Source organism: Emydura macquarii, unplaced genomic scaffold (genome assembly GCF_026122565.2).
Source record: "Emydura macquarii macquarii isolate MOO-44397 ecotype Brisbane River unplaced genomic scaffold, CSIRO-AGI_Emac_v2 contig_205, whole genome shotgun sequence".
NCBI lineage: Eukaryota > Metazoa > Chordata > Testudines > Chelidae > Emydura > Emydura macquarii.
The window spans coordinates 41,607-113,395 of NW_027130342.1; the positions used below are offsets into that span (position 1 = coordinate 41,607).

Consider the following 71,789-nt stretch of genomic DNA (forward strand, 5'->3'; position numbering starts at 1 on the left):
TTGCTGGCCTTATTGGACAGGAATGTTTTAATTTTTCATTGGAAAACAATTTTGGTTTGGATTTTTTTGTTACATTGTTTTTAAAAAAATTAAAACTTTATGTTAAAATGTTTATTTTGTTTAAGTTTTTTGTTATTTTACATTATTTTATATTTATAATTTCATTTGTATCTTTTATATGATTTTCATTTCATTTTATATGATATTTAACATTTTGTTTCTATTTTTATTTTATGTCATATTATAGTATACAATAACAGAAAATACTATAAAACAAAAACAAATAAAATAATATAAGAAAAAAGATTAAAGGGAATAAAAAATCAAAATGAAATGAAGTATAGTGAAGGAATAAACTATAATGTTTAGATTCCACAGCGTTAGGTACTTTTAAAAAATTAATTATGGTAAATAATGCTGTACAAAAACTTTCTGTCAGAAAATTTTTCCTTTGGAAAATGTAGATGCATGAAAATTGAAATGTTATGAGGGAATGATAGCAAACAATTTTATTTATTTATTTATTTATTGGGAAATAATGGAAACAACAAAACATTTCTACAGGATCATCTTTATAGGAATCGTTAGATCTTTCATTTAAAAATCTTTGCATTAAAAATGCATTAGAATATTACATATGTTTCAATTTATATTTTGACTCAGCAGATGATTCAATACGTGACAAATATCCATTAAGCTTGTCTCTGATGCCTCGTTTTCAATACTGGAGGGTCAGTGCTGAAGAGTGTGGTGTGAATTATTCATTTTGGAGGTGTCTTGTTGTTTCTTCCCCCTCCCCCCACACTTATATGTATGCATGCACATATTTTAATATAGACATAAACACACACAGACTGAGCTTGATAAATTTATGGAGGGGATGGTATGCTGGGACAGCCTAGTTTGGCAATTGACTGATCTTTGACTACTAGGGGTAAATACGCCCAATGGCCTGTGATGGGATGTTAGATGGGGTGGGCTCTGAGTTACTACAGAGGTACTACAAGGTACTTCTCTGTACCTTGAAGTCTTTAAACCATGATTCGAGGACTTCAATAACTCAGCCAGAGGTTGGGGGGGGGGGTCTATTATAGGAGTGGGTGGGTGGGTGAGGTTCTGTGGCCTGCATTGTGTGCCGGAGGTCAGACTAGATGTGACCATAATGGTCCCTTCTGACCTTAGTCTATGAGTCTATGTTTATAGTGGAATTTCCCATTGAGCCCAAAAGATATAGGCACGCAGGGCCAGATTCACAAAGTGGCTAACTTTTAGCCACCCAGCCCTGGGATTCATAATGCCCGACTCTGGCGCTCAGGATCCCTGCACACTGAACGGGGAGAGGTAGGCTCCTAAGAATAGGACCCACAAAAGTCACCGTGTGGAGCAGAGAGCTGCCTACACTCACCAGAGAGGGTTAAGTTTTAAGTCATGCTTCTGTCAGGAACATAGATGCTTAAGTCTGGGCTGGAGGGAAGCATCGGACCTGTCTCTCCTTGGGATTCACAGCCCTCAGCCTTCCCCTGGTGGCAGGTGTGTAAGATATTTCTCTCTGGTAGTATGAGGAGCTCTATTTTAACTTTTAACTCACTGGCGAGGGTACCAGCAAGGATGTGGGAGATGCCAGTTCAAGTATCACTCCACCTGATGGGACAAAGGGGTGAAAGACTTTTCACAGTTCATAAAGCTAAGTACATACATGTCTTTGCAGGACTGGGGTCTTAAACCCATATTCTCTACAAAATGATGAATTGCACTACTTCTTCTTCAAATCTATTATTTTTCAACTGTTCTTTTCCTGCCAATAAAACTATACAGGAATTGACTGGGGTCTGTTCTTTTCACACAGAGAGAGAGAGAGGATAGACAACATTCTGCACCTAGGTGTCTTCATTAAAGGGGCCAGGTATTCAGATATTAAACAAGTCACTTCTTTCTGACATGCTCTTACCTACAGCATGCTCCAGTCACCATGTGCTTTCCATGAGGCAGCAGATCTCCTGAACAAAACAGAGCTTGAAAAAAAGTCTCTGAAAACCTTCTCCTGATTATTCTTTTCCACGTGCTTTGCCAATGCTCTAAGTGTGCGGTGTCCCCACCTTGTAGATGACCCAGAGAGCTTGCAGATAGACTCAAAGAAGACTAGGGTTGGAAGGTATCTAGTCCAACCCCTGCTCAAAGTAGGACCAACTCAACTGCTTGATCTGCAAAGTGCTGCTCAGTTATAAATTACAGACCCACAGAAATAAGTGATGGTTAAGACCTCTTTGAGTGTCTGTCCCATCCCCTGTGACGCAGTGGAAGGATTGCTTCCTACAGTATCCTCCGATGCTCTGCCCTATCCAAGTTTAAACGCCAGCCACCTGGATCATGTAGCTTTGGCAGGTTTCCCAGTGGGCACTGTTAAAACGCTAGTGGTATTCCACCGGAGCCAGAGAGTTTTGCTTTCGTTGTCTAAACGGCCAGGAAGAACCTTGACATAAAGACATTCGGAAGAGCCTCAAAAGGGGTTTAAAAACAACATTCAGAGATGGCTGGATTGAATATTGGGGTGATTGAAGGGCCTGGTATCAGTATCGGGACATTTTCTAACACGCAGAGCAGTGATTGGTATGAGGAGAGGCTAAGGAAACTGGGCTTGTTTAGTCTGCAAAAGAGAAGAGTGAGGGGGGATTTGATAGCAGCCTTTAACTACCTGAAAGGGGCTTCCAGGGAGGATGGGGCTAGGCTGTTCTCGGTGGTGGCAGATGACAGAACAAGGAGCAACGGTCTCAAGTTGCAGGGGGGGGAGGTCTAGGTTGGACATTAGGAAAAAGTTTGTCACTAGGAGGGTGGTGAAGCACTGGAATGGGTTATTTAGGGAGGTGGTGGAATCTCCATCTTTGGAGGTTTTTAAGCTGAGGCTTGACAAAGCCCTGGCTGGGATGATATAGCTGAGGTTAGTCCTGCTTTGAGCAGGGGATTGGACTAGATACCTCCTGAGGTCCCTTCCAACTCTAATATTCTGTGATTCTGTGATTCTAAGAGGATTCTGACATAAGGCTCAGTAATAAGAGATCCAGCAAGTGACAGTTGAGGATGGCAGTTGGAAGGGGGGATTCCCTCCTCCTGGCTCCTAGCCCCTCCCCTATCCATGTTGACGTTCTCACTCCGAACGTAACCCCCCCTTCCCTGGCACATAACTCCCTGCCTTGCCTTTCTCATTAGCACAAAAGGTTATGCAAATTAGCATAAAATGCTAGGCTAATTAGAATATTAAGTAATCGATTGGTTTAAGAGAATTTTTACATCAGAACTTAATTAACATGGCAGGCATGGCCTAATTAGCTTAGTATTAGCCTTCAAGCTGATTGGCTGAGCTTGGGTGACCAAACTGTATATAAAGCCGCAGTCAGCAGGCTAAGCTTTGTGGAGAGCTGAGATCACCGGAGCAGTAGAAGAGCTGACCCCCTACGGAAGAAGAGCTGAAATCACTTGGAAGAAAAGAGCTGAAAAGACCCACGACATCCCGAAAACATCTGAACAGGGTGAGCATCATTGAAGCAGAGGAGCGCCTTAGGCTTTGGACAACCGGGCTGACTGAGTCCCCGCTCTGTGTCCAAGCCAAGGTCATCCTTCCACTAGAAAGCCGCACTGATGCCTTTGGGCTTGCAGGCAACCAGACTGAGTTCCCGCTCTGTGCCTGAGTCACTCTTTTAGCAATCTTTGGACAGAGCAGAAGGACTTTCCCTGACGAACAGAGGGACATGTTAAAGGCTGTGTAAGTAAAGGCCACCGGAGTCTGCATGTCAGTAAAGTTGGATGCTTGGGGTCTGAGTGAGATTCTCCTTCTCCACCCGCCCAGCAACCGCCTGGCCTAACGCTGGCTGGATGACAGATTGTAAAGGATTTGTAGTAATGATATATGTATAGAGTGTGAAGTATTAATGTATTAGATTAATTAATGTATTGATAAATTAATAGTGTCAGGTATTACAGTGATAAGTGATTATAGTGTTAAGTTATAGTCTTTCTTGTACCTTATGTGTTCTAGTCGTCCTGTACAGTATATCTTCTACTAGTCGTATTCCGATAAATATATATATATATATTGTTATATGGTCACAAGTCATGCTTGATTTCTGTCTCCTTCTGTTTCATGTAACCATTCACTTCTAAATAAATATCATATCTGTTTCTGAAGTATCACCGCTTGTGTATCCTATCTTGATTGGAGAGCTGCCTCCGTGTTCTTTCAAGGGAGGATTGTCTCCCCGCAAAGTCCAATAGAGTGCACTACCATACCAGTAGTTTTTAGGGGAATTAGTATCTTAAAATTGTTTTGGCCTATTTGGTAACAAATTGGCTTCTCTAAATTCTTCTGGTAACACCACCATCAAGGCCATGAGCTTTCCCTTCACTGAAGTCAATGGCATATCTTCCACTGCTGCAAACCTGAGAAGGGACAAGCCTGGAGTGATGCTCAGAAGACCTGGATTCAAATTCTATCCGTCTGCAGCATATCCTCAAGTCACTCAGGAATAATTGTAAAGGTCTTTAGACACCTAGTGGGATTTTCAAAAGTAACTATATGTCTAACACCCATTGAAACCTTTGAGTTTTAGGTAAGTGGATTCTATTGAAAATCTTTCCATGTACCTGTAGCAAGGCGCTGTGGCCTTCCTCAGAGCCTGGGCCCAAGGAAGGGTTGTGACGCCCCTTCTGGGCAGAACAGGGCCCTACAGGCCAAACTGCCTGGCAACAAAGGGGTGGAAGTATACTTCAAGGCAGGAAGGGGAAGTATAAAAGGCTGGCCTAGCAGCTCAGTAGGGAGGAAGCTGCCACTGGAGGCAGATGTGTCTTCCCGGAGGCTGCGGCCTAGGCCTAACCCAGATCCAGCGGCTGTTGGGAGCAGCAACCCCACCGAGCGGAGCATCCAAAACCTGCCCAGATTGCCGGGCCTGAGTGACTGGAGGGGGCCGCCGAGCCCTAGTGATTGGGTGGGGCCTCAAGGCCCTAGTAGCTGGAATAAATCACCCGAGTGCTGACAGAACCCTGTGACCTGGAAGAGCTGCCCTCCGCTGCTGATGCAGAAGAGTTCCCGGACCTGCCGCCGGCTGAGTCAGGGGCTAAACCCCGTCAGCGTGTTGCAGCTGGAGCCCCGCTGACTCAGTGGCAAACGGCTTTGCCACTGATAGGGCCCTGGGCTGGAACGCAGTGTAGTGGGGTGGGCTTGCGTCCCCTTCCCCTCTTCCCTAACCACCCCGGGAGGGAGTGCTACCCTCTGTGTTTGGGAGACAGGATCTCGAGCTCTAATGGCCCCACCTGCCTGCAAGGCCGGGGGCCCCAGACTAGTTTATTATCCCCTCCTGTGGGAAGGCCTGGCCTATAGACTGCTTGCCTGCCTCACCTGGCCTGAGGGCCAGGGGCACCAGGCTTTTGAACTAGCCCCGCCTGTGGGAAGGCTGGGGGCTATAGATTGGTTTCCCGGCCCCGCCCTGCCTGAGGGCTGGGGGCACCAGACTGCTTGCTAGCCCGCCCCACTGGGGGCCGGGGCTAAAGACTTGTAAACGGGCACTGTTTATTCCCCTAAACGAAGGAGCCTGGGCCCGAGGAAGGGTCGCAAAACACCAACCAGACCGTGCCACCAGCCTACAGTACCCAAATACCTTTACAAATCTGGTTCTCTCTGCCTTGGTTTACCCATCTGTAAAATGTAAATAATCATCTTTCCTTTGTCTCTGACTTCTTTAGACAGGTATTTTTAAAGGAGCCTAAGGGAGTTAAGCACTCAGCTCTTTCTTCAGTTATATGCTCTAACTTAACCGCAAGTAATGAGCTCAATGAACGAATTTCTGGATGAAAATCTCTATCCTGCGCCATGCAGAAGGTCAGAAGTAGATGATTATAGTGATTCCTTTTGACCTAAAAATGTATGCATCCACAAAATCTAATTGATTTCCCATAGCAGTTGGGCATCTAACTCCTCTAAGCTTCTTTGACAAGTCTTCGTTTGGAAGTTTTGCAGTGTATGTAAAATGTGTATATACAATGATGTGCACACTGGTCTCCTGGCCTCATTTGGGACAATAAACAAGGTCTGTTTATTTCACTGCTTGTTTATTTCTCTGGCAGCAGATCTATATCTATGCCAACAGATGGTGGCTACATTCTTTGATCACAAGTCGGTGAGCCAGGAATATTTGACATGGATTCTTTTTGTTATCTGGGGAAATTTACTTAGGCTAATATCTCCAGACATGTAGATCTACAGTTATGCACCCAAGCCCAGATCCACAAAGGGATTTGGGGGCTTAAACCCCTGACTCAGTTGCCCAAGACCTAGTTTTAGGCTTCACTGCAATCCACAAAACAACAGCCAAACCCTGTTGGTGCCTAAACTCACTTGGGGTCTATGTTTTCAGGGCAATATTTCCTTAGGCACCTACATCCTGGCTCGCTCTAGGTGGCTTTTGGGATTCAGGTGGAGCTAGCAGGGATGGCGGTGTTGTCTGTGTCCCTTTCTCTGGGCTTGTCTGGCCAGGATATCTCTCAGGATGAGGATGAAGAAGGGCCTGGGATTCCAGGAGATGGTCGTGGTAGCAGCTATGAAGATGAAGCTTGCTTCGGTAGCCTCTGGCTGTTCTTCCTCCCCTTCCTCCTCACCTTCCTCCCTCTCCTCCCCCCCTCTGTTCTTTCTTTAAGATCTCCTAAGGATTCTTTAAGGATGGAATAGCCCATCCCCTTATTATCTTGTCCACCAATTAGGCCTAATATCTGACACACCAATTTTGGTTCTTTAGTTTCCGGCTGTACATCTCCTTTTTTTAGCAAATATGATTTCAACAGTCCGTGAATTGTATCAACATGAGTTTTTTGTTTAGAGTAATTCAATGTTTCTGTCTTCCTTTCGTACCTTTTGTGGAATCAAAGAAATAAGCATTACATTTATTAATAGAATGCTTGGCCTGAAACTGGTCATAGAAGGCCTGAAGTTGTAGCCTGAAACTGAAATAAAAGCCACAGGCTAAACCATTAACAGAATGCCTCAACTGAAATTAGGATAAAGATGTTAAAATCCCACAAGAGGTCTTTGAACCACACCCAAGAGGCAAGTCTCTGTTATGAGCCTTAATTGAAGTCTGAACAGACTTCACCTGTTTTGATAAGTACCAGTACCTGCCCCCCTTTGTCTTACCGGCCCCATAGAAACTCACTCCATACAAATTAGCATTTGAACAGGTATTGTGTCACCACCCATCTTCAGGAGTTAACCAGGGTCCCTGAAAACCTGATTGTATAATCAAGTGACTCATTGGGCGTTCCTGTGAGGGCGTCTGGTGTGCCCCACTGTGCATTGTGATTGTCTTTCCTGTTAAGTATAAACTGTTAATATAATTCCACTATGCGATCAACATGTAAATGAACCTAAGCAACCCCTATATAAGTCTTTTGTATCTGGTAGCCAGGTGAAGTACATTTGCCCAGCATCCAGACATGCTGCTTGACTTCCCTATAGCCACCTGGGTTTTCCCTATGGCTATAGTATTCCCCATAGCTATGGTTATGTGATTGTGTGTGTCACAATTAAAGCTGCACCTGATCCAACTCTAAAATGTAGCAGTGTGATTCTTTTCCACGACACTTTTCCTATTGGAGTTTGTTATTATAGGTTATTGTGACATCGTATGACCTTACACATAGTTTTTTTACCATTGAGTTTTAAGTTAGGCTAAATTTTTAACCCCATTTCTCATAACGAGATGAAGGTTCAACTCCCCCTTCTTCCTGAAAGGAGAAAAAAAGATCTGAGCAGGGGCCTCTAATGCCTTTTACGAGTGTGCGATACTGAGATATGGAATATTCCAATGGACAACTCACCTGTTGAAACTGTTCCAGGGTGCATCAAATAATTAAAGAGTCCTTTGGCCAAAGAGAAACAGTCAATGAAAATGATTTCCCATGCACTGCTACAGACTGGGGACCAATTGGCTTAAGCAGCAGTTCTGCAGAAAAGGACCTGGGGGTGACAGCGGACAAGAAGCTGGGTATGAGACAAGAGTGCGCCCTTGTTGCCAAGAAGGCTAACGGCATATTGGGCGGCATTCGTAGGAGCATTGCCATCAGCTGGAGGGAAGTGATTATTCCCCTCTATTCAGCATTGGTGACGTCACTTCTGGTATCTTGTGTCCAGTTTTGGGCCCCTCACTGCAGAAAGGATGTGGACAAATTGGAGAGAGTCCAGTGGAGGTCAACAAAAATGATTAAGGGGCTGAAGCAGTTGACTTCTGAGGAGATGCTGAAGGAACTGGTCTTACTTAGTGTATGTCTATACTGACAGCAAAAGAATCCCTTCCTGACACCTGCAGAAGACCATCTGAAACCCTGAAGCATGAGCTTGTAGAAACATCAGACATGAACCAGAAGAGACCCCCAGGGCTGCCAACCCAGTCCCCCTGCCTCATCAAAAGCAACCCCATTATACAATTGCACTCACATATTTGTCCAGTTGTCCTTTAAAGCTAATTAAATTCTTCCCCCCCCCCACAATTCCTATTGGGCAGCTCTTCCAGAACCTCTCATCTCTAATGGGAAGAGACCTTCTTCTCATTTCTGTCCCTGGCCATGGGAGGGGAGTGAGGATCTAGTGGGTTAGATCGGAGCGGGGAAGGGGCTGGGGCTCCTGGGTTCTATCACTGGCCATGCGAGGGGAGTGTGTTATCTGGTACATCCAAATATAATGTTGCCATGATTTTGGTCCCAGCTGCACGGGTCCATCTCTGGAAATCAGCGGGGCTGCTCTGGACTGACAGCAGAGAAAAGGAAAGCAGAACTTCGCTCTGTGTATCTAGAAGGTGAGAACACATTTATCCAAGCGGACGTCTTGAAATACCGTGGCACGAAAAGGGCAGGAAGGTGAGCCAGCCTCCCCATATGCGTGCTCAGTTTGCTGTCGGACCCTCTGCAGGCACACACTGAGCAGGGCTCATTTCCTGCCATATTCACCCCCACACCTCCCTCCTACCCCCAACCCACTGTCTGTGTTCTGGCTGTAACCTCAAACAGGCACTTTCTGTACTATAAGTAGCCCCTAAAGGTCATGCAAAAGGCTGTGTGTGTTCCGCCTTCAGGACTGGAGCCTGCATCCCCTGGCGGGGAAAGGCCCTGTTCTGCACCCTGCTGACCAGCCAGTCCCTGCAGACTGGGACCAGAACACGACCCCCTACCGCCCCCCCAGCAGGGTCCTCCTCAGAGCCTCCTTCATCTCCTTGTTTCACAGGCTGTAGATCAGCGGGTTGAGAAAGGGGGTCCCCACCATGTAGAAGAGAGTCACCACCTTCCCGCTGCTTCCTGAGGCGGCCGGATTGACGTAGGTCACCATGATAGAGCCGTAGAAGAGACCCACGACGGCCAGCTGCGAGGTGCAGGTGGAGAAGGCCTTCTGCCGCTTGGCCTCTGCAGGGAGCCTTAGCACCGCCCTGATAATTAGCCCGTAGGAGGTCAGGATGAAGATGATGGTGCTGAAGATGATGAGGCAGGTCGTGGTGGAGAAGGTCTGTTCGGTCCAGGGAGCTGGGGCAGCCAGCAATGGGCCCCGGTCGCAGATAAAATGATCCAGGGTGTTGGGGCCACAGAAGGAGAGCTGGGAGATGAGAACAATGGGCATCATGAACCTGAGGAAACCGACGAGCCAACTGGAGGCCACCAGCACCCAGGAGATCTGCGGGGACATGAGGACGGGGTAGAGCAGGGGGTGGCAGATGGCCAGATACCTGTCCAAGGCCATGGTCGAGAGGAGGAAGCACTCGGTGGCCCCCATGGAAAAGAAGACATAGAACTGCACGAAGCAGTCGAGGAAGGAGATGGGGACACCGGGGTTCATGAGGTCAAAGAGCATCTTCGGCACGGTTGTCGTGACATAGACGATCTCCACCCAGGCAAAGTTCCCCAGCAGGATGTATATGGGCAGGCGTTGGAGGCGGAGGTCCCCCAGCACAGCCCACATGATGCTCAGGTTTCCTGCCACCGTTCCGGCGTAGGCGGAGGAGAGAAGGGCGCAGAGGAGGGTGCGGCTCAGCCGGCCCAGGGAGGGGAAACCCAGCAGGATGAACTTGGTCACCGGGCTGGTGCCATTGGTCATGTTCATCAGTGGGCCTTGGAGCTGAAAGGAACCGATCGAGAGGATGCCAAGGTTCTACCCAGAGCTGGGGAGGGACAGGAGGTGGCGTTAGAGTCGTAGGGAGCAGCAGACTCACACACACACTCACAGTCAGACTCTCATATATGCCATATTTCAAACTCTGCTGATACTCAAGCTGGGTTTATTCTGATCCTGCACTGAGGCATTCGGCCAATTGTCCTCCCTGGGAAACGAATTCTTTCTCCTCCTTCCATTGCTGTATCAGCTTCTCTGGACCAGTCTAGGATCACAAACCCCTTCTGTGCTGGCCAAAATAGCCGATGATGCTCAGACAAGCAGGGAGAGCTGATTGAACATCCCTTCCTTCCTTCTCTTCAAGGCTACAGTGAAACTGACTGCATCTTTGGGCACCTTAATTCCTTGGAAAGCCTGGCCCTAAATCTCTTTTGGAAATTGGATTAGTCTCCTGGACGACTTAAGTGCCTTGGTCGTCTCTCTCACCAACAGAAACTGATCCATTAAAAGACCCATTTTATCTCTTTAAGCGCCTTGGAAAATTTTACCCCAAATCTTTCCTAATGTCTAACTAACAAGTGGCACGGAATTGAATTCAGGGGACTTTTCAAAATTCCTTACCTTGACCCAAAGATGGACAGACCCAAAGATGACGTCAGTCATGGATTGGCCCTAATTGCTCTGCAGAAGAAAAATCGATGTTAATATATCAATAGGATTAAACAATGGAATCAATTTTTGTTTATGAATTCATTATATTGAAATTAATGTTTAGTGTCAATTAATAGTTATACTGTTTATTCATTATTTTTGCCATTATTACTCAGGTAGCACCTAGACACCCCAGTCGATGACCAGGAGTAAGAGTTATAGATTAGATTAATTTCTAGATTTGATTAAAATGTAAAACTAGCTGAATATTATATCAATTCCTATCTAAAATAAACAACTTCCTATGGTATCAATTCTGATATTTAATTAAAATAAATTAATATCTATATATGCTGTCAATTGCTACCTTCAATTTAAATAATAAATGAATAACAATTTTATATTAATTACTGTTTTGTTTAAAACAGTAAATTTAGAATTATATATCATATTGATACCTACATTCAATAAAAATGTAAAATCATTAAGTCCATACTGTATTGATTTCTAGATTCACTTCACATGTTAAATTAATATATACATAGCATGTTAATTTCTAGATTTGATTAAAATCTCAGATTAATAAATACATAGTGTGATGATTTCCAGATGTGTTTAAATATGTTACATTAAAATTATATATGACATAAATTCCTATTTTTATTAAAATAATTAATGATATATTCTTATTTATAATTAAAACAGTAAATTAAGAATTACATATAACATTTGCTTGGATTTGATTAAAATATTAAACTGATAAGAACATTTTGTAGTCATTTCCAGATTTTATTAAAATACAAGTTAATAATGATCTATTTTATTTCCAAGATATGGTTAAAATATTAAGCTATTATATATATAAATATCTAGATTATTTTACAATATTCATTTAAAAACTTAATATATTTTTAGATTTGATTATTGAAAAAATCTAGATATTTATTAGATATATATAGATATATATAGATAAATTTATTAGATATATATAGATAAATATTAGCTTAATATTTTAACCATATCTTGGAAATAAAATATATCATTATTAACTTGTATTTTAATAAAATTTGGAAATGACTACAAAATGTTCTTATCAGTTTAATATTTTAATCAAATCCAAGCAAATGTTATATATAATTCTTTATTTACTATTTTAATTATAAATAAGAATATATCATTAATTATTTTAATCAAAATAGGAATTTATGTCATATATAATTTTAATATAACATATTTAAACACAGCTGGAAATCATCACAATATGTATTTATTAATCTGAGATTTTAATCAAATCTAGAAATTAACATGATATGTATATATTAATTTAACATGTGAAGTGAATCTAGAAATCAGTACAGTATGGACTTAATGATTTTCCATTTTCATTGACTGTAGGTATGAATATGATATATAATTCTAAATTTATTATTTTAAACAAAACAGTAATTAATATAAAATTATTATTCATTTATTATTTAAATTGAAGGTAGCAATTGACAGCATATATAGATATTAATTTATTTTAATTAAATATCAGAATTGATACCATGGGAAGTTGTTTATTTCAGTCAGGAATAGGAATTGCTATAATATACAGTTAGTTTGACATTTTAATCAAATCTAGAAATTAATCTAGTCTATAACTCTTACTCTTGGTCATCGACTGGGATTTCTAGGTGCTACCTCAGTAATAATGGCAAAAATAATTAATAAACAGTATAACTATCAATTGACACTATACATTAATTTCAATATAATAAATTCACAAACAAAAATTGGTTCCATTGTTTAATCCAATTGATCTATTAATATAGATTTTTCTTCTGCAGAGCGATTAGGGCCAGTCCATGACTGACGTCATCTTTGGGTCTGTCCAAACTCAAGGTAAGGAATTTTAAAAAGTCCCCTGGATTCAATTCCGTGCCACTCGTTAGTTAGACAGTAGGAAAGCTTTGGGGTAAAATTTTCCAAGGTGCTTAAAGAGATAAAATGGGTCTTTTAATGGATCAGTTTCTGTTGGTGGGAGAGACGACCAAGGCACTTAAGTGGTTCAGGAGTCTAATCCAATTTCCAAAAGAGATTTAAGGCCAGGCTTTCAAAGGAATTAAGGTGCCCAAAGATGCAGTCAGTTTCACTGTAGCCTTGAAGAGAAGGAAGGAAGGGATGTTCAATCAGCTCTCCCTGCTTGTCTGAGCATCATCGGCTGTTTTGGCCAGCACAGAAGGGGTTTGTGATCCTAGACTGGTCCAGAGAAGCTGATCCAGCAATGGAAGGAGGAGAAAGAATTTGTTTCCTAGGGAGGACAATTGGCCAAATGGCTCAGTGCAGGATCTTTATCCAGCCCTGAGGGTGTCCAAAGGCAGAATAAACCCAGCTTGAGTATCAGCAGAGTTTGAAATGTGGCATATATGAGAGAGAGCCCGACTGTGAGTGTGTGTGTGAGTCTGCTACTCCCTACAACTCTAACGCCATCTCCCCGCCCCTCCCCAGCTCTGGGTAGAACCTTGGCATCCTCTCGATTGGTTCCTTTCAGCTCCAAGGCCCCCTGATGAACACGACCAACGGCACCAGCCCGGTGACCAAGTTCATCCTGCTGGGTTTCCCCTCCCTGGGCCGGCTGAGCCGCACCCTCCTCTGCGCCCTTCTCTCCTCCGCCTACGCCGGGACGGTGGCAGGAAACCTGAGCATCGTGTGGGCTGTGCTGAGGGACCACCGCCTCCAACGCCTGCCCATGTACATCCTGCTGGGGAACTTTGCCTGGGTGGAGATCGTCTATGTCACGACAACCGTGCCAAGGATGCTCTTTGATCTCATGAATCCTGGCGTCCCCATCTCCTTCCTCGACTGCTTCGTGCAGTTCTACGTCTTCTTTTCCATGGGGGCCACCGAGTGCTTCCTCCTCTCGACCATGGCCTTGGACAGGTATCTGGCCATCTGCCACCCCCTGCGCTACCCCGTCCTCATGGCCCCGCAGATCTCCTGGGTGCTGGCGGCCTTCTGCTGGCTCGGCGGTTTCCTCTGGTTCATGATGCCCATTGTCCTCATCTCCCAGCTCTCGTTCTGCGGCCCCAACACCCTGGATCATTTTGTCTGCAACCCGGACCCATTGCTGGCTGCCCCAGCTCCCTGGACCGAACAGACCTTCTCAACCACGACCTCCCGCATCATCTTCGGCACCGTCCTCTTCATCCTGACCTCCTATGGGCTAATTTTCAGGGCGGTGCTGAGGCTCCCTGCAGGGGCCGGGTGGCAGAAGGCCTTCGCCACCTGCACCTCGCACCTGGCCGTCATGGGTCTCTTCTACGGCTCTATCATGGTGACCTACATCAACCCGGCCGCTTCAGGAAACAGCGGTAAGATGGTGACTCTCTTCTACACGGTGGGGACCCGCTTTCTCAACCCGCTGACATACAGCCTGTGAAACAAGGAGATGAAGGAGGCTCTGAGGAGGACCTTGCTGAGGGGGCAGTAGGGGGTCGTGTTCTGGTCCCAGTCTGCAGGGACTGGCCGGTCAGCGGGGTGGGGAACAGGGCCTTTCCCCGCCAGGGGATGCAGGCTCCAGTCCTGAAGGCGAAACACACACAGCCTTTTGCATGACCTTTAGGGGCTACTTATAGTATAGAACGTGCCTGTTTGACTATACAGCCAGAACACAGACAGTGGGTTGGGGGAGGGAGGAGGTGTGGGGGTGAATATGGCAGGAAAAGAGCCCTGCTCAGCCCTTTTCATGCCACGGTATTTGAAGACGGCCGCTTGGATAAATGTGTTCTCACCTTTTAGATACAGAGAGTGAAGTTCTGCTTTCCTTTTTTCTGCTGTCAGTCCAGAGCAGCCCTGCTGATTTCCAGAGATGGACACCCATGCAGCTGGGACCAAAATCATGGCAACATTATATTTGGCTGTCCGAGATAACACACTCCCCTCGCATGGCCAGGGATAGAACCCAGGAGCCCTGGCCCCTTCCCCGCCCCGATCTAACTCTCTAGATCCTCACTCCCCTCCCATGGCCAGGGACAGAAATGAGAAGAAGGTCTCTTCCCATTAGAGATGAGAGGTTCTGGAAGAGCTGCCCAATAGGAATTGTGGGGGAAATAATTGAATTAGCTTTAAAGGACAACTGGACAAATATGTGAATGCAATTGTACAATGGGGTTGCTTTTGATGAGGCAGGGGACCTGGGTTGGAATCCCTGGGGGTCTCTTCTGATTCATGTCTGATGTTCCTTGAAGCTCATGCTTCAGGGTTTCCGATGGTCTCCTGCAGGGGTCAGGAAGGGATTCTTTTGCCGTTAGTACAGACATATCCTAAGTAAGAACAGTTCCCTCAGCCTCTCCTCATAAGTAAAGTGCTCCAGCCCCTTAATAATTTTTGTTGCCCTCCACTGGACTCTCTCCAATTTGTCCACATCCTTTCTGCAGTGAGGGGCCCAAAACTGGACACACAACATACCAGATGTGACGTCACCAATGTTGAATAGAGGGGAATAATCACTTCCCTCCATCTGCTGGCAATACTCCTACGAATGCCGCCCAATATGCCGTTAGCCTTCTTGGCAACAAGGGCACACTGCTGACTCATATCCAGCTTCTTGTCCACTGTCACCCCCACGTCCTTTTCTGCAGAACTGCTGCCTAACCAATTGGTCCCCAGTCTGTAGCAGGACATGGGAAATCATTTTCATTGACTGTTTCTCTTTGGCCAAAGGACTCTTTAATTATTTGATGCACACTGGAATAGTTTCAACAGGTGAGTTGTCCATTGGGAATAGCCCATATCTCGGTATCGCACACTCGTAAAAGGCATTAGAGACCCCTGCTCAGATCTTTTTTTCTCCTTTCAGGAAGAAGGAGGAGTTGAACCTTCATCTCGTTATGAGAACTGGGGTTAAAAATTCATCCTTACTTAAAATTCAATGGTAAAAAAATTATGTGAAAGGTCATACGATGTCACAATAACCTATAATAACAAACTCCAATAGGAAAAGGTATGAAAGGGAGACAGAAAGATTGAATTACTCTAAACAAAAAGCTCATGTTGATACAATTCACGGACTTTTGAAATCATGTTTTCTAAAAATAGGAGATGTAGAGCCGGAAACTAAGGAACCAAAATTGGTGTGTTGGATATTAGGCCTAATTGGTGGACAAGATAATAAGGGGATGGGCTATTCCATCCTTAAAGAATCCTTAGTAGATCTTAAAGAAAGAACAGAGTGGGGGGAGGAGAGGGAGGAAGGCGAGGAGGAAGGGGAGGAAGAACAGCCAGAGGTTACCGAAGCAAGCTTCATCTTCATAGCTGCTACCACGACCATCTCCTGGAATCCCAGGCCCTTCTTCATCCTCATCCTGAGAGATATCCTGGACAGACAAGCCCAGAGAAAGGGACACAGATAACACCACCATCCCTGCTAGCTCCACCTGAATCCCAGAGGCCACTTAGAGCAAGCCAGGACTGCCTATACTCAGAGGCAGAAACATAGGTGCCTAGGGAAATTTTGCCCTGAAAACATAGACCCCAAGTGAGTTTAGGCACCAATAGGGTTTGGCTGTTGTTTTGTGGGTTGCAGTGAAGTCTAAAACTAGGAATTGGGCAACTGAGTCAGGGGTTTAAGCCCCCAAATCCCTTTGTGGATCTGAGCTTGGGTGCATAACCGTAAATCTCCATGTCTGGAGATATTAGCCTAAGTAAATTTCCCCAGATAAGAAAAAGAATCCATGTCAAATATTCCTGGCTCACCGACTTGTGATCAAAGAATGTAGCCACCATCTGTTGGCATAGGTATAGATCTGCTGCCAGAGAAATAAACAAGCAGTGAAATAAACAGACCTTGTTTATTGTCCCAGATGAGGCCAGGAGTCCAGTGTGCACATCATTGTATATACACATTTTACATACACTGCAAAACTTCCAAACAAAGAGTTGTCGAAGAAGCTTAGGGGAGTTAGATACCCAACTGCTATGGGAAGTCAATTAGATTTTGTGGATGCATACATATTTAGGTCAAAAGGAATCACAATAATTATCTACTTCTGACCTTCTGCATGGCGCAGGATAGAGATTTTCATCCAGAAATTCGTTCACTGAGCTCATTACTTGCGGTTAAGTTAGAGCATATAACTGAAGAAAGAGCTGAGTGCTTAACTCCCTTAGGCTTCTTTAAAAATACCTGTCTAAAGAAGTCAGAGACAAAGGAAAGATGATTAGTTCCATTTTACAGATGGGTAAACCAAGGCAGAGAAAACCAGATTTGTAAAGGTATTTGGGTACTGTAGGCCGGTGGCATGGTCCGGCTGGGGTGTCGTGACTCTTCCTCGGGCCCACGCTTGGTTTAGGGAAATAAACAGTGTCTGTTTAAAGTCTTTAGCCCTGGCCCCCAGCGGGGCAGGCAAGCAAGCACTCTGGGCCCCCGGCCTTGCAGGCAGGCGGGGTCATTAGAGCTCGGGATCCTGTCTCCCAAACGCAGAGGGTAGCACTCCCTCCCGGGGTGGTTAGGAAAGGGGGGAGAGGCATGCAGGCCCACCCAACTCCACTGCATCCCAGCCCAGGGCCCTATCAGTGGCAAATGGCTTTGCCACTGAGTCAGCAGGGTTCCATCCACAACACGCTGACGGGGTATAGCCCCTGACTGAGCCGGTGGCAGGTCCAGGAACTCTTCTGCATCATCAGCGGAGGACAGCTCTTCCAGGTCACAGGGTTCTGTCAGCTCTCGGGGGTCCCCAGCATCAGGCAGCTTCTCCAGGTCAGGGCCGGCCTCAGGGGGTATTTCCCATCCAGGAGTCTCGGGTGATTCATGCCAGCTACTAGGGCCTGATGGCCCCATCCAATCACTAGGGCCCGGTGGCCCTATCCTGTCACTCGGGCCCGGCAATCCGGGCAGGTTTTGGATGCTCTGCTCGGTGGGGCAGTTGCTCCCAACAGCCACTGGATCTGGGTCAGGCCTAGGCCGCAGCCTCCGGGAAGACACATCTGCCTCCAGCAGCAGCTTCCTCCCTACTGAGCTGCTAGGCCGGCCTTTTATAGTTCCCCTTCCTGCCTTGGCTCCTCCCCTCTGTTGCCAGGCAGTTTGGCCTGTAGGGCCCTGTTCTGCCCAGCAGGGGCGTCGCAACCCTTCCTCGGGCCCAGACTCTGAGGAAGGCCACAGCGCCTTGCTACAGGTACATGGAAGGATTTTCAATAGAATCCACGTACCTAAAACTCAAAGGTTTCCATGGGTGTTAGACATATAGTTACTTTTGAAAATCCCACTAGGTGTCTAAAGACCTTTACAATTATTCCTGAGTGACTTGAGGATCTGCTGCAGACGGATAGAATTTGAATCCAGGTCTTCTGAGCACCACTCCAGGCTTGTCCCTTCTCAGGTTTGAAGCAGTGGAAGATATGCCATAGACTTCAGTGAAGGAAAAGTTCAAGGCCTTAATGGTGGTGCTACCAGAAGAATTTAGGGAAGCCAATTTGTTACCAAATAGGCCAAAACAATGTTAAGATACTAATTCCCCTAAAAACTACTGGTAGGGTAGTTCACTCTATTGGACTTTCAGAGAGACAATCCTCCCTTGAAAGGACACGGATACAGCCCTCCGATCAAGATAGGATACACAAGCGGTGATACTTCAAAAACAGATATGATATTTATTTAGAAGTGAATGGTTACATGAAATAGAAGGAGATAGAAATCAAGCATGACTTGTGACCATATAACAATATACATATTTATCAGAATACGACTAGTAGAAGATATATTGTACAGGACTACAGAGAGGACAGCTCGTTTACTTACCAGATCAGTGCTCGGGGTCACCAGTGTGGTAACCGGTGTGTTGGTCACCGATGTTTATTAGTGTAGGCTGCGTGCGTGTGTTCCCATGTAGATGCTGTCCCAGCTCTGATCAGGAAACTGAGATGGCTCTTACGATCGAATGAATTGACATGACCACGGATTAGCTGAGCAACGAAGGCACCCAGGCCAGGTTTATTGCATACGGCACAATGAGAAGTGACCTACAGAGTATTTTGGGGTTAGTTTTATATTGGCGGCGTTACAATGGCCTTGGCCCAACGGCGGGACTTTCCGTTATCCTCTAGACCAGACGCCGGTATTTTCTTTGACACCCTTTTTTATACATTGTTACATACACTTTCGTTCTGCCCCCTTTGACGTAGGTAGTTGCCACCCTCTTGACGTAGTCTACCACCACCTTTTTCTGTTGATTGGCTGATTTGGGCAAAACAACTTCATGTATCACATTTTGTTATTTTTATTTATAAAAGTGTTATTTTACAAAGTTAGTATTTTGGTACCTCCTATACCTGCTACATATTTTAGTAATATTTTGGCAATTTTACAATTTTGCAGTATTAGCACTTTTTTGTGCCAATTTTAGTTAACTTGAGTGACCTTCTATACTTTTGTTCACTCGGCTTTTTCCATTTAGGCCTTAGCCTATTTTACAGGCCTTACGCTCTCATTTCTTACTACAGAACATATAAGGTACAAGAAAGACTATAACTTAACACTATAATCACTTATCACTGTAATACCTGACACTATTAATTGAACAATACATTAATTAATCTAATACATTAATACTTCACACTCTATACATATATCATTACTACAAATCCTTTACAATCTGTCATCCAGCCAGCATTAGGCCAGGCGGTTGCTGGGTGGGTGGAGAAGGAGAATCTCACTCAGACCACAAGCATCCAACTTTACTGACATGCAGACTCCGGTGGCCTTTACTTACACAGCCTTTAACATGTCCCTCTGTTCGTCAGGGAAAGTCCTTCTGCTCTGTCCAAAGATTGCTAAGAGAGTGACTCAGACACAGTGCGGGGACTCAGCCTGGTTGCCTGCAAGCCCAAAGGCATCAGTGCGGCTTCCTAGCGGAAGGATGACCTTGGCTTGGACACAGAGCGGGGACTCAGTTAGCCCGATTGTCCAAGGTGTAAGGCGCACATTTGTGTCAATGATGCTCACCCTGTTCAGATGTTTTCGGGATGTCGTGGGTCTTTTCAGCTCTTTTCTTCCAAGTGATTTTAGCTCTTCTTCGGTAGGGGGTCAGCTCTTCTACTGCTCAGGTGATCTCAGCTCTCCACAAAGCTTAGCCTGCTGACTGCGGGCTTTATATACAGTTTGGTCACCCAAGCTCAGCCAATCAGCTTGAAGGCCACCTACTATGCTAATTAGGCCATGCCTGCCATGTTAATTACGTTCTAATGTAAAAATACTCTTAAACCAATCAGTTACTTAATATGCTAATTCGGCTCCCCTTCTATGCTAATTAGCCTAGCCTTTTATGCTAATTATAATAACATTTTATGCTAATTAGAAGTGCAGAGCAGGGAGTTATGTGCCAGGGAAGGGGGGGGGGTTACGTTCGGAGTGAGAACGTCAATATGGATAGGGGAGGGGCTAGGAGTGAGGAGTAGGGAATCCCCCCTTCCAACTGCCATCCTCAACTGTCACTTGCTGGATCTCTTATTACTGAGCCTTATGTCAGAATCCTCTTCCTGAAACCAATCACTGCTCTGCGTGTTACAAAATGTCCCGATACTGATACCAGGCCCTTCCGTCACCCCAATATTCAATCCATCCATCTCTGAATGTAGTTTTTAAACCCCTTTTGAGGCTCTTCCGAATGCCTTTATGTCAAGGTTCTTCCTGGCCGTTTAGACAACGAAAGCAAAACTCTCTGGCTCCGGTGGAATACCACTAGCGTTTTAACAGTGCCCACTGGGAAACCTGCCAAAGCTACATGATCCAGGTGGCTGGCGTTTAAACTTGGATAGGGCAGAGCATCGGAGGATACTGTAGGAAGCAATCCTTCCACTGCGTCACAGGGGATGGGACAGACACTCAAAGAGGTCTTAACCATCACTTATTTCTGTGGGTCTGTAATTGATAAATGAGCAGCACTTTGCAGATCAAGCAGTTGAGTTGGTCCTGCTTTGAGCAGGGGTTGGACTAGATCACCTTCCAACCCTAGTCTTCTTTGAGTCTATCTGCAAGCTCTCTGGATCATCTGCAAGGTGGGGACACCGCGCACTTAGAGCATTGGCAAAGCACGTGGAAAAAAACAATCAGGAGAAGGTTTTCAGAATCTGTTTTTCAAGCTCTGTTTTGTTCAGGAGATCTGCTGCCTCATGGAAAGCACATGGTGACTGGAGCATGCTGTAGGTAAGAGCATGTCAGAAAGAAGTGACTTGTTTAATATCTGAATACCTGTCCCCTTTTATGAAGACACCTAGGTGCAGAAAGTTGTCTATCCTCTCTCTCTGTGTGTGAAAAGAACAGACCCCAGTCAATTCCTGTATAGTTTTATTGGCAGGAAAAGAACAGTTGAAAAATAATAGATTTGAAGAAGAAGTAGTGCAATTCATCATTTTATAGAAAATATGGGTTTAAGATCCCGGTCCTACAAAGACATTTATGAACTGTGAAAAGTCTGTTCAATTTTCCCATTGATTTATTTGAACAGTTTCAAAATATTTTATGAATTCATTAGAGCTTATAAAAAATTAGAAAAGAACAGTTTGACGAAATGGAAAAATTCAAATATTTTTGTTATTTCCTTTCTTCTTCTTTATGGTGTGATTTTCCATTTTCTCCAGTTTTCAGTGTAATTTTTAAAAACCTGTGGGAGTATGTATGTGCGTGTGTGTGCTTGTATTTGAAAGGATTTTTTTTTTTACAAAAGAACAAACAAAGAAGAAAATAAACCTCTCTTTCGCAAAAGTAAAATAGAAAAAAGTTTGCTCACAATTAAAGGATTGAAATTGTTTCACTTAAAACATCCACTGACCTTTCCTAAAAAATGGAAATTAAAAAAAAAAATAGATTAAAATTTATTTCTAAAAACACAAATTTCAAAGAGAAAACAAGTTTTGTTTTTAAATTTCAACTAGTTTTTAGATTTATTCCTGTGGGGTGCAAAATGGTAAACCTTCATTGTAGAGATGGGGAAGTGAGGCACCAATTTTGAACAATTTTCAAAGGGGGCTAACGGAATCAGACATGTATCCACCCATACTGAGGAAAGCACTTAAACATTTGTTTAACTTTAAGCATGTCCTTAACTTCTGCCCTGAATTAGGAAGGATTCCAATATGTGTTTAGGTGCTTTTGTGGGAAGAAAAAATTCAACCAACTCCACTAAGAAGTTTCCAACTTAATAAGAGCTTTAAACCTTTAGTTAAAAAAAGAAACTTTCATTAAGATGGCAAACATCGAAACACAGAATATAAACTTTTCAGTACCCGCTGGATGTTCATGGCAGATTGATGAAAATTGGATCTGTGTAGCCAGTATAAGAAGAGTTCCAGATTTTTCCCTTGTCACTGAAGAAAGTTTTTGTGTAATTATTTCTACATAAATATTGAACATCAAAAGGTATTATTTTAGGTTGTTACATGGGAATATAATTGGAAATAATAATAATAATAATAATAATAATAATAACAATAACTTAAATGCTTAAGGCTTAATTACATTTGAAACAAATTGACAGACAGAAATGCTCCCCAAACTACAAAATGTGTTCTGAAAAGGAAGAGACGGTGGAGCAAGTGTTGACTGGATAGGTCCCAACTCTATGTTCCAAGATTCTTGTTTTATCAGCATGCTATTTTCAACTGACTCACCAGTCCGTTATGTCCTTTCATCACCACCCTCGCCCTCCTGGAGATCCCTCTCACCAGCACGGTCATCCTCAAGATGTTGGCCAACATGATGAGCAATCGGAAGACCCGTTCCTTCCCCAGCCTTCAATGAAGGCCTACATCCACTTCCTGGTGGGCTCCACGGAGTTCTTCCTCTTTGAAGTCATGTCCTTCAACTGCTGTATGGACATCGGACACCTGCTATAATATGCCACCATCGTAAGCATTCGTATCTGTCTCTGGCTGATGGCTGACTCATAGCGAGGGGTAACATTTGTAGAACCACATATGTGACTTAGAAATCAAGTTCCCATTTTCACAAGTGCCCTAGTCACAGAAGACAGGTTTTAAAGGTATTTACATGCATTGTAGGATTTTCAAAAACTTCTAGATACCTAACACTCGTTGATTTCAATGGGCCTTGAGTACTTAGATGCTTTAGCTAATCCCCTTTAAGCACATAAATACCTTTACAAATCTGACCATATAATATTTATAAGTGCCAAAGTTACTTTTGAAACTAAGACTTAGGTTCCTAAATCACTTCTGAGTTTGATACCATTACCCAATGGCACTAAATGGGAGAGAATCTTTGTCCGTATAAGTGTCTGTGTGTTTCTATGAGAGGAAGAGAGAGAGACAATGTATACTCAGACAATGTACAGCCAGGTCTAAACTTGAAAAGCTTTGCTGATATAACAGTACAAACAAACTCTACCAGTGTGAATGTACTAGTAGTTTTGCTAGGATAGCTTACACAGGTTCTCTGAGAGAAACAATCCACACTGCAGAAGTACTTTTAAGCTGGTTTAACCTTGTTTCCACTAGTAGTTTTACTGGTATAGCAATGTTGCAACTAACTGAGATGGGCATGGTGGCAAAAGTTTCTAGCATAGATCTGGCTTATGTGTTTCTTTTTCTGAGATTACATTGTAAGTGCATGTCTCTGAGACTTTGCTTTCAGTGTGTATTTGCTAGTCAAGATCATTGCTCACATGTGTGACCTTGTCATGGTGAGTCTGTTCCTAAGCTGAAATCATGTGTTTGTTGCTGAAAAATAGTGTGTGAGTTATGTGTGCTTTGGCAGTGCTTGTTTTGGACGGCGACTGTGCTTCAGAGTGTGCATTATTGTGAGTGTTCGTGAACACACAATGTTGTGCATTTATTTGTGAAAAGGATTGTGCAAGTGCACGTTTGCTGTGTATTTGCGTGTTTTTGTGTGTAGATTTCTATGCGTATGTGTATTTATGGGCAATGAATATGGATTTATAACTGTGTCATACGCAAGATTTCATAACTGGTGAAAACTAAGATTTCTCAACTGAAATGAAAGGCCCACATCTCCAGTTGGTGTAAATATCCCAAACTCCTCTGAACTCAATGGAACTGTATCAATTTAAATCAGCTCAGGCCCTGACCTTTAGTGTTTTGTCTTTGCTGCTGGGTAATCTTTGGAGATCAACTTCAAGTAGCCAGAGCAGCTTGAGCTGCGTGTTCCACTAGTGGCTGCATCTCAAGAACTGCTGGTGCAAGGCAGGAGGGGAAAAAAAATCTCTTCACTCCCAGAGGTGCTTATGTGGAGTTAATGAAGGAACGGGGTACGCCAGGCCAGCTGAGAATCTGGTGTGTTAGAAATCACTGTTTTCTTCTGCAAACACTTTGGGACATGCTTTGGGACTCAGCCCTGCCTTGTTTTTAGCTCATGGTCCTTCCAGGGATGCTGTCATCCTGTGAGATCCTGGGCAGGTGTTGTTCCCCCTCTGGGAGGTTGGGGTCGGCTGGGGCTGGTTGTCGGTTTGCTCCGGAGGTGAGATCAGAGCTGGCCTCACAGCCCTGGGGAGCAGATTCAGCTACTTAGCCCCTGAGTAGGAACATCCTGGGCTGTGACCTTGTCTGAAGCCTGCAGAGGCCAGGATCAGCTGTAGAGCTGGGAGAGGTTTTCAGTCTCTCGTCCCATTCAGTCCTTTGTCTCACTGACTTCCCTTAAATCACTTACACTCACTCACACAAACTGATGAGAATAACAGCTAACTACTTCACGAGGGTGTTCTGTTGCTTAATTAATGTTGGCACATCAGTATTTGAGGATGAAAGGATCAGAAAGACTTAATTAGGGTATTGCTTTTATATCTGATATATAGAGCAGTTGTCAGTTTATAACTATATCAAATTCTTAATGTATTTGTACCATTTACAGCTGCATGAAAAAGATGTAAAGTGCCTTTCTTCAGCAGGTACTTTACTTAAAAAGAAAAAGTCGATAACTGAAATATATGGTCTCTAGTCATTCCCTCCGGCACAGATGTTAAGTAATTTCTACAAGTAACAATCAGTCAAAGCAGAACCACAAAAAGAATCCAGATCTAGAGATTCTCCTGTTTTATCGTCCTCTCTAGAGGTACCCGTTATCCTTTATGTGATAAACTACTTCTACTGAATGCAGGGCTGAATGCAGACAGACTGGAGAGATGCCAGCTGTTAGCTAAGCACGGGAAGCAGAACTCAGGATCATCAGCTCCAAAAATAGGCCTCTGTCACTTGAGCAAAAAGAATTACCATCAGTTCTCCCTAAAATTGGGGCTTTTATTGATCTTTATCTAGGCTAGTCCCCAGAGAGGTCAATATCATCACAAACTCATGGGCAGGCCAGGCAGGGATGCACACATACATAACAGCCACTACATCACCCTTTTTGGGCATTAACACTTGGTTGTCATGGCGATTGTGTCATATACTTCATTGTGACACCCCCTACCCCAAGCACAGCTATTGCAGCAATGAACAGAAGTCAGTGCTCAACTTGACCTCCAAGAGAGCCAGTTGGTGCTGCGCTGGGCTGTGCTGTACTGCAGAGATTTTGATTTGGCTAAGTAAGTGAATTTTTTCATGTACCCAACATAGTGGAAGTTGTGGGGCCACAAGGGTTTCAGACCAGACCTTAGTAGGCATTTGACAGATTATTCTTGTAATTTTAAACCTAGACAATTCCTAATGCAAGCAAAGATAACAGAAGAGCCTGGGAAGAATGTTAACCTAGTGTGGCAGGAATTATAGACAGAATGTCAATTAAGATGCTGAATCAAACAGCAGCTTTGACTTTCAAGGGTCTTGTACCCATACCTGAACATTACTTGGTGTCTATTCTTTTCACATCCTGCATGAAATAATCTAGGAAAAGAAATTTATGGCCCTTAAATAAATCTCCCCGCACTAATCCAGGAGTCCGTGTCATGGAGTTTTGTGTCTTATACATTTAGTATCAGTGAGGCTCATTTTATTCCATATATGGGCATTTTGTGGTATCTGTGTCCATTATAAGGTGAGTTACCCCATGCAAGTTAAAATCTCATTGTCTTGCTATCCCTCACTTGTGCCCACTCCCTGTTCTATAGATTGCAAAGATATTGATTTGGTGACCTAAAGCAGCTCCACTATGATCCCAGTGCACTCCCCTGTGTATTATCCATTTCTGTGATGCACAATGGATAGGTATGACAAAGGATTGTCAAGGTGCATGTGTTGCCCTGCAGCACGAAAGGCTTCACATTCTGAGCTTTCTTTATATTGAAAGACTATTAACTTTATTATAGAAATAAGGAGAGTTAATACCAGAAGAGTTGTACAGGATGTATTCCACTCTTTGTTTACAATGCAGAAATTAGTAGCCAGCAGATTTAAAACAAAGAAAACACTCAACGCATAGTCCATTTGTGGAACTCATTGCCAGGGGATGTTGTGAAAGCCAAAAATAGAATTGGGTTAAAAAAGAATTAGAAAAATCCATGCAGGATAGCTCCGTCAATGGCTGTTAGCCAAGATGGTCAGGGATGCAACCCCCATGCTCCAGCTGTCCTAAACCTATAGCTCTCAGAAGACAAGATACTCCCATTGTCAGATCATAACTCTTTAATTACATGGAGGATTTTCTGAATGTTGAATGTGAATATCTTTGTTGTTATTCAATTAAGGTCTGAGAAATCGAATACATCTAAGGATGGATTGTATTCAGTCTCTCTTCAATCCATGGTAAGATGATAAGAAAAGTTTTGCAGTACACTTTGTAGAGAGTGAAGAGTGTGTGTGGGAGCCGGGGGGGAGGGCGGGGGGGCTATTAACAGGGAAAAGATGAGAATTTGGGCCACATAGCTAAGTCAAAAAGCCTCAGAATAGCATGTAGCCCACTGATAGCTTCATACATGATCCTGCAGGCAGCTCTACTTACTGTACAGGGTATCATGTCTCCTTCTGAACCCCTTGGCTGTAAAGTGGTTGAATGTCTGGGTTCCTCACAGGGATCCCTTCCTAAAATAGTATTAAAAACTCATAAGCCACTCCTTTAAATGGAGTTTCCTGCTCCATGCTGGAGCCAGTCATGCTTTAGCTCCTCTCCTGCTCACTGCCTTCCTTAAATGCATTGTTCATAAATTGCTTTGGTTACTGATAAAATAGTATTATTAGGAACACACTGGAATATTTTCTGTCATTTTACACAGAGGAAGAGACTAATAAACCTGTTGTGTATTACCACCCACAGTCCATAGAGAATGGCTCCTCCCAGTGCCCCACCCACAGTTAATATTTTGTTGTTTCCATTTCATTCAGGATGAAGCTTCCATCAAGACCTCATCTCCACAGCCAATGGGCAACATCCTTTTGGCCTTTTACCTATTTTTTCCTACCCTCCAGACCCTCTTCACCCATCCTTAAAAATTTATCCTTCTGCAGGTAATTCTGGCAGCCAGCACACTCATTACCCTAGGGTACAGTACTTCTGGGGCTGCAGGGTTTCAGGTACATGTGTGGAACAGGTCCCCCTCCTTTCTGAAAATACGGATGCAATCCTATTAAAAACCCCTTCCATAGCCAGAGGTCTGTGTTCTGTCTAGACGCCTGCAAAGGTTCATTTAAGGTACTCTGGGAATACTCAGGTCTGCAACTTTGGATCCATTTTTCTAAGTCATGAGTCCCCTCTGAGAGAGAAACTAAGGGAGTTGAAAACAGAAAATGCGGCAGTCACATCTCTAGTGTGATCTCAACTTCATTCTTGGTATTTTACTAGGACTGTAGGGTAGGCAGGGGGTGAGGAACACCTCTACTAGGATGGCAAAGTATTTATAAAGGTATTTCTACAGGCCAATTTCAGGAAGAGGCAACTGAGATCCCAGTAATCACTTCTAAAGAGATTATTCCCTAAAATCTTTGGACTCTGAGTAGTGTAAAACTCCATCCCTGATTAGATGGAGTTTATTTTCTCCTTTAGCAGTAACCAAGATCAACCAGAATGAAGGCCATATAGGGATTAGGGAGCCATGGGGCTCACTGGTTTTCCTCTCTCTTGCCCATGTAGGAGATATGAGAATTTAGGAGTATGCAGAAGCCCAGTTCCCCAAATCGGTTTGAAATTTCTTCTGCTGAAACAATAGAGATTTTATTAGCTGATGGACGAAATTTGAATTAACATTGGTCTTACTAGGAGGCGGGATCATTGGGCATTCTTCATGTCGATTATGGCATATGGGGAGGCAGGAGATACAGGAGAGAATTGCTCCACAGGGCTTATATTTTATTTCCATTTGTTTCATTTTAGGACCTACCTGACCTATGACCCTCCATTCCTGGTTCCTCAACACCACAATTTATTAAATAGAGCGGACCCTCTGCCCTAGGGTAAGTATTGGGAGTCCTTCACTTCTCTCTGTGTGTGTATACTAGGGAGAGTGTATCTACATGTTTCTACAGGGCTTTGGGTGCAGACATGCAATACTGTTGCCACCTTTCTAAAAAAGTAAACACAAGACAATAGATTATCTACAGTCATTGTAAGGAAGAACCAAATTCTGTCTCACCTGGGGCACTCTCTGACCACCAACAGGCCCCAACCATTCCTCCTCATGTTAATATTCTCTTGCAGTGCCAATAGACCTTTCCCTTCCTCCTGACTTCACCTACTATCTAAGTAGTGGTAGTCCCATTCTCCCATATCACTGCACTTCACATTTGCAGTATCCTTCTGCAGAGGCAACAAGGTGGATCAGTTCTTCTGTGAAATTCCCCAGCTACTCAAGCTCACCTGCTCTTACTCCAACCTCACTGAAATGGGGATCGTTCTCTTTAGTGTCGGCTTAGCCTTATGCTGCTTTGTTTTTATAACTGTGTCGTATGTTCAGATCATCACCACAGTGCTGAGAATCCCCTCAGAGCAGGGCCGGCACAAAGCCTTCTCCACCTGCCTGCCTCACCTCACTGCGCTCTCCTTGCTAGTTTGCACTAGCAGCTTTACCTACCTGAAACCCCTGTCCAGCTCAATGTCATGGCTGGATCTCGTGGTGGCTGTTTTCTATTCCGTGGTGCCTCCTGTAATGAATCCCATCATCTGTAGCATGAGAAACAAGGAGATCAAAGCTTCCCTGTGGAAACTGATAGGATAGAGGTTATCCATTAAGGATTAAAGGTCCATCCTTTCCTTGGACTGTGATTTCATTCTGTGTCTGTATAAACAACGAGAGTCCTGTAGCACCTTAAAGACTAACACATTTCTGTGGGCATAAGCTTTCATGCGCTGCAACCCACTTTGTCAGATGCATGTATGTGGACATACACAAGTCCATGGGGCCGGATGCAATGCACCCGAGGGTGCTGAGGGAGTTGGCTGATGTGATTTCAGAGCCACTGGCTATTATCTTTGAAAGCTTGTAGCAATTGGGAGAGGTCCCTGATGACTGGAAAAAAGCAAATATAGTGCCCATGTTCAAGAAAGGGAGGAAAGAGGACACAAGGAATTACAGACCGGTCAGCCTCACCTCAATCCCTGGAAAAATCATGGAGCAGGTCCTCAAGGAATCCATTTTAAGGCACTTGGAAGAGAGGAAGGTGATCAGGAACAGTCAACATGGATTCACCAAGGGAATGTCATCCCTGACCAACCTGATTGCTTTCTATGAAGAGGTGACTGGCTCTGTGGATGTGGAGAAAGCGGTTTAGCTTGACTTTAGCAAAACTTTTGATACGGTCTCTCACAGTATTCTTATCAGCAAGTTAAAGAAGTATGGGTTGGATGAATGGACTATAAAATGGATAGAGAACTGGCTAGAGCATAGGGCTCAACGAGTAGTGATCAATGGCTCCATCTCTAGCTGGCAGCCGGTCACAAGTGGAGTGCCCCAGGGGTCGGTCCTGGGGCCGGTTTTGTTCAACATCTTCATCAATGATCTGGAGGATGGGGTAGATTGCACCCTCAGCAAGTTTGCAGATGACACTAAGCTGGGGGGAGTGGTAGATACCCTGGAAGGTAGGGATAGGATACAGAAGGACCTAAACAAACTGGAGGATTGGGCCAAAATAAATCTGATGAGGTTCAACAAGGACAAGTGCAGAGTCCTGCATTTAGGAAGGAAGAATCCCATGCACAGCTACAGACTGGGGACCGACAAGCTAGGCAGCAGTTCTGCAGAAAAGGACCTGGGTAAGAAGTTGGATATGAGTCAGCAGTGTGCCCTGGTTGTCAAGAAGGCTAATAACATATTGGGCAGCATTAGCAGGAGCATTGCCAGCAGATCGTTGGAAGTGATCATTCCCCTCTATTCGGCATTGGTGAGGCCGCATTTGTAGTATTGTGTCCAGTTTTGGGCCTCCCACTACAAAAAGGATGTGGAGAAGTTGGAGAGAGTCCAGCGGAGGGCAACAAAAATGATTAGGGGGCTGGAGCACAAGACTTATCAGGAGAGGCTGAGGGAACTAGGTTTGTTTAGTGTGCAGAAGAGAAGAATGAGGGGGGATTTGATAGCAGTCTTTAACTACCTGAAAGGGGGTTCCAGGGAGGATGGAGCTAGGCTGTTCTCAATGGTAGTAGATGACAGAACAAGGAACAACGGTCTCAAGTTGCAGTGGGGGAGGTCTAGGTTGGACATTAGGAAAAAGTTTTTCACTGAGAGGGTGGTGAAGCACTTGAATGGGTTACCTAGGGAGGTGGTGGAATCTCCATTTTTAGAGGTTTTTAAGATGCAGCTTGACAAAGCGTGGCTGGGATTATTTAGCTGAAGTTAGTCCTGCTTTGAGCAGGGGGTTGGACTAGATGACCTCCTGAGGTCCCTTCCAACTCTGTGATTCTATGATTCTATGAAATGGAAATCACAGATAAGAGGTATATATATACATCCAAGGGTAAGATACAACAATGGGGAGGGCAAGTGCTAACAAAGTCCATTCAATTAGGTAGATGAGGCCTATTCACAACTATTGATCAGAAGGTGAGAACGTGTGAACAGTGACAATTACTTCTTGTACTGAGATAACCATTCCAAGTCCCTATTCAGACCCAGTTTGATTGTGTCAAGTTTGCATATGAGTTCCAGCTCTGCAGTTTCTCGCTGAAGTCTGTTTTTATAGGAGAGTAAAGAGTTAAAAGCTGGACAAGTAGTCAGGCCTAAATTACAGGGAATGGGGTCAAGGCAAGGGCAAACTTTGTTTCTGTTAATTGGTGTGAATTTTCGTTAGAGTCTGTTATCTCTCTTCTTCTCCTCCCTTCCTGGCCATCTGCACAGGGAATGAATCTATTGCTATTTCTATGCTAGGTCTTCTGGTGGGAAAAAGTATTATCTTCCCCACTAGACAAATCCTCCCTATTTGAAAAATACTCTTTGAATATGGTCTTTCAACCAATCGTGCACCCACTGTGAATCTGGGCATCCCGGTATTCACACCCCACACACTACTGCAATAATATTTGTACAAAATATGCCCTGTGAGGTATCATTTAATAATTGATAACACGCTAGTCAATAATATCATTAAGAAATGCATGTGATAATGCTGCATGTGGAATTATGGATACTCACTGATATTATGCTTTTAAGTCTGACTAAAAGAAGTTTAAAAACGGCATGTCAGGGTGAGTCGTTAACCAGGTTTTCTGCAAATAAAGGAAAAAGGTGTGGCCAAATTCAATGAACTATTCATTTGTATCAAAGGTTGCAGGAAGAAATCATTCGCATTGTACCAATCACCAGTAGGGCAGAAGGCAGCACAGAGGCTATCCCAGACAGACAGCAGGGAAAAGGGACTCTATCGGGGGATATGTTTCAGAAGAATGTATTTCCTGAACTATAAAGACAGGAGACAAGGAAAACCAATGCCTTGGAACCTGTGGGAATCCTGACTGAATGCTAATTAGCCGTTGCTGGGAAAGGCATATTGGAGAGGAACCTACCTTGTACAAAGGCTGTAACATATTAAATTCGATCTTAGCTATTAGCACATGTAGTTTACTTTTGTTTGTTTGTACCCATGTTTGCCTGTATTCCTTCTACTTGGTATCACTTAACAAAGTGCTTTGTTTAATAAACTTATTTACTTTTATTACAAACCAATCCAATGCTGTGTTTGGAGGGAAGTGTGTCTATACTCCAGTTAAATTAATAAGGTGTAATGTACTTTAACAGAGGAGAAGCCTCAAAGTCTTCTGTCAATGTGATTATTCCGCTCTATGAGGCCACATTTGGAGTATTGTATCCAGGTTTGAGTCCCCCACTACAGGAAGTATGTAGACAAATTGGAGAGAGTCCAGCAGAGGGCAACAAAAATGATTAGAGGGCTGAGACACATGACTTCTGAGGAGAGGCTGAGGGAACTGGGTTTGTTTAGTCTGCAGAAGAGAAGAGTGAGGGGGGATTTTATCGCAGCCTTCAACTACTTGAAGCGGGGTTCCAGGAAAGATGAAGCTAGGCTGTTCTCAGGGTTGCAGAAGACTGAACAAAGAGGAAGGGTCTCAGGTTGAAGTGAGGGAGGTCTAGGTTGGATATTAGGAAAATCTTTTTCAAGTGGTGAAGGAGGAGGGTGATGAAGGAGGGTGGTGAAGTACTGGAATGGGTTCTCTGGGGAGGTGGTGGAATCTCCATCCTTAGAGATTTTTAAGGGGTGGCTTGAAAAAGCCCTGACTGGGATGATTTAGTCGGAGTTGGCCCTGTTTTGAGCAGGGAGTTGGACTAGATGACCTCCTTGGGTCCCTTACAACCCTCATCTTCTATGATTCTATGAAAGTAGGTTGGTTTGGTAGCATTTACTCTTGACAAATCCATGCTTACTATTCCTTCTAACCAGTGCTTAATTTGTGCCGGGCTTGCTGGACCTTAGCCCCGGCATCTCCTGCATTACAAATTGATCACTGCTTAGTACCCTATTACTCTCTAGATGCTTACAAATTAATTGTTTAGTAATTTGTTTGAGTATCTTTCCAGGTATTGAAGTTGCTCTATAATTCGCCGCATCCTCTTTGCTCCCCTTTTCTAGCACAGGTACTGTGTTAACCTAGCTCCAGTCCAATAATTAAGTCAAATATGTTAATTCTTAGACTGACAGGGAATGGAATAGCTGATGTCAAAGTCCCAGTTCTGGCACGTTTTTATAAATCAATGGTTTCACACAAGGGAGGATAGATTCTGCAATTGTCCAATTTGGCTGAGTAGCTGTGTTTTGTGTTGCAAGTGAAAGGAAAAGTTGGTTACTTTGGCTGCTACTCTTGAAAATATGCCTTCCAAAAGAGCAGCTCAGATTGTATTAGCAATTTGTTTCATGTGGATTACAAGAGCCTGATCTTCTTACAGTGAAGTCAAAGGCACCTTTGCCATCAGATTCAATCTGTCTAGGGTGAGCTTTTCAATAGAACTTTAGTGAATTAAGCACCCAAATATTATAGAAAGTCAATGGGAGTTGGGTGGCTGTTTTTGAAAATCACTCACAAGATACTTTTTGTATCCCTTGTAAGGATAGCATTTGAGCACTGCCAAAATATTTTAAAATATTAATGAATTTATTATCTGAGATTGGGAAATAATGTTATCTTCATTTTCAGAAAGGGGAACTGAGAGGCAGAAATAGCAAAGCTGAAAATTTTCGCAAATGCTCAAGGGATAGACCCCAAATTTTTAAAGATATTTATGATCAGTTTAGTGTATTTCAGTATTTAGGATAAAAGGTATTCATCAGAATGGCTCCTTCTGACCTTGAAATCAATGCGATTTTGGTACCTAGGAGCTTTTGAAAATTCTACTAGGCCCATAAACACTTTTATAAATCTCATCTGAGGTGATCAAATCCTACTGACATTGAATGTGAGTTGAGCACACAATGCTCTTTGGCTGCTTTGGAAAACCTAGCCCAAGAGATTGGGCCAATGCCTCACAGAGAGTCTGTGGCAGAGCTGGAAAATAACATTGATCTGCCAAGCCCTCAGACCAATGTATTTTCCCCATCACCATCCTTTTTTTTTTCACTAAGCCCTTCGTTTACATCTTCTTCATTTGCCCTTTCTTTAATTTGTATCTCACTCCTTTTCCCAAGGATTTAATAGCCATGGATCCAGTGAGATTGGGGAACCGCACAGCACTCACAGAATTCATCTTGCTGGGTTTTGGAAATGGTCCAGCTCCTCAGATGATCCCCTTTGTGATATTCCTGGTGATTTACATAGTAACTATGATGGGGAACATCGTCCTGGTCCTCCTCATTAGAACCAACTCTCACTTCCACACCCCCATGTACTTCTTCCTCATGAACCAGTCACTCTTAGATCTCTGCTACTCCTTCACCATCACCACAAGAGCCATGGTGAGCTTCCTAGCAGGGAACAAAGCCATTTCCTACAACGGGTGTGCCACCCAATTCTTCTTCTTCATTCTCTTCCTCATCACCGAAGGGTTCCTCCTGACAGCGATGGCCTATGATTGCTACACCGCCATCTGCGACCCGCTCTGGTATCCCATCACCATGTCCAAGTGGGTTTGCGTTCAGCTGGTGGCAGGGTCATAAATCTGTGGCTGTGTGAATTCCAAGGTGCAACCAGGCTTCACTTTTACCCTGAACTACCGTGGCTCTAATGAGATTGATCATTTCTTCTGTGATGGCCCTCCCTTGCTTAGTCTCTCCTGCAGTGACACGCATGTCAATAATCTTGTGATGTTTACCCTATGCGGACTCATCATAGCGATACTTCCCTGATTGTGCTCATCTCCTACATCTATATCATCTCCACCATCCTCAGGATTTGCTCTGCCGAGGGCAGACACAGAGCCTTCTCCATCTGCACCTCCCACATGGTGGCTGTGACTTTATTTGATGGGATCATTGATTTCATGTGTGCCCAGCCCACTTAGCTATCTTCTCTGTACCAAGGAAAAGCAGTGTCTGTGTTTTATACCCTTTTCATTCCCATGTTGAATCCCTTCATCTACAGCCTTAGGAACAAAGACATGAAAGACGCTTTGAGAAGGTCACTGGGCAAGAAATGTTTGAAAAAATGAACATTGTCCTTGAACATAGAGATGAAATCCAGTGGGTCACGGTAATGTGCAACACAACAACAAATGCTTGCCAAATAGTTATGTATTATTGGGAGCAGTTTTTCAGGTATGAACAAATATATCCTTGGGATCCACAGTATTTATCGGTCTGTCTATCAATTTTTCTTTTTTTCTGTGTGCCTGTCTATGGCTTTATGGCTGTCTCTCTTCCCACTTACATGACTAGCTGGCCTGTAGAATTCATTGCCTCTGGATATTATTTAGTTAAATATATCTTCAGTATCAAATAATGGCTTTGATATTTATAAGGACTTCATTCTTCGGGATATGAGTTGGCTGCTGCCTTTCTGAGTTAGGAATAAATTTTGTCCATGGTTTATCATACAATTCTTCTGTCTTTGAAACAGCTGATAATGGCCACCACTGGAGACAGGATGCTCCTTTATGGCAATTTCCTTGTTCCTATAACTTTCAAGAACACTGGCCATAAAACATATTTAAGACAACAAAGTATGACAACTGAGTCATCTAAGTACAATACTCCTATGCTGTGTCTTGTAACACAGCTCAATAAAGCAAGCAGTCTTGATTCAAATTTCACTCATATTTGTGTAAATAAGGAACATTCACTCACGCAGGTGTAAATCACTAGTAGCCACATTCAGATCAATGGGTCTGATTCTCCTCTCACTCGTCCTGATGTAAATCAGGAGTACTGCCACGGGAGTCAATGGGCCCATTTCCTCTCTCACTCACCTCCACGTAAATCAAGAGTAACTCTATTAGAGTCAATGGGCCTAATACCCCTCTCATTCAGCCTGATGTAAAACTGGAGTCACTCTGTTGACATAAATGCATTTACACTGTTCTAAAGCTTGTGTAAATAAATAGAGAACTATGCCCATTTTCTCTACATTTTAAGATGCAATAAACTTAGTAGAATAAACAACTACAAATCTTTTCCCTTTTGATTTGGTCATGAAATGCTGAAAACCAGAAATGGAGTCCAAGCCTGCAGTATTTTTTGAGATTAACATCACTTTGAGTTCAGGGCAAAGTTCTGTGCATTATGTCTTGTCAAATCAAAATTACTGTAGGGATTTACCCTGGAACTCCCAGGTTGTTCAGCTGCAAACCTAAGTAATGAAATTCAGAAAGTACCATATGAAAAAAAAAATCTAAGTATGAGGAGATATGAATTCTGTCTGATTTCAGTATTTGAATTCCTATCTTCACTGCTGTTTCACAAAACAGAAACTAAGATTGATTCTTTCTTTCTTTCTTTCTTTCTTTCTTTCAACTTTACTTTTGCTGATTAATTTGAACGCTATCAAGCGACCATTCAAGTCACTGTGAGTTTTACCAATGATTTCAAAGGAAGAAGGAGTAGCACTTATTTCAAACAAAATGTTGACTCTGTCTAATATCCTCACATAGGCCAACTCCATAGCTTACTATCTGAGCCAAGATATACTGGGCCAGTGTCAGAAACCAAGATATGGAGGGTCAGGCCTAGTGGCTGGAGCAATGGCAGTCAGGCCAGGAACTGAAGAGAAAGGTAAGAGTTGGAGTCAGAAGTCAAGAGCTTTGGAAAAAAGCAAGAGTGAAGCTGGGAGCCAAGTGTGATGCTGTCTAATGGGGAAGCTGACCATCTACACTAATATGGTCACCACTGTCACAAAATGGTGATAAACCTTGTACAATATGCCTCGTGAGCTATCATTGGAAAGGTTGTAATCTGCTGAGTATTATTATCTTGTTCTAATGTGTGTATCAGTGTTGTGTGTGGAGATATGAAACTTTGCTATATGTTTGGAACTCAGCATCAGGGGAGTCTGAGAAAGGCCCATGGGTTTGCGCTTCAGGGATAACAAAGGAACTGTAAACTAGAGGCACTGCACATCATTCCCGAACACACCTCAAATGGCATGTATGCAGACAGTGCAAACTAGAATTTGCTGTTCATATAAAGAACTGATGGCAAAGCACCTATGCCATGGAACTGCTTGACCCAATGTTACAGCAAGGATTTTTCCAGCAAAAAGGATCACGTTATAAAAAGGGAGAACAAAGTCCCCTGGCCACCTTCTCTTGACTGGTGAATTCTGACAGAGGAAATTTTGAATAAAAGGACTCAGATCCCCAAGAACTATTTGGGCAACGCAGAGAGACTTATAGAAAACTAGCAGATTTAACATCCCTGATATTATTTTGGACTACATACTTTGATTCACCTGTAATGTATTTTCTGTGCTTTTGCCTTTTAGTAACTCGCCTTTCTTTTTCTGAGTTAATAAATAAGGATTGACTATAACATTATCTTTGGTGTAAGGTCCTGAGCATCCATTGACTGGCACCCTGGGGCTGGAAGAACCTAATGTGTGGTGAATTTTGGTTTTAGTAACCTTTTAGCACAGAAGTCTAGTTTGTCGGACTGATAATATAGCATGGAGTGTCTAAGCGGACTGCCTGTGACTCTATGGAAGCTAATATAGAGGTACCAGAACACACATTTGTTGCTGGTTTGCTTAAGTCTAATTATGGAATATACCACCGGAGTGAGGATTATTATTACTATTATTATTGTTACATTACACCAATACCTTGCTAGCCACGTTACCAATCGAGAATAAGAGAAAATCCTTCCCCTGAAGAGGTTACAATCTAAATAATGACAGGAATAATAAAATATCTACAGAAAGAAGAAATGTATTGTCAAATTGGAAAGGTGGAGTCTGCCATTTCGGACATTTTTACACCTAAACATTTTTTAATGGAAAATTGGATTTGGGAGGAGAGGAACATTTTAAAAGAAGTTGTATTCTTTCTTTGAACACTTTCGTTTTTTCTTCATAAAACAGAAAACCTGAAATCTGAAAATATTGGCTTTCTTGTAGTTTGTGGACAATTTTTATTTTTGTATATATTGGTTTCTGACTGCCAAAAATGAAAGAAAAAAAATCAGCTTTTGCTTTTCCAGTCAGAAGTTGAAATTTCCTAAGATAGTTTTTCTACCAGTTCTGATTGTAATGCAAACCTGCCATGCTACTTGGCTGCAATTGAAAAACACTGTTGTTATTAATAACTTTAGTATTACATTTATGATTAATTAGCATAGAATCTCAGAAATACAGGGCTTGAAGGGACTTTGAGAAGTAATCAAGTCTAGCCATCTGTGCTGAGGTAGGACCAAGTAAACCTAGACCATCCCTGATAGGTGTTTCTCTAACGTGTTCTCAAAAACCTTCAACAATGTTCTTACGAACCTCCAGAGCTTCCCTTGGAAGCTTATTCCAGAGCTTCACTATTGTCAGAGTTAGAAAGTGTTGCCTAATTTAAATCTCCCTTGCTACAAATTAAGCAATCACTTCTTGTCCTATCTTCTGTGCACATGGAAAACAATTGATCAGTGTCTTCTTTATAATAGTCCTTAATACGTTTCAAGGCTATCAGCAGGTCCCCCTTCAGTTGTCTTTTCTCAAGACTAAACCTGTCCAGATTTGTTAACCTTTTCTCAGAGATCATGTTTTCTAACCTTTTATCATTGGTGTTGTTTTCCTGTGGACTCTAGAATTTGCCCACGTCTTTCTTAAGACATGACACCCAGAACTGACACATGACTTCAGCTGAGGTCACACCAGTGCTGAGCAGACAGGTCAATTACCTCAGATAAGACAATTACCTCCGGTGTCTTACAACTGACACTTCTATTAATATCACCCCAGAATGACATTCTTTATTTCCATGTATATAATAATTAATCCTGCTAACACTAGTCATCATCATAGTGTATAATATCATGACTGAGCTAGGGAAAAATGATGCTTTTGGTTCAATGGGAATTTAAAAATCTTTTAAAAATAGTTTAGTTTCTGGTCAAAAAGAAAATGTAATTTTTCAAAAATCTTGGCAAATTGAAAAGTTGGAAAACATTTTCAGTCGGATCAAAATGAAAGGTGTTGTGGGGGATTTTTGTGAAGAAAAAAAAATTTCAACCAGCTTTTAAATTCAGCAGGTGTGGTTTCCGTGGTGCATAATCAGCTGGTTAATGGATGCATAAACATGGGAATCTCAAGTACTAGTTGGGCGGTTATTTACCTCTGTATTTGGCACTGGTGCGAGGGATGCTGCAATACTGTGTCCAGTTCTGATGTCCACAGTTCAAGAAGGACGTTGATAAATTGCAGAGGGTTCTGAGAAGAGACATGAGAATCATGCAAGGATTAGAAAACATGCCTTACAGTTATGGACTGAAGGAGCTCAATCTATTAATTTTAACACAGAAAATGTTAAGAGGTGACTTGATTACAGTCTATACGTACCTACCTGGAGAAGAGATATTTCATATTGGGCTCTTTATAGTGGACAAGGACAGAAATGATTTATGGTCTGGAGGATGGAAAGGATTGCAGATGACACTTAGGATGGAAGAATCCCATGCACTGCTACAGACCGGGAACTGACTGGCTAGGCAGCAGTTCTCCATAAAAAGACCTGTGAGTTACAGTGAACAAGAAGCTGCATATTAGTCAACAGTGTCCCCTTGTTGCCAAGAAGGCTAATGGCATATTGGGTTGCATTAGTAGGAGCGTTGCCAGAAGATTACCACTAGTTGGTAGCTCTCAGAAACTTAAATCTTCTGTGACTCAGACACTGAACAGGGTTAAGGACCCACCCTGTGGGATTCATGTTTACCACGACTGGGTACGACGTTGAATTTGTAAGGTGGGGATATCCAGTTGGCCGTAATAGGAAATGGGCTTCTGCCCCTGTCCACACTGCAACTGGAAGCACGCCTCCTGGCCTAGTTAGACACACTCATGCTAGCTTTGCTCAAGGTCGTGCACTAACAATAGCTGTCTAGAGCAGATAGTGATTCGTGTCATGTGCTGGTGTATTCATCTCACCACACCAATTCAGCTGTCGGGGATGAGGCCAGGAGATAAAATAGAGACTCTCCCTGAGCACGCCTCTGAACTGGTCCCATTTACTAATCAAGTCCGGTAGAGTCTGTAATAGGTAGGACCAGGTGACCAGTGCATGTAAATCAGTGTAACTGCATTGAAGCCAGGCCCCAGTGGCTGCAAAGGGGTATAGCTCCATGTAATTCAATAGTCCAGATCCCCCGCCGGTGTACATCAGTCTCCTTCCTTTTGAGTCAATGGGCCAGATCCTCACCTGGTGTAAATCCACATACCAATGCTGACGTCAATGGAGCAAGGCTAATTTATGTCAGCTGCAGATCTGTGACTGGATCTGAACCTCCTCCCATGCAGTAAGGGAAGAGCTAAATTACGCCTTCTATGGCTGTGTAACCTGCACCACACAGAGCAACGGGCAATTCTCCACCCCTCCGTTGCACCATGGAAATAGACTGCTCCATTAGCCCACATGCCAGTTAGGGAAGCCAAAGTCTGAATTCCTCACAGTCTTAAATGGATTGTTATCTGCACACCAGCCCTGTACAGCAGAGTGTTATTACCCCATTTTACAGAGGTGGGTGTTGTGCGTTGTTAGTTGTCAGTGTAGGCTGCATGTGTGCGTCCCCCTGTAGATGCTGTCCCAGCTCTGCGCAGGTAATGGAGATGGCACTCACGATCGGATGAATCGACACGACCACGGATTAGCTGAGCAAGGAAGGCACCTGGGCCAGGTTTATTGCAGTTGAAGCACAATGAGAAGCAACCTATAGAGTATCTACGAGTACACTTCAAATACGAGTGCTCCGTTACCATGGACACGGCACAACTTAACAGCAGGACTTTCCATTATCCTCTAGGCCGGACGACATCGTTCCCTCTGACTCCCTCTTTCATACACTGCTACAGACAGTTTCATTCTGCCCCTTCGACATAGGTAGTTGCCACCATCTTGATGCAGTCTGATACCACCCCTCGCCTTGCACTGGATGGTTCGGGAAAACAACTCTATTGGTCATCGTATCAGACATTTCTATCCATCCAAGTGTCATTTCAGGGGGTCTGATGGCCCTTGCTATCTCTTTGGTGTTAGGCTGTCTTGGTACTCTCTGCACCTGCTATAGATATTTGAGTAATATTTTGATATTAGTACTATTTGGGAAATATGCGTGTTTGCAGTATCAGCTTTTTCTCTGTGCCAGTTTCAGTGAGGTCGTAAGTTCACAGCCTGGCTCCTGGTCATGGCTTTTTCCACTTACACTTCATGTCTTAGCCTGTTCTGCTAGGTTGCAGGCCTCAATCTCTCACTTCTTACTACAGTGGGATTACACAGGGCAGATTAAGTGTCTAGCCCAAGGTTTACTAACGATGATCTGGGAATAGAATCTAGGTCTCTGATCATTACCTGATCCACCAGCTCATCCAGCTAACCCTCTTTGAGGTCAACACATCAAACTGTCCTGTCCCTCACCCCAGTGTCAATCAAGATTAACTCCGCTGCAGTTCATAGGGGCTGATTCTTCTCTCCCTCACCCTGGTGTAAATCAGGAACAACTCCGTTAAAGTCAAATCAGTTACTCTGCTCTAAAGCCAGGGCCAAAGAGAGGTGTCGTTTTCAGTTGAGCAGACTCTTATAGTGGATTAAAGGAAAAGAAAAAAAAAACTAGCGAAGGACAAACAAAGGCTTCCATGAGAGAGAGCACAGTGTGTGTGTCTCTCTCTTGCTATCTTGTGCCTGTACTGACAGCTGCATGGAACATCCCCCTCTGACTGGGAGACTCTTTAGAAATTCGAAGGCGAGTTATGTTGAGACCACAGCAGAACCTCAAAGATACGAACACCAGAGTTACCAACCAACTGGTCACCCAAACACCCTGTGAAACCAGAAATACTGCCAGCGATCAGGCAGAAGCCGGGGGAGGGGGAGAGGGAGGAAAGAAAGAAAGAAAGCATCCCCACTTGGAGGGGGAAGCTGTTTTCACACACACCCCAGCCCCCCTCCCCTAGAAGCCCAGGAAGAAAGCTGCCAGCCAGCTCATGCTGCAAGCTGAAGGTTGCAGCCAAAGCCTGGCCTGGAGCTGCAGTGGGAGTCAGCTGCGCTCTGGAGGTGTTTTAAAGGGTCACAGCCTGTGCACCGATGAGGCCCAAGCTTTGCCCGTGGCTTCACTCCGGGATCCTGCCAGCACCTCTGGGAGTGCAAGGGGCAGGGGAGGGAGGGGCACTGCCACATGCTGCCTCTGCAGTGCACAGAGCAGGGCGAGCCCTGGGGAGAGGCTAATGAGGGCTGGGGCATGTAGTGCCATCCGTGCAGGGCAGGTCCCCTTCCCCCCAGTTCAGCCCAAAGGCAAGAAACAGGAATTGTGCAGGGAGCTGCTCGCAAACCAGGCAGTGCTGCCGGGTGCCACCTTTGCAGAGATCTCTCCAGCCCCAGCTGGAAGACACTGACCGCAGGGTGCTGTGCCCGAATGTTCTGTTCAGAGTTAGGAACATTTCAGAGTTACCAGCAACCCCCATTCCTGGGGAATATCTACAGCACATTCTTACCCGTTAGCAGCTCTGTGCCCCGCACCCGTCTGACAGCAATGTGTTCTAGTGGATCAGGCACAGCGCTGGCAGTCAGGAGACTTGGGTTCTCCTCCTGGTTCTGCCCCTGAGCTGTGGGGTTTACAAAAGCAGCAAAGTGTCTAACACCCCTTGAAATCCGTGCCTTTAAAAACCTGGCTTTAGATCTGACTGTAAATATTCCCTTGGTGGCTAAATCCTCAGGACAGCTAAGCCTCAGCGCAATCAATAAACCTGTGAAGATAAGCATTGCCCCGCCTATCTCACCGGCACAGCCTTATCCACAGGCAGGCTCTGAACACACATCACTCTACACAAAATGGCCCGAGGGAATGGTGGGGAAATGGAAGAGATGGCAGCTTCTTCCCTTATACAATTTAGATCAGCAGTTTGGGCACCCAGCTGGGCTGTGGGAGACCCCGGTTAAATTCCCTCCTGTGGTTGAAATGAGGAGAATGGATTTGGACAGGTCTCTTCCACCTCAGAAGTGACAGACCTGGCCATTGTTCATACAGAGTGGAACAGCTTCAATGGCCGAGATGGAAGTGTGCCGTACTAGGAGATCTTTCAGTGAGACTTGGCAGAATTCAATTTTTAGTTTTTAAACATTTTGACTCATAATATCAGTCCTGACTTGTCAGCCTTTTCCCTGATTTTATCATTTCAACATTAACAGTTGTGCAAAGTTATTAGTTGTATGTGTTAGTATTTTTCTGATTTTTATCAATTTAAATGTTCACAGCTGTGGGAAATGATGGGGGGTGAGACAACAGAGTGGGTCACAATCATTCTTTCATGAGAGTAGGTGTTCGTTTAAAAAAGTTAAAGCTTTATAACCTTTAAACCACAAATTGACAACATCACATTGTTCAAATACACAAGGTAAATATCCTCACATCAAACACTAATAAAGTCTCAAGCTGCATTTTTCTTACTTTGCCTCGCTGTACATTTCTATTGTCACACACTGAAATATTTATGTCACTTTGTGTGTGTACAATGACATTCAGGTTTACTGTCTCTTTTATTAATAAAAATAGGATTCTTCAATCCTACCTTCCGCCTCGTGGTTAGATCATGTGGTTAAAAGGTAGAAAAAACATGTTCAATTCCTTCTTCTCAGGAAAAGGAGGAAATTGAACTGCGCTCTCCCACACTCCGAATGCCCTAAGCAGTAGACTACAGCTTACGAGACGCTTCCTTCTCTCCAGGCTATTTCATGACCTGTTAGACTTGCTCTGAGACTTGCTACCAGATGAGGTACAGCACATGCTGTGATAGAGACGTGTAGGACTCATGGATCCTGACAGGTGTGTTGTGGGGCTACTGACCATCATAGCAGCGGAGATAGGTCTGCAGTTTTTGCATCTGTTCTTAGGCGAGGGGCTGGTGCCACTTTGAGTTGGTGGGTGCCGGTCTGTGGCCAGCTTGTGTCTGATGATGAGCCTGGTGAGGTTGGGTGGTTGTTTGAAGAACAGAAAAAGATGGTTGGGAAAGCTCTCCATCAGCTTGTGTCCTCAGTGAGTACTGGTGGTAACTGTTTAATGATACCTCAATTCACAAATCTGATAGAGAGCAAAAGTCCTGGATTCAGAAGCTCCCCAGACCAGCCTCTGCCCAGCTGGGTGGGCACAAGCCCTGCTGTCTCTAACGCTGCTCCCAGCACCCCGATTCCCTGCCTGGGCACTACTTGAAGGGTCACAGTCCCTTGCACCCCCAAGAGGCAGGAGTTGTGGGTGAAGGGACCTCGGGGGAAGGGGTTAAGCTGGAGTGTGTCCTGGAGTGGAACAGGGCTGGAGAGTGGGCAGGGCCCCAGGAGGAGGGGTGGAGCAGAGATAGTGGCCATGGTACAAGCACCGGTCTCACTGTAGGTGCTAGAACAGCTGTACTATTTTAATACTGCCCACACGCGCTGTGGTTTGCCTCATTGCACCATATGATGAGCTCCCATTCTACACATGTTATTGCAACTTACAGTAAATGCCCACAAAATCGTTCGCAAATGCTCATGAAAGTCACAGTCTTACTTAGAGCTTTTCTCAGGGCCTCCTTCACCTCCTTGTTTCTCAGGCTGTAGATGAGGGGATTAACCATGGGTGTCAGCACGGTGTAGAAGACAGAGAACACTTTGTTCAGGTTGCGCAGCACAGCCGTGACCGGGAGCATGTAGACAATGATCAGGGTCCCGTAGAAAACTGTCACCACGATGAGGAGCAGGTAGAAAAGGCCTTTTGCCTCCCAGTGCTAGAAGGGATTCTCAGGATGGCTCTGATGATACACATGTAAGATGTGAGGGTTAAGAGAAAAGGGGGAAGAATAAATATGCAGCAGCTGAGGAAGACCACAAGAACCATCCGACTGGTGTCACTGCAGGACAGTTTTATCAACGGGCTGTAATCACAAAAGAAATGGTCAATTTCATTGGGCCCACAGTTGTGACACCCCACATGCTGTGATGGCGCTGCCTGCAAAGCCACTGAGCCAAGATCCAACCGCTAGCTGGAGGGAAAAGCCACTATTCATACGGGCTGCGTAATGCAGTGGTTTGCATATGGCTAAATACCGATCATAAGACATCGCTGATAAGAGACAACACTCTGTACCTAACAGAGAACTAAACATATAAAATTGTATGAGGCAACCAACGAATGAAATGGTCTTGTCCCCACTCAGGAGACTGGCCAGCATCCGGGGCAGGATGGCGGAGGTGTAGCAGGTCTCCAAGCAGGACAGGTTCCCCAGGAAGAAGTACATGGGAGTGTGAAGGTGCTGATCAGCCACAACTAGCACCACGATGGCCGTGTTCCCAGCCATGGTCACAATGTATATCACTAGAAACAGCAGGAAGAGAAGAATTTGCAGTTCATGGAAATTCGCAAAGCCCAGGAGGATGAATCCCATGATGGATGTTTGATTTCCCCGTTCTGGGTCTGCCATGGGTTCTATTGAGAAAAATATTTCTTTTTAAAAAAGCAATAACAACAACAACCTGTGAAATACGATATAAAACAGATTCATTTTGTTTTATCTGGTCTCACCTTATTTTTGTTGTTTAGTTCTGGTTTTGGAGACAATATAATAGGTGTCACAGAAATTTGGTGGGGCAATGATAATCAATGGTCACAGTAATAAGAGGGCAAAGAATATATAGGAAAGACCAAGCAGGTGGCAGGGATGGGTGTATAGCACTATATGTGAAAGAGTCAAATGGAGTACAAATCTTAAATTAATCAAACTGTACCACAGACTCTCTCTGGAGATAGAGTTCATGCAAGATTCCACGCTTGAATAATGAGAATATAGGAGAAGGAATATACTACCATCCAGCTGACCAGGTTTGTGATGGTGATTGTGAAACACTCAGGGAGATTAGAGAAGCTAAAAAACCAGAAAACCCAATAAAAATGGGGGATTTCAACCATCCCCATTTCGACTGGGTACATGGCAGTTCAGGTATTGTGCTGTATGTCAGATACGGGAGGTAATTTTTCTGCTGTGATTAGCACCGGTGGGGCCTCAGCTGCAGGATTGCATCCAGTTTTAGGAATCAAACAATAATAAAAATATGGACAAATTGAAGAGATAGTTCAGCAGAGAGCAACAAAGGTGATACAAGGTTTAGGAAACCTGTCCTGTGAGGAAAGGTGGAAAGAATTAGAATCATAGAATCATAGAATATTAGACTTGGAAGGGACCTCAGGAGGTCATCTAGTCCAACCCCCTGCTCAAAGCAGGACTAACCTCAGCTATATCATCCCAACCAGGGCTTTGTCAAGCCTCATCTTAAAAACCTCTAAGGATGGAGATTACACCACCTCCCTAGGTAACCCATTCCAGTGCTTCACCACCCTCCTAGTAAAAAACGTTTTCCTAATGTCCAACCTAGACTTCCCCCCCTGCAACTTGACACCGTTGCGCCTTGTTCTGTCATCTGCCACCACCGAGAACAGCCTAGCCCCATCCTCCCTGGAACACAGTCTGGAACACTCCCTGGAACACAGTCTGTATCTTGACGCTGCCCAAAGACATTAAGGCTACATCTACCCTGCAGTGTGGAGCGTGCGTCCCAGCTGTGGGTAAGCAGACATGCGTTAACTCTGCTGGAGCAAGCAGACTAAAAATCGGTGAGTAGCTGGAGGTAGCAATGGTGGTGGCTTGGGCTAGTCACCTGTGTACAAACCTGCCCAAATTCTTTGGGTACATACTTGACCGTACAGCCTGAGTTGATGCTGCTGCTATCTCCGGCCACACGGGTATGTTTAGCACACTAATATGAACAGAGACAAATCATGTCTTCCTACTGGAGCTGGGAAGGATGCTCCAAGCTGCAGTGTAGATATACCCACAGGAGATCAATGGGCCGAGTATCCAGACCTCTTGGTCTACCATCATATCCAGTGCGCAACTCTGCTGCCAGCTGAGCACAAATACTGTACAAATGTTGGCAGCACATAAACATAGTAAGACATAGCCCATCCCACACAGAGCTCACGAAGCAGAGAAAGGGAGGGAGGGGTAACCGAGGCACAGAGAGGGGAACTGACTGGCCCAAAGTCGCACAGCAGGTCTGAGGCGAGGCCAAGAACAGAACCCAACTCTCCTGACTGCCAGTGATCCATACAGCACAGACATCGAGTCACATATGGAAACGATACAACACAGAAGGGCAAACAGATGCTACTAATCCATCATTAGCGAGAGATGGTATTGTTTCCATAAAACATTTTGTACCCAGGTAGCAGGTCATCCATACACAGACTTGGGGAGGAATCATTCCAGACAAGCTGACACTTAGGACGCTGGGTGAGTCCGTTGTATTTCCCCGAAAGTGGGAATCGGGCTGTATTGACATTTTAATATTTTAGTTTCATGCCCAAGTTTTAAGTCTCTTGCTTGACAGAACTGAGGGACCCTCTCTGCTTGGTCTGAATTGTATTATTTCCCCTTTTTTAATGCATTTGATCAAGGCATATATTAAGCCAGATCCTCAGCAATGGAATGGGTTACCTAGGGAGGTGGTGGAATCTCCATCCTTAGAGGTTTTTAAGATGCAGCTTGACAAAGCCCTGGCTGGGATGATTTAGTTGGGGTTGGTCCTGCTTTGAGCAGAGGTTGGACAAGATGAACAGCTGAGGTCCTTTCCAACCCTAATCTTCTATGATTCTATGAGATGGTGTAAACTGATGCAGCCACATTGAGTTTAAGGGAGCTATGCCAATTTGCACCAGAGTGATAACACACCTGACTAGTCAATGGAAGTGAAGAGAACGGTAAGACTTCGACATTCACATCATAAACTATTATGGATGGAATCAGGGTCATGCCCTCCATCTCTCTAATACTGACCATGGCCCTTCTCCTTTCCTCCACAGCAGGACACGATGTCCAACAAAACCACCATGATGGAGTTCGTTCTCCTGGGATTCTCTGATGTTCGGGAAATGCAGATTTTGCACATTGTGTTTTTTCTAGTGATGTACCTGGCAGCCCTATTGGGGAATCTTCTCATCATCACAGCCGTAGCCTTTGATCACCATCTTCACAGCCCAATGTACTTCTTCCTGATGAATCTGTCCGTCGTAGACCTTGGATCCGTCTCTGTCACCCTCCCCAAATCCATGGTCAATTCCTTCTTGAACAACAAGTCCATTTCATAATATGGATGCATCACCCAAGTCTTTCTCTTTGTCTTCTTTGCTTCAGCAGATATCGCCTTACTCACCGTCATGGCGTATGATCGATACATTGCCATCTGCCAACCACTGCACTATGCGACTGTGATGAACAGGAGAGCTTGTGTCCAGATGGCCGCCGGTGCCTGGATCAGTGGCATTCTCAATTCTGCAGTGCTCACTGGGAACACGTTTGCACTCTCCTTCTGTGGAGACAACAGGGTGGCTCATTTCTTCTGTGAAATCCCCCAGCTTCTCAAGCTCACCTGCTCTCTATCATACCTCAGTGAAACTGCAGCTATTGCCTGGACTGCATGCTTAGTCTTGTGCTGCTTTGTTTTGATAATTATGTCATATGTAAAAATCTTCAAAACAGTGCTGAGAATCCCCTCTGAGCAGGGCTGGCACAAAGCCTTCTCTACCTGCCTCCCTCACCTCACTGTGGTCTCCTTGTTTATTTTCCCTGGCATCATTGCCTACCTGAAATCCACCTCCGACTCAGCATCAGTTCTGGATCTCGTGGTGGTTGTTATCTATTCGCTGGTCCCTCCAGTGATGAACCCATCATCTACAGCATGAGGAACAAGGAGATCAAAGCTGCCCTGGGGAAACTCACTGGCTGGAGGTTATTCACCAAGAATTAAATGTCCGTCTTTCTCCCTTGACCATTTCATTCTGAGTTTGTTTAGAGCTATAAACAACTGAGGACAAAATTGTCTTCATAAGAACATAGTGTTCAAACTTGTTTATACAATAGTAAAAATCGAGACTGCTTCCTCCAAACTGAGTGTCCTTACTACTGGGTTATACCAGTGTAAATCAGAACAGAACCTATCTCTCCACATACACATCTATCTGTCTATCTTTGAGATGTATGCAGTCACTGTCATCACGGTACCACAGAGCTTTGCATGTAAAATCAGTAGCTACAGCAGAGTCCCTAATGGACTTCATGAAGTATCTGTCTCTTCTCCTACTTCAGGATAAAAAATCTACTTGTGGTATGAGAGGCTTTTTAGTTTGCTTGCTTGCATCTTCCTATGTTTTGTCTAGTTTGTTGATTTGTTTCCTTTTCCAGATTTGTTTTGCTATGGGGGTATGTTTGATTAGATGGCATTGTCTTCATCTTTCTTTCTTTCTTTCTTTGGTCAGAGAGAGCTGAAATTTTCCTTTGCACAAGGATGAAAGAGCAGAAAAGAGTTTCTGTATGTGTCAGGATGGCTGCATTCCTGTGTAGATGATTATTTTAATGCAGCTGGGATTTGATCATGTTATTAATGGTTTGTTAGAGCATCTAGAGTCTTGAAGAGGCATTTTAAAAATATATATTTATCTAAATAAATCAATAAAATGTTGTAACATTCTTGCTGTGATGTATAGGGATTTGTGAAGAAAAACTTTTTACCCTGTTTCCTGTTGATAATCTGCCCCTTGATAATGAGGTCAAATTTTTGATCCCATTGAGATGTTTGGTGTGATGGGCATGGAGTTGCTATGCAGTATTTTCTCTATTTGGTTTGGGTTTTTTGTTTGTTTGTTTTTGTTTTGATTTGTTCTTCATCTGTGGTAAATGGGGGAAAAGGCTGTCTGGTCACACAGCTCAGAACTGGTTACAGCTCCAGGGTGAAGGACTGCAGGCAGCAAACCCAGTTAGACCTGTTGGGAAACCACAGCTGGTGCATAGAGGGCTGTGACCCAGGACCCATTTTGAGAGGGGAGAATCGTGTAATTTGACCCTAAGAGAGCGGTAGGCATGAGGCCAAGAAGGGTGCACTCAGAGATACCAGGAAGGGGGCAGAGATGCAGCTAGCCTTGTAAATATAACAGTTGGGATTTACACTTGCACATCAAAGGCAGCTGGATTTGACCAATGGCCACCCATCCGCACAAGGTTCTGAAAGTGTCTAAAGGTGCTCTGAATCACAGATGTTGGTTGTTGTTGTGGTTGTTGTTATATTGATGATTAATGATTGATATTATAATATCATATTTGGACATTGCAATATATTCTAAATATGTGTTAGATAAAAGCGAAGCTCTTTTGGGTGGTTACATTTTAACATGCTCTGTTTCCCTTTCCTGGTCGGATACACTGATGCATTATAAACAAGTTTCCTAAAAAGAAAGGGGCAGCTCCTCACTTGGTCCAAATCATCAGTGCTTCTTGTCCAAACACAGTGATTATGAATTTAAAACTCAACCCTTTTGAATATTCTGAACTAAGGCACTTATCTGGAAAAACCCTTAAACAAGTACCGAACTTTAATCACGTGAGTAATCCCATGGAAGGCTTAAATTAAACATGCTAAAATGCTTTCTTGGTGTAGGGTGTATGAATGAGCTATTCAGCTGGGCCTGTGGTAACTAGAATACATCTCCTCTTCATTTTTCGAGGAATTCAGCAAGTCCATCGTGCTTCTTTGAAAATCCCATCCCAGGTGCATCAAGTTCACTGATTCGATGAACATTAATGTCTCCTTTGCTGGAGTATTCAGGGAATGTACATACAAAGGGGACATCCATTCAGCTGACTTAAATATATTTAAAAAGTAAAATGACTATTCCCAGAAACTTGTTTTTCCTGTATTCATTCAGTGCTTCGAATGTCAATACATAGGAGCTCATTCAACTTTCTGGGAGACATAAGGGTGCAGCTCACAAATGTTGTATCTTGTAATGCTGTGCTATGTATTTCAGTAAATACCAATGTCCATTCATCACCTATCAGCCCAAACTCCTGCCTGCACAACTCACATGTCTAGAAGTAGAGGCTGAGGGAACTGGGCTTGTTTAGTCTGCAAAAGAGAAGAGTGAGGAGGGATTCGATAGCGGCCTTTAACTACCTGAAAGGGGGTTCCAGGGAGGATGGGGCTAGGCTGTTCACGGTGGTGGCAGATGACAGAACAAGGAGCAACGGTCTCAAGTTGCAGGGCGGGAGGTCTAGGTTGGACATTAGGAAAAAGTTTTTTACTAGGAGGGTGGTGAAGCACTGGAATGGGTTACCTAGGGAGGTGGTGTAATCTCCATCCATAGAGGTTTTTAAGGTGAGGCTTGACAAAGCCCTGGTTGGGATGATATAGCTGAGGTTAGTCCTGCTTTGATCAGGGGGTTGGACTAGATGACCTCCTGAGGTCCCTTCCAACTCTAATATTCTATGATTCTATGATTCTCATGCCCACTAACAAATCCCCGGGCATGGATGGGCTGACCGTGGAGTTCTGCCGCGCATTCTGGAACATACTTGCCGTCATCTGGACCGAGTCGGAGGGCAGCGGAGTGCTCCCCCTTTCGTGCAGGCGGTCCGTGCTCGCCTTGCTGCCCAAGAAGGGGGACCTTCATGACCTTCGCAACTGGTGTCCCATCTCGCTCCTCAGCACGGACTATAAAATCATATCCAAGGCCATCTCGCTAAGGCTGAGGTCCGTGCTGCAGGACATGGTCCATCCCAACCAGATCTACACCGTCCCGGGCCCTACCATCTTTGATAATCTTTATCTGGTCTGGGACCTCTTGGAGCTCGGGTGTAGGGATGGTCTGTCATTCTCTCTCCTGTCCCAGGACCAGGAGAAGGTGTTCGACCGGATGGACCATGGGTATCTTCTGGGACCCCTGTAGGCGTTCGGCTTCATGCCCCGCTTTGTGGGCTTTCTCCAGGTGATGTACACCTCCGCGGAGTGTCTGGTCAAACTCAACTGGACCCTGACCGAACCGGTCAGCTTCAGGCGAGGGGTGCATCAAACCTGTCCGCTGTCAGGCCAGCTGTACGCTCTGGCCATCGAGCCCTTCCTCTGTCTCCTCCACCGGAGGTTGACAGGGTTGGTGCTCCGTGAAAAATGTTTTCCTAATGTCCATCCGAGACCTCCTCAACTGCAACTTGAGACCGTTGCTCCTTGTTCTGTCATCTGCCACCACCGAGAACAGCCTAGCTCCATCCTCCCTGGAACCCCCTTTCAGGTAGTTAAATGCCGCCATCAAATCCCCCCTCATTCTTCTCTTTTGCAGACTAAACAAGCCCAGTTCCCTCAGCCTCTCCTCCTAAGTCCTGTGCTCCAGCCCCCTAATCATTTTGGTTGCCCTCCGCTGCACTCTCTCCAACTTGTCCACATCCTTTTTGTAGTGGGGGGCCCAAAACTGGACAAAATATTCTAAATGCGGCCTCACCAATGCCGAATAGAGGGGAATAATCACTTCCCGTGACCTGCTGGCAATGCCCCTCCTAATGCAGCCCAATATGCTATTAGCCTTCTTGACAACCAGGGCACACTGCTGACTCATATCCAGCTTTTTATCCACCGTTACCCCCAGGTCCTTTTCTGCAGAGCTGCTGCCTAGCTCGTCGGTCCCCAGTCTATAGCTGTGCATGGGATTCTTCCTTCCTAAGTGGAGGACTCTGCACTTATCTTTGTTGAACCTCATTAGATTTCTTTTGGCCCAATCCTCCAGTTTGTTTAGGTCACTCTGTATCCTATCCCTACCTTTCAGGGTATCTACCACTCCCCCCAGATCAGATAAAGGCATTATGATATTTTCTGTCTTATTCTTTCTCCCTTTCCTAATGGTTCCTAACACCCTGTTAGCTTTTTTGAATTCTGCTTCATATTGAATAGATGTTTTCAGAGAACTATCCACAATGACTCCAAGATCTCTGTCTTGAGGAGTAGCAGCTAATTAAGACACCATCATCTTGTATGTATAGTTTGGATTATATTTTCTAACGTGATTTACTTTGCATTTATGAGCATTTAATTTCATCTGCCAGTCACTCTGTTTTTTGAGATTCTTAATAGTCCGCTTTGTATTTAATTATCCTAAGTAATTTTTAATCATCTACAAACTTTGCTACCTCACTGTTTACCCCTTTTCCCAGATCATTTATGAATATGTTAAAAAGATCTTAATACTGATGTGTGAGAGACCCAGCTCTTTACCTCTCTGCACTATGGAATTTCCCTTTGCACAGGCTCTGCCTGTGTTAACATTTACTTTCTAATACAAGATCCATCTCATTCTTTAGTTATGTTTCCGTTGAGCTGATAATGGAGGAAAGGTTTATTTCCTCTCCAGAGTCATATGGAGACAAACATAGATTGGATATTGGAGAGAATATTGGCTTCATTCCCACTTCTATTAAAAATGAAGGTAAAAAAAGCTTCTCAGTTCCAGGAGAGCAAAATATTATCTTCCGTATGTACAGCCTGACATTCAGAGGTGCAGAACGATGAATCAAAGTGCAACTGAGTCAGATTTTAAAAAGAGCTTAAGTGACTTAGGAACAAAAGTCCCATTCATTTTCTCTTTGGCTTTTCAAAATTAGGTCACTATGACTAGAGAATGTTTGCTGGGCACATTCAGTTCTTCTTTGTCGTCATCATCATCTTCGTTTTCAGAAATATTACTGATTTTCATAGGGATGAATCCAATAAGATACTATAGATATTAGATTGCATTTTTAACAAAATTGTCTGAAACAATAGACAGCAATTAATAGACAAAGATATAATTTGCCAGATCCCCAGTAGCGGTAAATCATCCGTAGTTCTCTTGGTGTCAAGGAACCAGATCTCCCACTGGTGAAAATCTGCTGCGACTCCATGAAGTCACTGGGCTAGACTGAAGTGCTATTAGGCCAGAGGGAGGGAGCGACAGAGACAGAAAGTGAGAGAGAAAGGGAATGACGCTATTGCCTCATGGCTAGAGCTCTCACCCAGGATGCAGAAGACCCATTACCTGGTATGGCTGCTGCACTTCCTCTCTAACTCATTAGTCAGAGTGTAACAGATTCAAGAGGAGCAACTGAGGGAACCCCACATCATCCTGTACCACAGTCCAGCTGAGCAGGGTATTTAGGAATCCCAGTGGGATCTGATTCTGGGTATTATGCATCTAAAGTGGCAGATAGGTGCCTAAACCCTCTTCTGTGTCCAGCCCATTTTGTCTATTTAAAACACAAAAATGCCATCCAGCTTCTCTCTCTGTCTCTTGCTGTCTCTCTAAATGTAATCTATTAAAAACACACATTTATAGGCTGGAACAGAGCTCTCTTTACATTCATGCTGCTGATCAGATGATCTCCACATACTGTTTCAATTTACTTTTATTATAAATGTTAATGTCATTTGTTTTTTCTCAACTTCCAGGTCACAGTTTTCCTGAATATATGTCAATGGAAAATCAAACCAGTGACTGAATTTATTCTCCTGGGACTGTCCAGTGACCCACGGGTGCAGGTTTTCCTCTTCCTGGTGTTTTAGTTATTTACCTAATCACCCTGGTTGGTAACATAGTGATCACTGAGGTCATAAGAACTGATTCTCACCCTCAAAACCCTCTGTACTTCTTCCTCTTCAATTTATCCCTTGTTGATATCTAGGATTCCTCAGTCAAGGTGCCTAATATGCTAATGAATTTTCTGGCAGAGCAAAAAAAAACTATATCGTTCAATAACTGCATTGCCCATATGTTCTTTTTCCTCCTGGCTGGTACAGGAGTTTTCATTCTCTCAGCCATGGCTTATGACTGCTATGTTGCCATCTGTGACCCATTGCATTACTTGGAGGCAATGAACAGAGATCTGGGTTCTGCTGGTGAGAGACCACAGGCTTCTTTATGCCTTGATTAACAGTTTTTTCTTTCAAGTTGCACTTCTGTGGGCTCTATCAAACCGGCCATTTCAGCTGTGAGCTCCCTCCTCTGTTAGAACTGACAACTCTTACCAGTCAAGTGGTGTTTCTTACTTCTCTTATGATACGTGGATTGAGCGCCTTCCTCTTCATCCTGATCTCTTACATTCACATCATCTCCACCATCCTGAAGATATGCTCGGCGGCGGGCAGATATAAAGCCTTCTCCACCTCGGCTCCCAACTTATTGTGGTTGGTGTGTTGTACCTGACAGCTTTTTCCAGTACACAAAACCAAGCGCAATCTACTCTGTGGTGCTTGGACGAAATGTTTTCTATCTGGTACAGCATCGTGACCTCCGTATTAAACCCCATCATGCACAGTCTGCAAAAGAAGGACGTGAAAAGATCTCTAGGGAATATATTGGGGGAATTCAAGTTTCTCAAGTAGCCTTGATATTCTTGTTATTTATTTATTTTTAATCAAAGAGCACAGATTAGTGGATAACTAGAGTCTGGGACATTCTCAGCTCAGGTATTCAACTGACACTTCGGGCCAAATCTGCCCCTGGTCTAAATTGGTGTAGAACTCAATTGGCCGGATCCCCAGTGCATATCCATCAGTATAGCTTCACTGGAACCAATGGGTCCTGAGCTTAGACTCACAAAGTGACTTGAAGGGAGAAATTGCGAGAGAGAGAGAGAAAGAGCTCAGACATTCCAGTCATCAGGGCACACACATGGGAGGTATTTAAATCATTTCTCCTCATCAGACACTTGAACCAGGGGTTTCCCACATCCCAGATGAGTACCCCAGCCACTGGGATAAAAGTTATACGGGAGCGCCTCTGTCTAACTCCATCGCCTTGTTGGCACAAAAACAAATAGCTTTAACTGGCTAAGAGAGGAGTGAGGTTCTGGAAAAAGATTCCAACTGGAGCATTAGGGACACACAACTTCATTAGTTTTAAGGGAGAGATGGATAAATTTATGATTACAGCTGTGTAGGAAGGAGCTGTGGCCTTCCCCGGAGTCTGGACCCGAGGAAGGGCCACAGCGACCGGGCTGGACCGAAACAGGCCCAGAAAACAAATCTGCCCGGCAACAGAAGGGCCAGGCTGCGATAGGGCTGGCAGGCCAGTCTGCCCAGCAACCACAAGGCTGGGCAGTGATAGGCCCACCCGGCCAGCCTAATCGGTGACAGCGGGGCAGAGCCCCTACAGGAAGGGACAGTATAAAAGGCAGGCCCCAGAGCTCAGTCTGGGAGAGACTATTGCCGGAGACAGATGTACTGCCCTGCCGGCTGAGGCCTAGGCTAGAGTGGAGCCAGGCCGATACCAGTGAAGCTCACCTCCCAGAGCAGAGACTCCGACCATCCCTGGACCAGACCGGGACTGGAGACTGGGTAGGTCCTTCTTGTAGCTGGACCAGGCCATCCGGCCCCAGTGAGTGGCCTGAACCATCTGATCCCTGGGACTGGACCAAGACCCCTGAGCAACCCGGATGGGAGATACCCCCCGAGGCCGGACGGGACCTGGAGGAGCTGCCAGCCACCGAGCCCCCAGAGATGGGGCAGGACCTGGAAGAGCTGCCTGAGGCTGAGCCATTCCCCAATCCCTGTGACCTAGAGGAGCTGCCCCTCACAGAGGAGCTCACCACCTTGCCCCCTGTGGACAAGGAGGAACTGGTGGGCCTACCCCGGACCGAGCACCTCAGCGACCCTGAGGACCCAGATGAACCAGGTACCTGGTGATACGGGGAGGAAGTGGCCCAGGGAAAGACATAGTCAGTGGCTGGGACAGGGGCAAGCCCCATCGACATGTTGCGGTGGGAGCCCCGCCGACTGAAATGCCTTTGCCACTACTAGGGCCCTGGGCTGGGACGCAGTGGAGACGGGTGGGCCTGCGTCCCCCTCCCCCCTTCCCTAGCCACCCCGGGAGAGCCTCCTTCTCCATACCGCTCCGGAGAGCGGACCCACTGCCTGCTTGCCCTGCCTAAGGATCAGAGCAATTAACTATTTGCTTGGCCTCTGCCTAAGGGCTGGGGCAATTGATTGATTGTTCGCCCACCCTGCCAAGGGCCAGGGCGATAGACTGCTTGCTCGCCCGCCCTGCCAAGGGCCGGGGCAATAGACTGCTTTTTCGCCCGCCCTGCCAAGAGCCGGGGCGATAGACTACTTGACAGTCCATCCTGCCTGAAGGCCGGACTACATCTCCTCCGAAGACGCCCCCATTAGGAAGGCGCTGTGACCTTCCCCGGAGTCTGGACCCGAGGAAGGTCCGCAGCGAATGGGCTGGATCGAACGGCTGTCAAACAAGCTGTATGATGGCATTCCTTGTGAGGGTGGGGGCAGGGCTCAGCAGCTCTGGATCTCACTTCTGTTTTTTTTTCTTGTGTTCCTAAGGTCATGCTTCAGACTATAGGATTTTGGCTGGACATTGGCATGGATTAGGAAGGGGATCCCAGCCCCCCCAGTCATGTATTCGGGAGGGGGCAACACAGTGGACCAGTTGTTCTGTGAAATCCCCCAGCTGCTCAAGCTTGCTTGCTCTGATTCGTTCCGTACTGTAATTGGGGCTCTCACATTTAGTGTGTGCTTGGTCTTAAGCTGCTTTGTTTATATAATTGTGTTTTACATTCAGATCTTCAAAACAGTGCTGAGAATCCCCTCAGAGCAGGGCCGGCACAAAGCCTTCTCCACCTGCCTGCCTCACCTCACTGTGGTCTCCTTGTTTGTTTCCATTGGCATTTTTGCATACCTGAAACCCAGCTCCGGCTCCACATCAGATCTAGATCTCGTGGTGGGCGTTCTCTATTCCACTTTGCCTCTGGTGATGAATCCAATCATCTAGGGCATGAGGAACAAGGAGATCAAAGCTGCATTGTGGTGATTGACTGGATAGAGGTTATTCACTAAGAATTAATTGTCTATTTTTCTCCAGTGAATACTCCTGGTCCTTGTCAGTTGTTTCCACAACAACACCGTTTATACACAAATGGAGTAGATTCCACTCTGGAGTGCTCTAATGCAAATCCAGATTAACTCCACTGATGCTAATGCAATTGGTCTGATTTATACCTGCAGAAGATCAGTTGCAATAGATAATTCACATGTGCTTTTTGCAGAAGAGAGGAATCAGGCTTTCACTCAGTGCCTAAGTAATACCTATAAATCAGGAATGACATTGTTATACTTAGAAAATAAACAGCATGATCTTGTTCAGGGGATAAGGCAGTATGCTGTGTTTATTATGAATACAGAAAAAAAAAACATTTCAAAAAGCAATTGCCTAAAACACACTCTCATTCACACACACACACACACAGAGTTCTGCAGGAGGGATATAATTACCAGTCCCTTGTTGCCTGTGCTGAATCACTGGCCAGGTAATTCAGGCACGAGATTTGAGCCAGGGCCTTGTCAGTCACAACACAATGCTCCTTGGGGTATGCAGAATGAGCCCAAAGTCCAGGTTTCTTCTTCCCATTTTTATATTAATCCATTCCCATTTGGGTCTATGGATCTTGTCATGTCAGATAGTCTCCTTGTTTGATGTAATCATCAATTACGTTTGATATCGCAAATGTGACAGCTTTCTCATCATTCCTTCATTCCTGTTTCACTCTTTGACTTGTTTTTGTCCTTGGGTGTTAACTCCTCTATTTTCCGGGGTTATCTTGATCTTTGGCCATCTGGGTTGTAAAAGTTATTTAAACAAAAATGTCTTCTCTCCCTCCTGCCCTCGAAGGCTGAGAATATTACCTCAGCAATTATTTTCTTGCAGTCTTATCTCAGCATTCAAACTACATTCACTCCTCATTCATACTTACTGAAAAGCACTACATTCTTATTCCATTTAATTGATAATATTCTTATCTTTACCTTATTCACTAATTTAATAAAATCCTTATACCTACACCAATTTTACTAACAAGATTTTACCAACAAGATTTTATTAACAAGAAAGACAAGAAATATTTGCTCTCTCATTGCCCCATGATTTACACATCAACCACATTTCTGATATGCATTGGCCATTTTCCTTCACTTGTAAATTATCACAATCAGATTTCAGGATGTTCCCAAACATTCACTCAGAGATGTTTACAAGCAGGGCCCCAATGTGTCATAAACGTTAAATCACAGAATGTGTAGGCAGGATGTTCCCACTTCAGTTAATTATCACAGTGGAGCCTAGGGTGGCATGAACAAACAATTAATGTGTCCAGAACATTCTTATTTATAATACCTAGTTTTGTTCACTCTTAGTGTAAGGATTAACCCTTAAGCTTTAAATAGTATCCATAGTCCAGGCCTGCTCTGGTTCAGACCTATATCACAGTGCTGCTGTGATATACATCATCACAGGAGTCAGACTGGTGTAAAACTGGTAGAAGACTCAGACCTTAACGTTTAGGGCTAGATACTTAGCAAACCAGTCGAGTTCCATTGACTTTGATAGAGCGTAACCAGTTTACACCTATTGACCCCAATAATGTATGTTTAAATATCCAGGAGCTCAATCTATTTAGCTTAACAAAGTGAAGGCTAAGGGCTGACTTGGGCACAGTCTAAAAGTATGGCTATTATGTTTGAAAGCTCATGGCAATTGGGGGAGGTCTTTGATGATTGGAAAAAGGCAAAAGTAGTGCCCATCATCAGGAAAGGGGAGAAAGAAGATCCAGGGAACTACAGACCAGTCAGTCTCACCTCAATCCCTGGAAAAATCATGGAGCAGGTCCTCAAGGAATCCATTTTAAGGCACTTGGAAGAGAGGAAGGTGATCAGGAATAGTCAACATAGATTCACTAAGGGCAAGGCATACCTAACCAACCTGATTGCCTTCTATGAAGAGGTGACTGGCTCTGTGGATGGGGGGAAAGCGGTGGACATGATATACCTTGACTTTAGCAAAGCTTTTGATACAGTCTCCCACAGTATTCTTATCAGAAAGTTAAGGAAGTATGGGTTGGATGAATGGACTATAAAATGGATAGAGAGCTGGCTAGATCATCGGGATCAACGGGTAGTGATCAATGGCTCAATGTCTAGCTGGCAGCCGGTAACAAGCGGAGTGCACCAGGGGTTGTTGCTGGGGCCGGTTTTGTTCAATATCTTCATTAATGATCTGGAGGATGGGGTAGATTGCACCCTCAGCAAGTTTGCAGATGACACTGAGCTAGGGGGAATGGTAGATACCCTGGAAGGTAGGGATAGGATGCAAAGTGACCTAGACAAATTGGAGGAGTGAGGCAAAATAAATCTCATGAGGTTCAACAAGGACAAGTGCAGAGTCCTGCACTTAGGACGGAAGAATCCCATGCACAGCTACAGACTGGGGACCGATGAGCTAGGCAGCAGTTCTGCAGAAAAGGACCTAGGGATTATAGTGGATAAGAAGCTGGATATGAGTCAGCATATGGTTGCCAAGAAGGCTAATAGCATATTGGGTTGTATTAGTAGGAGCATTGCCAGCAAATCAAGGGACATGATTATTCCCCTCTATTTGGCATTGGTGAGGCCACATTTGGAGTATTGTGTCCAGTTTTGGGCCCCCCACTACAAAAAGGATGTGGACAAATTGGAAAGAGTCCAGTGGAGGACAACAAAAATGATTAGGGGGCTGGAGCACAAGACTTATGAGGAGAGGCTGAGAGAACTAGGCTTGTTTAGTCTGCAGGAGAGAAAAATGAGGGGGGATTTGATAGCAGCCTTTAACTACCTGAAGTAGGGGTCCAGGAGAATGGAGCTAGGCTGTTCTCAGTGATGGCCAAAGACAGAACAAGGAGCAATGGTCTCAAGTTGCAGTGGGGGAGGTCCAGGTTGGATATTAGGAAAAAGTTTTTCACTAGGACGGTGGTGAAGCACTGGAATGGGATACCTAGGGAGGAGGTGGAATCTGCATCCTTAGACGTTTTTAAGGTGCAGCTTGACAAAGCCCTGGCTGGGATGGTTTAGTTGGGGTTGGTCCTGCTTTGAGCAAGGGGTTGGACTAGATGACCTTCTGAGTTCCTTCCAACCCTCATCTTCGATGATTCTATGAAAACAAAACTGGCCCATTTAGCTTTATTATCAAGGCTTCTATGTAATTGCCTCTGGGCCTCTGCTACTGAGCTGTGTAGGGATCCAGGGAGTGTGTCCCACTAGTGTTTAGGAAATAGACCTGGATAAATCATCTTCCCACAACATTAGTCCTTTAATGCCGGTGATGCGCAAAGCCAGCTGCACACAGGTAATCTGCAGAGAGCAGCAGGTTTGAGTCTGGTTCTGTCAGTTCTGTCTCAGAATGAGGGGGAAAAGGATTCTCAGATACCTTATCTTCTCTGGATTCTGGTACTGAGATAGATACCGACCAAAACATCCTGGTGCTGGATGACTGAATTTTTCATGTGCTGGGGAAAAGATCGACAGAGATCGCTACAGTAAGTTTGTTATTTCAATTAAATATGTTGGGGGATCAACACACAGGGGGAAATTAAAATGTAAATATGAATTACAATATGAACTCATTAAATTTTACTCGCAGTTTAATCAAATATCTACTGTTGATGGGAATTTTTACACTGAAAACCCAAAATTCACTTTTTATTTCAGTTTTTGGCAAATGAAAGCTTTCTGCTGAAAACTGGATATTTTTGTTTTAATCTCAAAACCAAAAATGTTTGGCTTTAGAGTTTTCAGTTTCTTTACAAAACAATCCCAAAACATTTGAGGGAGGCAGACAGAGTCTAAGATTTTGCTGGTGGTGTTAACTGAAAACCCAATCCCCATTAAAAAGAACACAGCTGAAAATTTCCAAACAGCCTTGAACTTAAATAAATCGGGGAACATTAATATTGATTGATAGGCCTTTGATTTCAAACCCATTTATTTTTTTGCATTTCTGTGATTTCTCTTTCAAAGGGAATAGTTGCAAGGAGGTAACAATGAATAATCAGTAAAGCTGATAGCACACAGGATATTTTTTATACAGACTAGCCCTTCTAAACCCTGGGTTAGAGTAGAACCAAGCAGCAAAAGCCTGTCTACCCTGACCCATTCAGAGATATACAGAAGATCCCAGATATCCTGCTCTAGCTCCACTGCAACCAGATGAGCATAAATGGTATAAATGGGTGTGCAAGAGATACAGAGAGTAAGACACAGGCCGATGTATTCAGAGGTATTTAAGTGCTTTGTGGGATTTTCAGAAGCACTTAGGAGCTTACAACTCATTGATTTCAAGGTGTCTTGCATGCCTAGTGTTTTGAAAATCCCACCAAGTGCCTCTATACCTTTAAAACCCTGGCCCGTGGCCCCTCTCCAAAAGACCTTAAAATCCTAGAAGACAAGGCAGAGAAAGGGAGGGAGGGGAAACAGAGCCACAAAGAGGAGAAATGACTGTCGCAAGGTCACACAGCAGGTCACTGGCAGAGACAAGGGAAGAGCCTAGGTGTCCTGACAGCCACTGCACCGCACAGCACAGCGAACATGATAACCCATAGCAGTAACCGAGGGATGATATTAGCCCATTGTTACAGGCAGGAAGAAGTGCAGCTGGGATTTGATGACATAAAAAAATTTGGAAGCAGGCAGCAAGCCATCGAGGAACAGATCTTAGAGGAGTCTACGTCATACTGCCCTGGATTCTAAGGTGGATAGAAAACTAGCTAGAGCATCAAACTCAAAGGGTAGTGATTGATGACTCAATGTCTAGTTGGCAGCCGGTCACAAGCAGAGTGCCCCAAGGGTCGGTCCTGGAGCCAGTTTTGTTCAACATCTTCATTAATGATCTGGAGGATGGGGTGCATTGCATTCTCAGCAAGTTTGCAGATGACACTAAGCTGGGGGGAGTGGTAGATACACTGGAGGGTAGAGAGTGACTTAGAAATATTGGAGAATTGGACCAAAAGAAATCTGATGAGGTTCAACAAGGACAAGTGCAGAGTCCTGCACATAGGACAGAAGAATCCCATGCACAGCTACAGACTGGGGACCAAAGGGGTAGGCAGCAGTTCTGCAGAAAATGACCTTGGGGTTACAGTGGACAAGGAGCTGGATATGAGTTAACAGCCAAGAAAGCTAATGGCATACTGGGCTGCATGACTTACGAGGAGAGGCTGAGGGAACTGGGCCAGTTGAGTCTGTAAAAGAGAAGAATGAGGCGGGATTTGATAGCGGCCTTTAACTACCTAAAAGGGGGTTCCAGGGAGGATGGGGCTAGGCTGTTCTCAGTGGTGGCAGATGACAGAACTACGGGCAATGGTCTCAAGTTCCAGTTGGGGAGGTCTAGGTTGTATATTAGGAAAAACATCCCTCCCAGGAGGGTGGTGAAGCACTGGAATGGGTTACCTAGGGAGGTGGTAGAATCACCATCGTTAGAGGTTTTTAAGGTCCACCTTGAGAAAGCCCTGGCTGGGATGATTCTGAGTCTATCATAAAATAAAATGAAAAATCAAGCTCTATGGTACAGGGGAGACTCATCTCCTGTCTATTCTATGAAGGAGCAGGGGCCCAATGCCACTGTCCCAGCTTTTCTTTGATGGCTCCCCACCACTGCCACCCCATGTAGGGCACAGGTTCAAGGCGGCAGACACCCATGCATGGTCTGGAGGGTCTGAATCCAGCCCTGAGAGTTGGCAGAGCTTTATGGGATTAAATGTGCCTCTTTCCACAGGCTCCTGGGAACAGCCCTGCTCAGAGAGTGATTCCTTGAGGGACCAGTTCCAGCTGCTGTAGAAGGAGAGGCCAGGACAATTCTGCACAGGCTTCCATGCCAGGGAGTTTCCCCGTGCATTAGTGGCTTGGTGGACACCTGCACCACGGTGGAGTAAGTCATTTATTTTTCCTGGTGTAATTTCATATTCATTATAGGGGGTGGATTTTCAAAGGGGAGTGGAGCCCACACTTATTGTATGTTAACATGGAGTTAAGTGATTGATGTTAATATTCTTGGATGCAGGGTTACTTAATTAAAGTGATAACTAGTGTGACAGGGGCTACCGGAGGGTGGTAGAAGGACGCTATGTTAGCCTAAGAATAACCAAGGCCCTGTTCCCCTAGCAGCTGCCCAAGGGTTCCTCCAGGCTGATTAGGGCCAGCTATGGCCAGGGTCAGCTGAGACTAATAAGGATCATCTGAGGCCAGGATCAGCTGAGACCAATTAAGAACTGCCTGGGAGCAGATATAAGCTCCCTGCCAGCCAGGCAGGTGAGTTTTTCTTTTTCTTGGAGAGTTTTGGAGAGTTTGGAGAACGGGAGAAGGAGAACTGTGAGTGGCAGGAGTCAGAGAAGGGCCGGGTTTTGCCGTTGGAGTGGCTACTCAGCCCCGGCGCAAACCAGGGTAGGGAAGCAGCCCAGAGAAGAGACTTGCATAGTGCCTTAGAGCAGCAGCCAACCACTGCTGTCAGCCAGGATCTCTGGGATGGTGTCCGAAGAAGAGGGCGGGCTCGGACACCCCCTGCCCTGACCGCCCCGGCCCAACCAGAGAACTTCCCCCTTTTCCAGGAGAAGAGGTCTTTCCTTCCCCTCCCCCCCCCACCTTAGAACCTAAGGTCCAGAAGGCACTGCTCGGCCTTCAGTGGCCTGAAGGAAGACGGGGCAGAAGTGAGACAGCCGCCATCTTAAGACTGGTGGGAGTCCGGGCGTCCATTTTGTGCCCACCGTACTGAAAAAGCGCTCGGCCCACGGGAGCATGAGGGCCACCCTACCACACTAGTCATAGATAGATAGATAGATTCAGAATGTATCAAAGCTGATATTTGGTACAACTATGTTGCAGGAGTGTAAGAAATCCACACGCCTGAGTGATGTAGTTATACTGACCTAACACCCCTTGAGACCGTGCTATGTTGACGGGCCATGAAGCAGAGTGAGTGCTCTTCAGTGGATTGTGGTGGTGGATCAAAGCTGTGAAGTTCAGGATGGTTGGAGCACACTGGTGTTACAGGGACGCTTTCAAAGCCCTGGCAGAGCTGGGGGTGTGGTGGAGTACGGGGGCCCTGGCAAAGTGAGGGGCGTACATAGGTGCTTTTTGGAAAATGGCTATTTTTTTCAGGGTTTATACCTCCAGAATTTCTTTCCCAAATGACCCCAAGTTTGGGTCACTAACAGAACTCTAGCTCTGCACAGCCTCAGCCCTCCAAAGAAACAAGGAAAACAAAGAACAAACTCTGCAAACTGTCTGAAAAAAAATGACTTATGTCTCCTGAAACCCTGGCTTGACTTGCTCCGAATTTGGGTCACTGACCCTACTCTGCACCATCCTGAGACACCCCGAATTTCAAAGGAATCTGACTAAGCAAGGCAATGCTAGAGAATTTTGAAAGGTCAGCTTTTAAACACCAGTCATGACTCAGCAGTAGCTATAGTGGTGCTGCTAGGCCAGAATAATATTCATCAGTTTATTTACCAACTGGCTACACACTATGTAGATTTCTGTTAGCCTGATCCTGGAATAATGGAGAAGCATTACAATAGGATTGTGCTGTTAAGAAATGAGAAATTGGTACAGGAAAGAAAAAGCTACAGGAATAAATATAAGACTAGGCATCACAGCACAAATATTCAGCTCCTGTAACTGGCATAGCTCCATAGCACTATGGCAATTAACACCAGCTGGGTAACTAGTCTGACTGTCTTTAATGGAGCTATGGCTGATTTACATCTACTGGGGATCTGCCCTTCATATTTGTTCAATCTCTCTGACCTACCCAACAACCAGTGTGAATGAAATAGTTTTAAAATGCCATGCAGCTTTGCATCTCCAGCCAAATGGGAAAAATGTTAGTGTTCTTTGAAGAAGAAAAAATATGCAATTATTGAGAGAGAAAGAAAGAAAGAAAGAAAGAAAGAAAGAAAGAAAGAAAGAAATTGGGTCATTAATCCCAATAGAAATTAAAGATCATACATAGAAAATCTCTGCATCACTGAATTGGTCCAAAGTTCTATCCCTAGTGGGAATGAATCGGTCCATGACTATTCAATGTTACACCCTTGTATTTAAACCCAAAGGGCAAAGAACTAAGAATGTGAATTGGAATTTTTCTCTCATCTTTGAACTCATCTCAAGTTCACAGGCAAAGAATATGCATTTGAAACTGTGACAGGCCAGACCTTCAATGGGTGTAAATTGACCGTAGCTCAATTGAAATCAAAGGGCCGGGTCACCAGTTGGCAGAAATAGCTACTCTGAAATCAACAGAACTGTATCGATTTATAGCCGCTCGGGACACGACAGTTCGTTTTTAGTGTTTGTCTCTGGGTATCTCTTGGTGACAAACTTCAAGCAGCCAGGGCTGTTTGAGCTGTGGTTCCTCTGGTGGCTGCATCCCAAGAGCTCCTGATGCAACACAGGAATTAAAAAAAAAAAACCATCCCTGCTCCTCCCAGAGGTGATTATATGGAGCTAATGAGGGAACCAGCTATTCCAGGCCAGTTGAGTTTTTGGTGCCACTAGGCTCTGAGGTCACGTGTCTGTGCTATAAATAGATATTTGATTTGGCAAATACCTTGAGGCATTCTTTGGGCCTCAGCCCTGCCTTGCTTTTAGCCAAGTTTCCTTCCAGGGATGCTGCCATCCTGTGAGATCCAGGGTTGGTGCCGTCCCCCCTCTGTGGGGTGAGGGTCAGTTAGGGTAGGATGGAAGGATTGTTTGTTCACAGGTGAGATCACTGCTGAGATATGAGATCTGGAGACCAGATTCAGCTACTTAGCCCCAAGCAGGGACATCCGGGGTTGTGGCTGTGTTTGAAGTCTAAACAAGCTCTAGAGCCATTTTGTCCATCAATTCTCAGCCAAGGATGCTCAAGGAGGGAAGCAGGGAGTGCCCATCTGTGGAGAGGATCCCTGTCTGCTGGGAATGGCAGAGAGACCCAGCAACTCAGAAAATCTAGTGACAGGGCATGGAGACAGCTGCTGGATAATGCAGTGAAGGGTACATGAGAGAGAGAAATGTGCATGTAGATAGATAGATAGATTTCTAGCACTCACACATCACAAGCTGGAAAAAATTCTCTGAAGACCAACGCAGTATGTTTGCTATTTCACCTAAATCGGTTAGAGTGTTAATGTACAGGACAAATTTAAGAACACAAATCTGTGTGGCACTTAGAACCCTTTAAAACTTTGGCTATCAGTTCAATCCAAGAAGTAGAGCCAATCAGATTCTTTTTTTGGAATAAAAGTTTGTCTTTTTATAGAAGTCCCACAAATTTTGGGGTTTTGGCAACAGAGAACCAAACATTTTCTGCTGAAAACTGAAGAATTCCAACCAAAATCCCGCTCCACCCTGAAAAAAATTTTTTTTTTGCATAGAGACATGAGACTTTCCATGAAAATTTATTTAACTGAAAACCCAGTTCTTTTAATCCAGTTTAAGCAGAATATTTTTGACCCACCCGAATGGGAAATTCACTTTCAGCCAGGGTGGGAAATGCTAATATGGTCCAATTATACCATCCTTTCAAAACGCTGTCATTCTGTTATGTGCATTTTTATTTCTGTTTCAAAGACATCGTTCTGCAGGATGGCAGAACTGAATAAACAGAAGAGCCGATAGCCCATGGAATATGGATTGTACCTAACAGATGTAGTAGCACCTTGTAATTCAGTGTCAGAGTGGAATCCAGAAGTCACTAGCTGGGGGTAGCACAACACAAGCCCACCTGATCTCCGTGGGTACATAATCAGATGCTCAGGCTAACTCTGGCCACATGAGTATGGTTCGGGCTGTAACTTGAACAGAGCTAGCTCCTGTCTGTCTACTGGAGCTGGGAAGATGTGCCCAGCTACAGGGTAGCTGGGGCCCACACTAGGTCAATGGAACTAGAATCCAGACCTCCTGGGACCTCTCACCATATCCAGTGTGCAATACTGCTGCCAGTTGAGCACAAATGCTGTACATAGCGGTGCATACGCGTGATAAGACATATCCCGCCCCAAGCCCATAATCAAGTGGACAAGGCAGAGAAAGAAAACAGAAGTGACTGGCCCAAGGTTACGCAGCAGAACCAAGAAGGGAACCCAGGTCTCCTGCCTGCCACCGACCACATGGCACATGCATAAAGCCACAGAAGGAAACGGCGCATCCCAGCGGTAACTGAAGGATGCCGGTAACTCATCATCACCCAGAGATGAGACCATAGCTGGGATTGGTGCCATCCACCAACTGGTAAGCTGTTAGCAGGTCTTCTGTGCACAGAGCGTGGGAGGCATCATTACAGACAAGCCGGCTTGAGGGACCATCAGAGCTGAGGCACCAACTTTGCTAGATCTGTGGTCTTGGGCTGTAATTTGTCCCAGTCTTTAATGCATTTCATCAAGTGACATCGCGGTCCAGATCCTGAGAGGGTGTAAACTGAAAGCTCATCTCTCTCACCAACAGAGGTGGGTCCAATGACAGATTTTCCCTCACGCACCTTGTCTCTCTAGTGGTCCGATTGTCAGCACTGAAGAGAACTCCCCAATCCTAGTCAGAGAAGTGAGGAGAGCTGTGTTCCTTTGATACTCACATCATGAGATATTACTCAGAGGGGAATCAGGGTCATTCCCTCTGACAATCTAATCCTGATCCGTGACTCTTTCCTTCCCTCCGCAGAAAGGACACAATGTGCTGAGGAAGAAAATGTCCAATCTGACCACCGTCACCGAGTTCCTTCTCCTGGGATTCTCTGACATTCGGGAGCTGCAGATTTTGCACTTTGTGGCATTTCTAGTGATTTACCTGGCAGGCCTGCTGGGGAACCTTCTCATCATCACAGCAGTAGCCCTTGATCACCACCTTCACACCCCAATGTACTTCTTCCTGATGAATCTGTCCATCCTAGACCTCGGCTCCATCTCTGTCACTGTCCCCAAATCCATGGTCAATTCCCTCATGAACACCAGGTCAATTTCTTATTCTGGATGCGTCACCCAAGTCTTTCTGTTCATGTTCCTGGGTTCAGATGATCTCTCCATACTGACCGTCATGGCGTACGACCGATACGTTGCCATCTGCCAACCACTGCACTATGAGAGGGTGATGAACAGGGGATCTTGTGTCCAAATGGCGGCCAGTGCCTGGATCAGTGGTATACTCTACTCCGTCCTGCACACTAGGAGCACATTTGCAATATCTTTCTGTGGAGGCAACACGGTGGATCAGTTCTTCTGTGACATTCCCCAGCTTCTCAAGCTGGCCTGCTCTGACTCTTACTTCAGTGAAACCGGGGTTATTGCCCTTAGTGCATGCTTAGTCTTCAGCTGCTTTGTTTTGATAATCGTGTCATATGTTCAGATCTTCACCACAGTGCTGAGAATTCCCTCTGAGCAGGGCCGGCACAAAGCCTTCTCCACCTGCCTCCCTCACCTCACTGTGGTCTCCTTGTATATTTTCACTGGCACCTTTGCCTACCTGAAACCCACCTCCAACTCCACGTCAGGGCTGGATCTCGTGCTGGATGTTTTCTATTCCATGGTGCCTCCAGTGCTGAATCCAGTCATCTACAGCATGAGGAACAAGGAGATCAAAGCTGTCCTGAGGAAACTGATTGTGTGGAGGTTATTCACCAAGAATGAAAGGTCCATCTTTCCCTGATGACCATGGTTTCATTCTGCATTTCTTTACAGATATAATCAACTGATGACATTTCTGTCTCCATGAGAACATGCTGTGCAATTTTTTACTGCAAAATGCTGTATTTATAGTAGTAAATTCCATCTATCCATCTATCTATTTATCTAAAGGATTGTATACTGCCACCAGCACTATTCTCTCTGACTACATTGTATATAGAATCAGTAGCCATATCAAAGTCTATAGTGGATCTCATGGAGTCTCTGGCTCTTCTTATCTTTCAGGGTAAAAACCCCCCCAATGGATTGGAGTATCAGTGCAATAGCTCTTTGTTTTTTGTGTCTGTCTTTGTTTTTGAGTGTTTTTTTAAACTAGTTGGCAAGTGGGTTGATTTGTTTCTTTCTTCTAGGTGTTTTAAGGTGGCAGTGCCTGGGGAGATGGTGAGTGTTCAGTTAGACAGCATTGTCAATATTTTTTTCATATTATGGGAGGTCTATGTTGGATATTAGGAAAATCTTTTTCATTAGGAAGGCGGTGAAGCACTAGAATGGGTTACCTGGGGAGGTGGTGGAATCTCCATCCTTCAAGGTTTTTAAGGCCTGGCTTGACAAAGCCCTCCCTGGGATGATTTAGTTGGGCTCGGTCCTGCTTTGAGCAGGGGGTTGGACTAGATATCTCCTGAGGTCCCTTCCAACCCTCATCTTCTGTGATTCTATGATGTACTGGGGGCTCATCCCATGTGTCATCTCTTTGATAGGGTTTTCTGAGAAAGCTGAAGGTTTTCTTTCCACAGGGACAAAGGGATGCAGAAGAGGTGTCTGCATGGCTGAGTTCTTGTTAAAGTAATTATGTTAATAGTGCCGGGATATTATTGTGTTATTAATGATGTATTATGGAATTGTAACTGAGTGATGGGCACTAATCTCTTAGCCAGCCCTCTGTTACCACAGCCCCAGCTGTGAGAGGTAGATTGGAACTGGCTGGGAACACCTGCACCTGATTGGGGCAATGGGGAGCCAGATGCATGTGTAATTAACTAGGGGCTATAAACAGGCCCAGCTGAGGGAAAGAGAGGAGGGAGAAGTCAGGGAGTGGAAGGGGAGCAGAAGCTCTACCTGCCTGGCTGCAGAGGCTCCTGAGATAGCTAGCCAAGCTGTATGTGTTCAGAAGGTGGTGGGACTGCGCACTGGAAATAAACTGCACTGGCTGCTGAACAAGAGGGTCTCGGAGTCATTCGTGACAGAGAGGGTGGCCAAAGTGGAGAGGCGGCAGCAGAGAACCCTTACGGAAATCAAGCACCTTACAGAGACATTTTAAATTATTTTAACCTAAATCAGTAAATCAATGCTATGTCATTCTTCCTGTGGTGAAAAAGTGTTCTGTGTTTGCAGGTTTGTTAAGAGGAATGTGTGCAGCGTTTCTTAAAGACGATCAGACTGGATAAGGAGGTGCATTGTGATCCCATTGAAGTCACTGGGATTTAGCCAATCTCTTCAAAGGGACGAGGATTTGGCCAAATGCACACAAAGATCCAAGAGCGGCTAACAGTAGGTTGGAGAAAGTGAGTGCAACTGAGATGAACAGGGGAGATCTCAGCTAAACCTGTGCTAATACAAAGTAGCTCCATCAACATTGCTGGTTTAATACTGACTGGTTCTGGTCCAAAGACACTAGCCTAAATCCAATAGTGAAATAAACACTGGTGTTTGCAGTGTTGTTGCAGCCATGTTGGTCTCAGGTATTAGAGAGACAAGATGGGTGAGGTGTTATCTGTTATTGGAACAACTCCTTCTGGTGAGAGAGACCAGCTATCAGACTTATACAGAGCTTTCCTTCAGGTCAGAAGAAGAGTCCAGTGTAAGCTCGAAAGCTGGTCTTTCTCACCAACAAAGTGGGTCCAATAAAGATATCACCTCACCCACCCTGTGTCTCTAACAAATGCTAAGGTATTTGTATGGCGTCATGTTGCTATATTATTGGTTTAAGTGAAAAATGCCATTGACCTGCCATTTCATACACCAGGGGTTCCCAAATTGAACCCAGAGTTGGGCCAAAGCACAGTCCTGAGTGGTCCACCATGGGTGGAGTCTGGGCCACCGACCTCCCACCCAACCTCATACATTGGTGGAGTGGGGGCCACTAATGGCCCCCACCCAGGGCCAGAGGAACCCAGCATCCCCGATGAGTGGTAGAGGACAAAATAGAGATGCTGAGAAGTAGGCAGAGGGCAAGGAGAAGGCGTCGGCCCTGGGGCGGTGGCTCTCAGGGCAACTGGAGGAGACCAGAGGGTTCACAGCCGTGGCCACTCCGAGCCACCACACCCTGTGATCGGTGGCTGTCAGCCTCCCCTCCCCCCCAGGGACTGGGGCTCGGTGGTTCTGCTCCATTTCTGCCTCACCAATGCAGTAATCAGGACTGTCATAGGTAATGATTATTCCCCTCTATTCGGCATTGGTGAGGCCGCATTTAGAATATTTTGTCCAGTTTTGGGCCCCCCAATACAAAAAGGATGTGGACAAGTTGGAGAGAGTCCAGCGGAGGGCAACAAAAATGATTAGGGGGCTGGAGCACAGGACTTATGAGGAGAGGCTGAGGGAACTGGGCTTGTTTAGTCTGCAAAAGAGAAGAGTGAGGGGGGATTTGATAGCGGCCTTTAACTACCTGAAAGGGGGTTCTAGGGAGGATGGGGCTAGACTGTTCTCGGTGGTGGCAGATGACAGAACAAGGAGCAACGGTCTCAAGTT

General features: G+C 44.7%; 4 protein-coding genes and 2 pseudogenes across 4 annotated transcripts; 4 read left to right on the top strand and 2 right to left on the bottom strand.

The window, feature by feature from the left end:
* Positions 1-9,250: 9,250 nt before the first annotated feature.
* LOC137151340 (olfactory receptor 11G2-like) lies at positions 9,251-10,123 on the bottom strand. Its single transcript, XM_067545683.1, has one exon. It carries the CDS (start codon positions 10,121-10,123, stop codon positions 9,251-9,253), a length of 873 nt encoding a protein of 290 aa, XP_067401784.1.
* Positions 10,124-13,331: 3,208 nt separating this feature from the next.
* On the top strand, positions 13,332-14,204 carry LOC137151356 (olfactory receptor 11H6-like). Its single transcript, XM_067545684.1, has one exon. It carries the CDS (start codon positions 13,332-13,334, stop codon positions 14,202-14,204), a length of 873 nt encoding a protein of 290 aa, XP_067401785.1.
* Positions 14,205-33,790: 19,586 nt separating this feature from the next.
* Positions 33,791-34,737, top strand: LOC137151372 (olfactory receptor 9S13-like; annotated as a pseudogene).
* Positions 34,738-36,639: 1,902 nt separating this feature from the next.
* On the bottom strand, positions 36,640-45,155 carry LOC137151404 (olfactory receptor 6N1-like; annotated as a pseudogene).
* A 2,789-nt stretch (positions 45,156-47,944) lies between these two features.
* LOC137151419 (olfactory receptor 14A16-like) lies at positions 47,945-48,469 on the top strand. Its single transcript, XM_067545689.1, has one exon. It carries the CDS (start codon positions 47,945-47,947, stop codon positions 48,467-48,469), a length of 525 nt encoding a protein of 174 aa, XP_067401790.1.
* A 19,643-nt stretch (positions 48,470-68,112) lies between these two features.
* Positions 68,113-69,066, top strand: LOC137151430 (olfactory receptor 14A16-like). Its single transcript, XM_067545696.1, has one exon. The coding sequence runs from the start codon at positions 68,113-68,115 to the stop codon at positions 69,064-69,066; it is 954 nt and encodes a 317-aa protein (XP_067401797.1).
* Positions 69,067-71,789: the final 2,723 nt, after the last annotated feature.

Excerpts from the sequence above, each read along its gene's own strand:
- LOC137151340 (XM_067545683.1), bottom strand. The coding sequence starts at position 10,123 with ATGAACATGACCAATGGCACCAGCCCGGTGACCAAGTTCATCCTGCTG.
- LOC137151356 (XM_067545684.1), top strand. The coding sequence starts at position 13,332 with ATGAACACGACCAACGGCACCAGCCCGGTGACCAAGTTCATCCTGCTG.
- LOC137151419 (XM_067545689.1), top strand. The coding sequence starts at position 47,945 with ATGGCGTATGATCGATACATTGCCATCTGCCAACCACTGCACTATGCG.
- LOC137151430 (XM_067545696.1), top strand. The coding sequence starts at position 68,113 with ATGTCCAATCTGACCACCGTCACCGAGTTCCTTCTCCTGGGATTCTCT.